Here is a 72,089-nt window from a genome sequence, read left to right on the forward strand (position 1 = left end):
ATCGTGATAAATTTAACAAAACCCCACATCCTATATTTTTCATTACGTATAAATCACAAAAACATGATCAAAGAAAAGTATGTGAATAGTGATAAAGTCAAAACGTGTCAATTAAAAAAAAAATTAATTTATATTTAGTCAAAGCACGAGGGCCGCTAACACGACACGTTGACTCGCCCGACCCAGCCCGTACCCAGCATCAGAATAATCATCAAAGCCTTGCAGATTCTGTGTTTATTATCCCCATCTAAAATGGACGATCTTCCTCCTCCCTCCAAATTCACAAAAACCAAAATCGAATTCCACACTTCTTCTTTCTTAGATGAGTGACTGTTGAATTAAAACCACAGTGTTACAAAATTTCAACCTCCCAACCCAGAAATCTCAGCAAAAATGGGAGTTACTTCAGTGATCAACAATGGTGTCCAAACAATCCCTCTTAAATTCAATAAGGGTTTCTCTACCAGAATTTCATCCTCCATTTCTTTGTCTTCTACTCACTTTTTGCATCCTCCATCTCTTCTTCTTCGCTCAGGTAACTCTCTCTTAAGCTTCGTTTTTGATGTTTCGAATTTAATTTGATGATTTTGTTTAATTTGATTGATTTTGATGTAGTGAATTCCCAGCAAACGCATAGTTTATCAGTTGTTTATGCCAAGAGTACTAAGAAGGAAGATACTACTTCCACTACCTCAGGTACCTTATACAAGTATAATTTCTATTAATTACTGTAATTGATTGCTCTTATACAAGTATAATTACTGTATAATTAAAAGTATGCAAGTATGATTACTGTAAATGATTACGTTGTCTTGAATAATTTCATTTGAAGAGGGGAACTGTGACCATGATTATTTATCCATGATTTGATTTTGTTAAATTCATTTTTGATATAGCTTCAATATTTTAAATTTTTGTAATTTTAATCATACGTGATTAAAGATATTGTTGTTCAATGATATCCATTTGAAATTGTGAAAAAAAGTCAAATGGGGTCAACATTAAAGAATGAGGGAATACTAGCCTAAATTTTAGGAGGCCGAAAAAGATACTTGAAGGGGTCAAGCATTACCCTAGACATTAGCATGGACGCATGGACTGTCCTTCGGAATAAAGTATAAATTGATTACCAATATAATGGCATTATTGTTATTTGTTATCACCTACTCAGCTGGCTGTAAATGATTCAATTTTGATGTACATTGTAGTTTAAGACAAATTAGAATTTGATCTTTGTTAACGGAACACAAGAAGGGATGTGGTATTGTCATTGAGTTCCCGGGTATCCATCCAATGCATTCTTTTCGACTTGCTTGTTATTGCATGTGACATAATTATTGCCTTTCCGGCAATGTGGGATTGTCATTGACTATTTGTAGTTGTTTGCTGTCACCATAATTCATCCATAGAGCAACTATGTATACTTATGATCTACTCCCTCTATCTACAAATAATCATATTGTATTCCTATTTACGATTCAACATAATATCATCTTGTATAGTTGTATTTCTAAGTAACAAAACCTACCCTAAAAGCTTCCATTCAAGCCACAGGTCAGCTTGAGCTTCATTCACTTTCTCTTCTTCCATATTCAGCGGACAAACAGTAGCCACATGCTTGCCTGAAAATCATTTTTGAGAGATGTTTTTGTATCTCGAGTCACTCAAAGCAATTAAATATAATTTGAGGCTTTTCACTTAGAAAGGTTTCAAAAGGTCAAATACTCCCCCTTAATGTACATGTTAGTGGTCTCACAAAACACTAACCAAGATTAATTGCTGATCATGTCGCTGCTCTAAATACAGTTTTGCTGTTAATAGGACTGCACCTTGTTTCTTTATCCATCAACTTCTTCCCTTTGCCAACACAAGACAATCATATCTCAAATTCTTTCAAAGTCTCTACTTCTGGTTTTTTTTTTTCCTTGTTATTTTAAAATCCTTGCTGTGATACTTTCAGTTACCAAGAATAGATTATCTGACAGAAAATAATATGGAAATATATGTAGAAAGATGATGGTCTACTTGTAAAATTTGCAGAGTGGAAGAGAAAGGCGAGAGGGAGAGTTGCATGATGATGGGAATGGTAGTATTAATTTGCAGTCCCCTCTTCTCCTCCCTCCCCTCCATCTTGATGCTATAGTTTAGCTTATCAGTTCATTTTATTTTGATGAGTTCAAAAGTCTTTTGAGTCTTCAATGGTATTGGTAGTTTGACATTTTGAGTATTCTGTACAAAAGTGGAAAAGTTTTTGGACTATTATGGCGTCCTTTTTTTCAGCTTCTTTTGAAGTAGCTTGTTGCTTGAATGGCATGCAGAACAGGATGGAGATAGTACTCAGTCATATCCCAGTAGTAATGATAGGAAGTCTCATCTGTCAACTTCTGGAGGCAGTGCAATAAAAGAAAAGGATGATAAAGGAAGCTATATGTCATCTGTTCGAAATGTTGCCTTGTGTGTGAGTATCTTTGAAAGTATTTTTTACTTTTCCCCCCTTGTTTACTTTCACTTATGTTAAACAATGTAGTCAATCATCTTATCAGGTAAGCACAGCAGTGGCATTTGGTATCGGTGTGGGATTCACAGAAGGAGTTGGCAAAGCTACAGAATTTTTTGCAGGGTATGATACTGTAATTTTTTTTTGTCAAATCGTGTACAAATTAAATACATAAATATGTGCCAATACCCGGTAACTGCATGGCTTTGCTTTTTGTCTTGTACTACATGTCTCATATGAATACAAATGGAATGAGTGATCCACACTGCCATAAAAAATAAGTATGCTGAATTTAGTGCTGGTGCTGCTTACAGAACTCGACGGCTTGCCAAATTGGAGAATCATATCTGATGATTTTGATCTTGATGATTTCACATTTTACTGTTTGGATGGTAAATAGGATAAGAGAGTGTTTATTAGTTGTTGCTTCATATTTAATTTTTGTTTCAAAGACACTGTTACTTAAATCCTTAGCCTCCTTTATATCTTTCCACTTGCTGTTCTTGTTTCCTTCATTCACATTTAGTCTGTGGAATTCTTTCAAAATGAAATTTCAGAATTATTTATGTTACCGTCCCAGAAAATTGTACATCTGTAGGGTATGGCTACAGATGAACAATTTTTTGTTCCTTTATTTCTAAGAGATTTTGAGAATTGCTTATGTGTTCTACCCCTTTCTAGATCCTAGCTTCAACATGGTTACTGAGAGTCAGGTACAGTTGGCTGCTCAAAAATTATTTTCTCTCCCCTTTAAAATATGATATTTCAGTGTGGTCCATTAGCTGTTTAGAAAGCATCCTTTCTTGGCCTACTGTTTTATATAATTTGTAAAAAACTTTTTTTCTTGGCCATGTGGTTGCGTAGCTTCCTATTTGGATCAACATAGACCTTTCAGTTACAATGGTTCCAAAAAAAAAAAAAAAAAAAAAAAAAAGAAAAGAAAAGAATTGATCCAAAGTTATGAGAGCAAGTTACACTTAAAATGTACACTCAAGCTCGATAATCTCAAAGCCATGCATGTATTTAGGCAACAAATCTAATACTATGTGATTTTTTTTGGAAGTTCAAAGTTATTGTATACTTCGTATAAGGTTTATGCCCTTTACAGTCTTTGGAAATAGTTGGGCTGCAACTTCTAAAGAAGTCGTGAAGGAATTAGGAAAGTGAGCTGAAACCCAAAGTGAGGATATATACGTTTGAAAATCAAAATTAAGTAAAGATATACTTACAAATCATCATTACCAACTTTCAAGGGCCACTATTGGTATAAAAGTTGTCACTTGTGACTAATGAGTATAAAACTTTGACATAGCTATTTAAAATTTAATATTAAGTGCCTTTTTGATGTTGAAAATTATTATGTCTCCCATTTAACAGTTGAATAGAGGAATTGTATTTATTAGAATTTTGTAAATTCATTTAGGTTACATGGATCCATGAATAGTATTAAATACTAACTATAGACAGCATGGAGTATTTGGTTGTTACATGCTAAAATGCAAGGATAGCTTTCACAAATGGAGTTGAGGAAACTTACTGATTCAATTTAGATCTTCATTATCTTGGTTTGTTCATTGTAGGTTAATTTGTGGGGTTTGCATCAGATTGCGCTCACTAATTTAACTCGTTTTTCTGAGCTAATCTTTGTGCTCCTTGCAGCAAATTTATGCTTATTGTTATTGGTGGATTTGGGGGGTGGATGTATGGTGAAACATGTGGAAACAGGGGTGGTGCCTGGCAAAAACACATGGAACTATGGTTGGGTTTGTGTGGAGTTGATTACTTGGCTTGTGCATGAATTACGATTGGGTTCTAAGCAGGATTTCGTAGTTCTCATTGGATTTAGGAGGGACAAGTTAACAACAACTAATCATGCCATAGCTAAATAAGAATTTCCTAATTCCCAGATATAAGTGAAACTCGATTGGTCTTATTAAATTATGTTACTTATTCTCCTAACTTTCAACATGGAGTAGTGGCAGCTTATACTTCTACGTGTTGTAGAGGATACGCTTCTAACTATAAGGAACTACAAAGACATGTTTTTGTAAGATGTTTTTAACATTAGTGGGTTATTGTCATCACTACTAAAAGACCGACAAGTCAAACTTCATCTATTTTCAGATATTTTTCTTGTTGTGCATCTGAATCATTAAATACGTTGTGCTAGATGAGCTAATAAAACAATTCTCATTCAGTAGTGTTCTCATGCATCCTCTTTGTTCTACAATTCTTACCTAAATCAATTGACACGAGGTTGTGGTAGCTTGACTTATCGTATTTGTCTGCAGTTTGAGTAGTGGTGGATTGGAGAAAAAAGGGAATTCTAATTCAATTTTGGTTGTGATGGCAGAAAAGGAAAGATATAATATACTCAATGATAGTCTGAGCTTCATAATTGACTAAACTTTAATGTAGAAAATAACTACTGCCTGTGTCCTAGGACAGCTACATATGTTTTTTTTTTTTTTTTTTTAGGGAGGATACATATTTGTATTGTATGGCATCAGTATGACGAGAGTCATTTTCAGGTACCTGTTGGAGCAAAGTCTTTCTGTGGACAATCTATTTGTCTTTGTTTTAGTTTTCAAGTACTTCAAAGTCCCAATCATGTACCAGGTATGGCTTATCTGCTAATTGTGATCTGTAGGTTATGTCAGTTAAAAATCAGTATGACAATTCTGCTGTAGAACTTGTATTACCTCTTTAACTGAAAGATAGACTTTTAGGGGAAAATTTCTTTACTTGCTTCAATGTCTTATCTTTTTTTGTGGTGTTATCTAGAATCGTGTTCTTTCTTATGGTATCGTTGGGGCCATTGTATTCCGATTTACACTGATACTTCTTGGGACAGCCACGCTTCAGGTTGACTCTTCATCGTTTTATGGTTTTTTCTACAATCCTTTGAAACTTCACTTGCTGTTGACAGTGTTTTAACTTGTACATTTTGTTTTGCTCTGATAGAGGTTTGACGTCGTGAACCTTCTACTAGCAGCAATACTCCTGTATTCCTCATTTAAGGTAATATTACTCAAAACCATAGGTCCACTTTTTCCTGTATAAGGTGCAAACTTTTAAATTTATAATTGATAGTTTAGCAAAAACTAAGAGGCACTGGCCGTATTATACTCTGTTGTTAGAATAGTATATAAGTACCTGCATATCATATTCTATTGGCAGTTCTCCCTTTCTTAGATGAGCATGTATAGATGCCTTGCATATGTTGTGGTTTTTTAACTCATCATTAAGAAATTCAACATATAGCTTTTTATTCTATAATTTCCTTTGTTACTGTTGCCCATGTGATTGGGTTTATATGGTTGCAATCTTTCAAAGAACTGTCATCTCTTGGTCTTTTCATAGTCCTGTACACAAAGTACTTAATGCAAATCAAATTTAATTATTTTCACTGCTCGTTACCCAATAATAATTGAAATAACAGGGGAAACTCGCAGTTAGCTGATATTAATTGTTTAAGACAACTAAAACATTAAAGAATCCTTGCTTAAAGCCTGTCCTGGATCCCAAATTAAGGCAAACTTTTAGTACTTTGAGTAGGCTGTGGCACTGTTACCTGGTCCGTGCTTCATACTATGGCTTAAATTGCTCCTCTTACTTAGTTTCTGCTTTTATTTGTCTTCTAACTTTTCCCCAGCTGGCTTAAGTTCTTTCTGCTTTATATTTGATCTTACTTTGCACAAAATTTTCATTCTGATACCCCCCTTTTTTTGATTTTTTGGGTGTACCCTTTTCCGCATATCGAAAATAGTTATTTACCGCTGAAGAAGAAGATGAAGACTTGTCGGACAATTTTATCGTGAAGACTTGCCAGAAAGTAATTCCTGTCACAGGTAACGATTGTTCTATGTATATTTGACATTTTGTAGCTTTTCAATCATTCAGCTGAGTTTACGAGGACGTGTCCAATAATATTGTCTGGTTATGGCTCCCTTTTGTGATACTATACTGTTCTACTTAAAAAAGAAAGTGCCCTGAACTTTCAAGCTTAATCTTGTCTTCTAAGTGTACGAACCATGTATCAAAATAAGTATACTTAAGTTTTGAAGATCAGAGGAATAGACAATCTTGTCTACTACTATTTTAGATGATAGCATCATACATATAAATCTGTAAGAAAAAATTCGGGGGTGGGGAGTGTTACTGATTTGTCAGATTGAGAAGCTCTTTTCCTTGAAATATCTGATAGGACAAATAAAAATTATTGTCAAGTTGATTAAAAGTAGGCCTGGCTTCAAAGATTTTATTGTATGAGCAGTGGCAACAAGAGTTCTGTTCATGAGTTTGTTGATGAGAAATTGTTTTACCAACACAAAGCCATTATTGTTAGTTTCTCTTGTATATGAAATAGATAAATGGAATTGATTGAGTTGTTGCTAGCTTTCACTTAATGACATGTAGCAGACTACTGAAATGGCCTTATATTTTGTTGTTTTGAATGGATTATAACTGCTCTAAATGAATCATAAATAATGACGCATGTTCTACAAATTCTATAATCTTTTACACTTTCTTTGGATAGAAGGAAGTGGAAGGAAAAGAAGGGAAGAGAAAGAGAGGGGGACAAACTCTCTTGTTTGGATAAAGGATTGAGGTAAGGAAGAAAAAGGAGAGGGAGGGATCCATTTTCCCTCTCTCTTTAATAAGCATAATCCCTCCAAAATTGGAGAGATTTGGAGGGAAAATGGAGTTCACCTATTCCTCCCTTTCTTTCCCCTTCCCTTCCTTTTATTTCCCTCCCCTTCCTTTCCTTTCTTATTTGCTATCCAAACAAAGCGTTAAAAGGATCCCAAGTTGTTTGGATTCCTAGTCTTAGTAGGGTTACAATTCATGTCAGGCTCTATTATTTATAGAAACTATGTTTGTTGGCAATACTAACAGATATGGGCCTAAAATTGACAAGTTATCTTAAACAAAAGTCATAGAAACTGAAACAGATAAGGATGTTGATCATTAGATAGTTGCACGAGCTGCTAATTAGAAAATAGAAGTGGTTGTTTAAGTCGCTTAAATTAAAGAAATTTCTCTTGTTTGATTGAAATTGTTAGGAAAATTCAGATAACATAGTTAAGTCTCGTGAAATGAGTTACCAAACAGACTTAAAATCTTGTTAAGAGAATCATAATTGTAAGCCTGTAAGGTTGATGATAATAGTTTATACTTTGTTGTCATGATTTGTTGTCCAAAATTCTCATTTCTCATCATTTGAACTTTGCAGCTAGGTATGATGGCAATCGGTTTTTCACAATCGACAATGGTGTGTGGAAGGTCAGTCACCAATGAACATTGTTAATTAATTTCTTTATCCATGGAAGCTTATACTGAGCACATCAATCAAATTGAAGTGTGCCAACAGTTACATACTTGATTTTTTGGTATGTCGTTGTTATGGGATTCATCATGTAATGCTATTGCTCTTAAACCTCTTCACGTCCATAGAGAAACATTGAAAAGGAAAACAGTACCCCCATCATTAGTCAGGTAAAACGGATCATTCATTGGACCAGCCAGTCAAGTTTGTCATATCAAATATTGAGTCATTGCACCTTCCATGTCTCTTTATCCATGTCATATCTTCATTAAACATGTAATTAGCTATTTAAGGGGTTTGTGTTTGGAAAAAAACTATAGGATTAATCTGTTTTCTTATCTCTTAATAATCCCAACTTTGAGGGAACTCTTCTGAAAATAATTCCGACAGTTTGTGAATTTAATATAGTTCACAGACCATCCCCTTGCTTATGTGCCTAGATTTAATTGACATATGATCGTGTGTTCATGGTGGTGGTGGTGTCAAGAGGAGAGAGGATGGTGAAGGTGGTGTTTGTAGAATAACATGGGAGAGTGAAGAGAGGAGGGTGTTGTTAGTGACGATGGAGAGTAATAGAGGAGAGAGTAAGGAGAGTATGGTGGTGGATTGGTGGTAGATAGTGGGAAGAGACAAAAAAGAGAGACTATCAAAAATGATATATACCGTAAATTAATTTATAACTGAAAATTCAACACTGTCAAAATCCTAGACTGTTTTTAAAAGAGCTTCCCTAAAGTGTGTATATGAGTAACACAGAGTAGAGCTTTATTTCAAGACTCGCCAAGCTATGTAACAAATTGTTCTTTCCATTTTGCTTTTTATTTTGATAAGATGACCAATTCATTTTTAAATTAGTTATTTTCTTTTATTTATCTAGCTGTTTGAACAAATTTCTGCCCATCACTTCACCTTATGTTTTGTTCTGATGACTTGACAATTAGTGAAAATTTTCCTTATCAATGTGTGCACATATGTTTCCTTTGGTGTCTCTATCTTGTATTGTTACAGTAATTGTACATTTGTACTTGGCTTCTAACAGGCATAAAACATTTTGGGCAGGCCACACCTTTACTCCTCACTGTAGCAGTTATTGAATTGAGTGATATTGCATTTGCTGTAAGTTTTCTTTCATCTCTTGGCTTTTAATTTCATATCAACTTTATGGTTAGCTATGCTTAGATCATGAACAGATTAATCAGTATTTTGTTTGCCTATATCTGTTACATGCAGGTCGACTCAATACCAGCTGTGTTTGGTGTAACACGAGATCCTTTCATAGTATTTTCATCCAATCTCTTTGCTATCTTAGGTGATATTTTGTTTTCTGTCCTTTATTAGTTCAGTAATTAAGCTAAACCAACAATCTATTGGTGTTAGTTTTCTAGACAAAACATTGAATATTCACTGTGACCACTATGCTGGTGAAAATTTGAATGTACTGTTTATGTATCACTTACTGGTTCTTCTTCATTACCATATGAAACATGAGAATCTTATCCGTGTAGTATTATAGTATCTAGGTGGAAGAACATTTTGTTGGAACATAAACATTGTGATAGCATAATGGAAGAAGTAATATTAACTTGAAACCAAAAAAAATAAAAAATTTCTGCTAAACTTTTAACTTGGAATGCTTAAGAAGCACATTTAGCGCTGAACACCTGATGATATATAGATATAGCCTTGGCTTAGATTATGTTTCCTTGGTTACCACCTATTTTAACAACATTAGTCTAAGGTTTTGAGGTATGTGTGTGTCTGTCTGTTAGCATGGTAACTAGAGTTGCAACTATGGTGCTGGTCCTGCTGGAAGCTATGTCTGAATAAATCAAACCTTTCTATTAGACTCTTAAGTGACAGAATAATCATTTCCAAAGTGAGAAAATTATCTATAGCTTTTAAGTCCGAAGACTACGAACCTAATTGGACAAAAAAATAGGTAGTGATTGGACTACATAATCTGAGATAATTTTTGAACTTATAAATGAATGAGTCAAAAGCTTCTTCAAGCGCAGTCAAGGGAATGGAAAAAAAGATGCTAATTAAAAATTTGGGCTCAGGGTGGACAAAGAAAGAGACATTTCTTGATATTTTGATTGAACTAAAATTAAGAACAATATACAGGGATAGGAAATTTTGGCTGAGAGAGGAGGAGCATAAACTAGGTTTAAAAGATAATACGAAGTAGATAATTTCCCTGAAACTTTATTTTGACCATAAAATAATATACTTGTATCAATTGACTTATAGGCTGGAAAAGATAAATGCAATGCAAAGCTTCCAAGTTTATCGAGTGGCTAACATTTTTAGTTTATTTTATAATTATAAAGTAGTAGTATGACTGATGCTTCTAATTTTAATTCAGGTTTAAGATCGCTATATACTCTTATTTCTGAAAGCATGGCCAATTTGGAGTACCTGCAGGTGAATTAACTTTCCAGTCATCAGTAGACCTGTTTTTTTTGTGAATTATACAGACTTATGTTTTGCTGTTTTAGTAATCTGCTGCATGTTGATAACCATAATGCTTCTTCATTAGGAAAATAAAATACTAAAAAACCGATGAAGGCTTGGAACAAAATATGTCAACTCAAAAGGAATTCAAAGTATTCTTTCACCTTTTGTGCAGTTTGAATAATGTGTGCCAATAGAAATGTGGTCAATGGATATATCATTAGTAATTAAAGGATACTATTGGCTTGGTTTCTACTTCATATGTATTTCTGGATTTTTTCATTGTTTGTTGCTTTCCCCTCCGTGGCTCCAAGCTCTGCGGAGCATCATCTTCTTTTCTTTTATTTTTTATTTGGGAGAGAGTCATCCCCTATGAGTCTATGACTGTCTAAAGTACTAATTACAGCTATAATTTATTTTGTTCAGCCCTCCATAGCTGTTGTACTAGGCTTCATTGGGCTGAAGATGATCCTTGATTACTTTGGTGGGTGTTTAACACTACTATCTCCTGGTTTCTCTTATTTGTCTATGTTTACTGTTTAATCAGGAATGGTTTAATTTCTCTCTCTTCCTTTTCTTTTCTTTCAGGGTTCCATGTCGGAACAGAAGTATCTCTTGGTTTTGTGGCTACGAGCCTTTCCACCGGTGTGCTTCTGAGTTTGATTAAAAAGCCTGAGTAATTGGAGTGATAAGGGAGTATGGCTCCATTGTAAGCATTCATGTCATCTGCATCCTTTTTTCTTTCATATGTCACTATTGTTTTTAGGACTTTTCTTGACAGATCCATGAGCAAAATATATCATTGCTAAGACTGCAATCTTTTTCTCGGGGAATTTAATAATTTTTTAGCTGCATTTTATAATCAACCAAAATTTAGCTGCTCAAGTCCCAATCTCCCTATTTGTCGTCAAAGAAAATGAGATGGTCACCTTACTCATACCCAGATTTTTTGGCTAACAGGAAGCACTGTCCTTGTCAGAACTTTTGGCTGGTCATTCGTCCATTTGTCCAGTAGAGGATCATATCAGGCATTTTGTAGGTGAAGCTGCAGTTCATGAAAATTCTTGGTGTCATTTTGTATAGTTGTATGTATGCAGGGAAAGCTGTGATGGTACAGCAAGTGCTGCTTCACTCTCCCATCTCTTCCTCCCACCCCCCTTCGTTTTCTCTTGCCCCCAGTCCATGTTTCAGGGGGGCGAGCTGTAATTGTATCTTCTCTATCTCAGACTTGGTGTAGCCTTGGCACAATGAGCACTAACTGACTAACATCAGTATAATTCTGCTCTGTCAAACTTGTCTCGTTTATAATGAGCAGTGACATCAAATTTTCTGTATATGTTTTTGCCTTCCGATGATCATAAACTGGTTTAGGCTTACCTTGAATTCACGAGATATCTTTTTGCAATTTTTGTATTTAAATCCAATAACCTCTAATTTAAAAAATTTCTTCATATATACTTCGTATTAATAAACATGGTGTCTTTGTTTTTATCCTTTATAGAAGCCAACTCTTCCTTCCCTGTTATTTCATTCACTTTACTTCTTTAAGATAAAAGAGCGCGAAAAAATTGTAATTTTCAACAACCCTTCTACAATAGACGGCCACAACACAATGGTAGAGAACCTTTCTATGTTGTGCATTGAGCAAATGTTTCTTTGCTCAACCCACAATATGAGCGTCAAACAAACTTGTCGCCTTCGATCCAGGGCAAAGAATCAAGAGCCCTCGATCAGAAAAATTCAAACCTGGAACCTTTAGAATCCGAAAACTTATCAAGTGAATCAAGCTTAGTGATAGTAATATACTTCGTTGTCCACATATATAAAGGAATACGGTATATACAAGCTTTGTGGCCCAATTAAAACTTAGTGCAACATAGCTGTAACGTTTAGCCCATACTTGTGAATTGTGATTGTGCCATGAAAACGAAATTTATTGCCCAAATACAAATTTAAGAGACAAAAAAATATTGACCCACCCCAACGACATACCTTCCATAGCCCTAAATATTCTTTATTATCTAAAACTTGTGTGTAGTTCAAGTGATGCTTCTCATTATATTGTTTATACTCCCTCTTTCCCTTTATTTTTGTCCTATTTGACTTTGCGCGCTCTCCAAGGTACGTGTTAAAACGTTTATATCTTTTTTTCATTCTCGTAAAAATTATAAGAAATTGATATTAATTAACTTTACAATGAGATGAACCAATCAAAATCTCACATAACTATTTGTTGAACAACGGAAATTTGTGGTCAAAGTTTTTAAAGTTTGACCAACATTTTAGCAATGGAACAAAAAAATGGGGACGGAAGGAGTGTATGATTGATGGCTGAGTTAGCTGTTAAATTGTTGATAACTACTCCCTTCGTTTTTAAATACTTGCTCCATTTCTCCATACTTGAAAGAATTAAAAATTGCAAAAAACAAAAGTAGTTGAGAGAATTAGTGGATAGAGAATATGAAATTAATAAAATATAATTTATGTTGGGTTCACTAGGTGAGAAATAAATTAAATATTGTAAAAGCTTTCCAAATAAAAGGAAATCGAGCAAATATTTAAAAAAAAAACCGAAAAAGGAAAGTGGAGCAAGTATTTAAAAACGGAGGAAGTATCTTGTATGTTTTGATTCGAACAATGTTATTGAAAAAAACATTATTCTACTTTCTCCGTTTTTTTTATAGATGCATTGCTATATATACATGAAAGTTTCAATTTAAATACATCACTTTTCCTTTTTGTCAATAAATTCTCTCTATCTATTTTTCTCATATCATATGGGCCCTCTTTGTTTTTCTCTATCTCTCTCTACTACAAAAATTGTTTAGGAATTCGCAATTTGAAAAATAATAAATCTAATAAAAAAACGGAGGAAGTAAGATAAATCTAAAGTAAATGCACAATTATTTGAAATTATAGTGTCACAGTATTTTGTCTCAAAACTAGTCAAAACTTATGTTGTCATCAAGGAAATCAGCAAATAAGTGAAGACCTAACGACACCTTTGGTGAGCAGTTATAAATAGTGAAAATGGTAATGTATCAATTTGCAAATTTGTAGAGAAAATTGTACAGTATATCAGTGGTGTGTGAGGTCATCTCTAAGCTCTCATGTTCCTCGTAAAATTTCATTACTATCCATTACCATATGTAATGTGGTATTGAGTGGCAAAGAAATTCATGAAGAAAATTCACTTCTATGTGAATGGATTTCATTACCATGTTATTGAGTATGAGTAACACATTTACCTAGAATTTGTTATGTACACCCGGGTACCGTACACCCAACTAGCTTAAGCTTAGTTTTTGTTCTTCATTTGATGATAAAATGAAAAACAATTATCAAAATGAGAACAAATACTCATGAGTGTACGGCACACCCGAATGTATATAACAAGCTCTCACATTTACCCAATACCCACAAATATATTACCATTCTCGTGATTTATGGTTAGATGCAATTTTTATTCCTAAATGGTTATACAATTTTTGTTGTGCGTTTACTGTATATGTAATTGGCCCAAATAATGTGATATGTTACTACTGTTTTAGGGTAAGGTCACACGTAACACACATACTTTGCTTGTTATCCTTTTTTATTTCATTATTAATACCAATTAGTATACTTGCCATTGATATAGCATCATGGGTTGCTATTCAGCCATTTGTCATAAAAATTGCCCACTAATAAAAAATCTACATTGGAACAAACCATATTAGAACACATTGGCATATCAATAAAGACAAATAAAAGCTATAAGACCACCTGATAAGTGGCCCTAAATTGCGTGGGAAAAAGACTTGAGCTTTTGTTCCGTTGTCTCCTTCGAACACCCTACCATTAAATGGAATCACTCCCAACATATGAACAAATTATTTGGAATGTTTTAGGGTTTCCATTTCATGTTACTTCATAGTTTTTAGCTCCTAGATTATATTGCTCTGTCCTATTCATCATCCATACTCGCACGTTTATTCAAAATATTAATTTGGATCAAATTGATTTTCATTGATTAATACTTATATATTTACAATATAAATGATATTTCTATTATGAAATATAACGTCAAATAATGTGCAATTAACCATCAGTTATCAATTTTAGATCAAATTTTATAAGAAAAACAATATATTTGTTGAATTTTTTTAATATGAAACAATTATATACGTTATGCATCTTAAATCAACAAGTAAAATTGTTTGTGTGAAATTTGGATTGAATTTAATATTGAGGATTAATAGCACATTGGACAAATTGAATAATATGCTACTTTTGAAAATTGTGGATTAATTTACACACCTATAGTAAAATAATAACAAACATAATTTTTATGTTTGCATTTTTTTTACAAAATTTATCGTAAATTGAAGGATAATATTCTATCGACATACTCTATCCAACCTTACAACTTGACATTTAAAATATGTATCTAAAACTAAGGTTGGATCAACTAGCGCTGGATGGTATTAATTAAGGTTAGACGGTAAATCGAAGTCAAATTTGAACCTAGTTTGATTTTAAGGTCATACTTTTATATTTAAGAAATAGGGTAAATATTTGCTTACACACGAGATTTATCCAATTTGCAAATAACATTCTAATGTTAATCTATAACATCATAACACGTTTTAATCCTTTACAAATTGCAAAATATATTTATTATTTTATTGCATATGTTTGATACCTGTATTGTAAGTGGAAAGATTAGAAAAAATTGGAAAAATATTTAATATGTTTTCTATTTATTATATAGTTTTTATATTATATATATTTTATATTTTGTAAAATATAAGAGCGGTTTCTATAGATAATGCTAAAATAAAAAATAATTCCGTGTATACGTTGCTGTAAAAAATATTTCCCACCATACCGTCCACGTAGGCTCGGGTTTTTAGTTCGTTTTTTGCTAGTAATAAACCGCTAATAAAGATTGCGGTTATACACAAATTAGAACCGCTAATAGTATTAGAGGTTCTATTTAAAGAACCTCTAATACCATTAGCGGTTCTATTTGAAGAACCTGTAATGGTCATTGGTTCTTTAAATAGAACCTCTAATGGTATTAGCAGTTCTATTTGAAGAACCTCTAATACCATTAGCGGTTATATTTGAACAACTTGTAATGGTTAAAGGTTCTTTAAATTAGAACCGCTAATGGTATTAGCGGTTCTTTATAGCCTCGGATTTTACAAACCTTCACTAAGCGTATGTGTACGGTATCACGGGAAATAGTTTTAAAACTGACATATATACGGAATTATTTTTTATTTTAGCATTATCTATGGAAATCACTCAAAATATAAAGTATATCACTTCTAAACTATTAAAATAGTAATGAATGAACTATAGATACTCCGAAATATATATATTTATTGAAAGTGTTTAATAGGATTAGTAGGCCAATTTGAATAATAACTATCCTCTCAACAAAAAGAATAAAGTAACATGTACCAAATTATACAATAAATTTTTGAAAGTATCGGTCTAACAATCATGAACAAAATATCGTTATATTTTGAGTCCAGAAGAAAGCAAAAGAAAATGATTTATAATTCACATGAAATAATTTTTTAACCTCAAGAGGTAAGGTTTTTATTTTATTTTTTTAATTTTTTTTTTACTTTAAAGACATCAACATAATTTAATTATGATAAAAATTTTAATTAATCATTTGGTGTTCACACATGCAATTTTTTTTTTCTCCAAAGAAAAATACTATAATGTTCAAATTTCTTAAAGTGAGAGTGAGGGATAACTCAAGTGGTTAGAGCTCTCCTCCCGGTTCTAAGAGAGATCATGGGATCGATTCTCACCCCCGCCCTTGTGGCTCTCTAATCACCAAAAAAAAAAAAAAAAAAAAAAAGAGATTATATATATTTTCATAATTATTTCAACATTAATAAATGAATTTTAAAAAATAGATAAATGATTTATAATTAATTTTGGAATCTAAAAAAAATCAAGATCAACCAATAAAAAATTAGTACAATGGTAGGTTGACTACCATAAAATTATCCCTTAATTTTTTATGCTTTATTTAATTTGTTTTAATTACGAATTGAATTGAAACTCCCTTTTTTGGTAATCAGATAATACCAAATATCTAAATATCTCTCAAGCTAAATAATGTACTCTCGTACAAGAAATCGGATTACATCGATCTATTTAATAATCACACAATATAAAGTCACATAATATAAAAATCAATTGTGGTACATGTAATTATACGAAATAACTATGCTTACTAATTGACATGAACATTTTATATCTTAAAAGCTAAAAAATAAAATCTTCAAATCAAGTATATAGTTACCAATGGTTTTCAAAAAAAAAAGTATATAGTTACCAATCAAAACAGACATCAAATAATGCCCTTTTCTTAGCCTTATTGTTTCTTATATGATTTTTATCATTTCTCTTTTGGGTTACAAAAGGCTAAATTGGAGACATACTCCCTACTCTCTCACTCTCCTCCGTTCATGGCGATTCAACCTATCATCATTACAAATGACAAAATAAGATTTGCACCAAAATATAAATGCCAAAAAAGATTTTATTTTTAATTATTTTTCTATAAAAAATGGAAGGTGGTAAAATTTGCCACAAATTCCGCATTGCAAAGCCCACGTAAATAAACAACGAACCATAAAAAATGGTGACATGATGGATTAAATTATGGTTATTATTTGCTTTTTTTTTTTTTTTCTTTTTCTTTACATTTTTTTGTGATGAAAATTTTTGCTGCTTATGGAAGATTCTACACCAAAATAAAAGCCACAAAAATATCCGTACGTACAACAATGGCAAAATTGACGATAAGTTTGCCATGCAAAGTAACGTGAAGATGCTTTCTAATTTTGTCTACTCTTTTTTGGTTTTATCTTTTAACTTCCTTCAACCACAAACTTTTTGTGTTGCTACATTGCTTTGTTTTTATGGCTCATTTTTACCTATCTATCAACTTTTATTTCCTTTGTTGAGTGATTATATATGATTCATAAACAAATTAATAAATGAAAAGTAATACAAACAATAATATTTACCAACACTATTTCTAAAAATTCTTTACATTTTTGGTTTTCCTCCACCTCTTAATTTTTTTTTCACACTTTCACTTTATGTATACAAGCTGTGAGGCACACGCACATTGCGTGTGTGCATTATAAGAAATCTACATAACTCGATTCTCCCTTTTTTTTCATGAAATATTATATATTTATTCTAATTTTATAAATCTTTAAAAAAAAATTCTAATTTAAAAAATATTAATGAGTTTAAAAATTGATGAAATCATGGAGGCAATAGAAGGATATGACTTCTTTATTTTTTAAAGGTAGCTTTTACTAATTTTTTTTAATAAAGGATGGTAGTTTTTTTAATTGATGGTAGTTTTTTTTTTTTAAAAAAAAAAAAAAAAAAGTGAAGGTAGTTTTTTTAAAAAAAAAGAAAAAAAAAGGTGAAAGGGATATTTTGGAAAAGAAAAATTTATCACCCAAAACCCCCTTTCACTTTATATATTACAAGCTAAGTGACACACGAAAATTCGTGTGTGTGGATATATCAGGCTCGATTCTCTGTTTTTTCTTTTCAGAGGGAAGCTTTTTTTTTATTTAAAGAATTGTAGCTTTTTTTTTCAAAAAAAATAAAATTGAGAGGGGTATCGTGGGAAAGTGAAATTTATCACCCAAAACCCCCTTTCACTTTATCTATAGGATTATAGATTTCTAGCAATTACCTTAACTCCTTAACCCTCTTATCCCATAATATGTAAGTGGTGCATCTTTTCACTCATCTCTTTTTACTTTAAACGTGCAATTATTTTTGTATCCTGTATTGTACCATATAATTAACCGCATTAAAATTATCTCTTTAATTAACTTATAATTTGTTTGTAAACGTAAATGTTAAGTAATTTCATAATAGGATGTTTTTGGGTAGAAGCAAGATGTAAATCACTCCATTTTATAAATTAAAGATGAAGAAATATTAAAAAAAAAAAAATGCAATTAAAAATATGCATTCTTAGGAAAGGATGTTCATGTTCTACTTCTATATTTATGTAAAATATTCTTTAACGGTTAATGCAAAAGGATATATCAATATAATTATTTTCTAGATCTATTATTATCGAGATTAAGTTAAAAACCTTACAAAACATTGTAATGTTGCTAGCTAGCTTATAATGGTTGGATCTAGTAACATATCATTAGTTAATTGCCATTAAAAAGCTATAATCTAGATAAGCATGAAATTAGGAAGAATATGACGGGGGCACTTCTAGAAGAATATAGTGCATTATAGATTTTTAGATTTGACCTTACATTATACAAAGTATATGTTTATGTATTAATTTATAATGACATCACATCATGTATCAATCATCAAACTAATTAGCAATTTTTTCTGAAAATGGAAACAAAATTTGTGACTATTGAAGATTTGTAGTTAAGCTAGTTAGCTAAGTAGGCACGATTGAAACATTGAATAGGTAGGCAAATGGTCATATAAATTATGAAGTATTCTCATGCAAAATTAGTATATAGGACCACGAGGGTTTCACATGCACCGGGGACCAAAAATTGACCGTAAATTTCTCAACCCGAACCACCCATTTCATATCTCAATCAATGGTCATCATATATGACACGTTCAAATTACTATATCCCCATTTCTAGACTCTTGTTTTTCACTATTTTCTCTTTTACTTTGTGGTATAATTCCATTTTATATTAGTTGATAGGTTTTAACTTTGACAATATTACATAACATTAATTGCCTTTTGTGATTTATATTGTGGGAAAAAAAAAATCGTTTTTCAATTCCGTGCAATATTCACAATTGTTTATGGAGGGAATACAAATGTACAATTGAATTGTGAAATGTTAGAGTAATCGTGCTAATAAACAAAATATATCCCAAATCATAAAGAATGAGTAATAGACATTAAAAGTTGAGGATTTGGAAAGTTGTAGTAGATGCATCAAAACTTCCGATCGCTAATTTTAATAGGTCTGGATTTGTTTAATTCAACTGATTATCATTAATTTGCACAAAATTAATTATACTCTGTACTATTCTGAATTTGACTGGACTTACGTGATGAACTTATTAGAATCTGGCCTACTTAGCTTATAATTGAATTAACAAATCTTATCAACCTATAGTAGATCTTATCTTAATTATTTGAACTTATTAATTAGTTCTTATTTGAACACATTTTCCCAAAATAAGTAAAAATAAAGCAAAGCAAAGAGGATCTAATGTACTACTTCCAACACTTCTGTTTCACTAAGGGGTGCACTTCAATTCTACTTCAGATTTACCACTTATATATTATCTGAACTTAGTTTAGTTTTAAATTGATCACGAGTAACCTTTATATATTATCTGAACTTATTTTTCATGTACATATCTTTTTGAATTTATTTTTTGTTGAAAAATAGAGCTCTCAAGTATCACCACATGTAAGTGTTCCACATTGGTTGAAAAAGATAGAGTTAATCACTTTATAAGGCTATGGGGCTATTTGCTAATATGGTTTTGTGATACAACCTCCTTTGGACTTGTGAAGTGGACTCTTTCCTTTGGTTCGCGGGTGCAGCTCAAACCCGTATTTAACCTGGTATCAAAGCTAGACCCACAATATGGGACCCTAAATGGCTAGATTTCACTGGGCCAAGAGTAGGTCCATGTGAGGGGGAGTGAAGAAGCACTCTAGCTCGAAAAATCACATGAGACAAAGTTAAAAAGAAATCTTACATGTGAAGGGAAGTGTTGAAGAATAGACCTCTCAAAGGCTCAAGTATCACCACATGTAAGTGTCCCAGCCCACATTGATTGAAGAAAAGAGATTTTATCACTTTATAAGGCTAAAGGGCTTACTCCTCATATTGCCATATGATTTTAGACTAGAACCTTTTTTGGACTTGTGAAGTGGACTTTCTCTTGGTTCGCTGGTGCATGCAGCCTAGACCCATATTAACATTTTTAGTTATTATCCTGTATTTGAACTTTAACAAATAAACATATAAGCGAAAATCATATAATTAAATAGAACAAGACCTAAATACGACCTACCATAACCACAATTTTAATATCTTAGCCAAGCAATGAGTACCGGCCAGTCGGCCACAATTACTAATATTGGGTCAGACCAAATATATTGTAGGGTCTTCTAACTTAACCCCAAACTAACAAACTTAAAATGACCTAGGGATTACAAAGAGGAAGATAAAGGAACAAAACAAATTTTAGAGGGCTAGCAAGATCTTATGCATGGGATTTTATTGTCATATTGTTCTTAATATGGTCTATATGGATGCTTCTTAATCTTATGGGGCATCAATACATCATATTGTTGTCTTTTTTTCATTTACTTATTTATAATTATGTTATTTATATTTTTTTGTATTAGAAAAAATAATTCGATATATACCAAGGGGGGAGAATTATGGGTTATATCACGTGCAACCATATTGTAGGGTCAAATTATTTGTATTTCTAATTTCTATGCCATGTCTACTCAACGGGAACATATGTTCGGTAGGAAAGAGGCATTTTACAAGAATATTACTCCGTTTCATAATTAAAATGGGAATTTCATTATTTGTAGTCAATTTCATTAGTAATTAGTAATTAGATATAATAGATGCTTAATCAAATTAATTATTTCCGATGAACATACACATTCAATCGGTTAGATGTTATCGGCTTATAGATTCTCATTTGGATATGATTAATTTTTGCTTATGTAATGTTTGATATGACAATATATTCCTTTTCATGATTAGGAGCCTAGTTAACTCAATAGTATAAGTAGCTATAATATACAATTAGATATGATTGTAGATTGATAGTTACTTTGAAATGATACCAAATTAAGTGATGTATATCCCTAAACAAGACAATAATGAACTAATTAAGTGATAGTACTAGTTAATGTATATCTTGTACTATAGAGTTTTTAAACCTACATTGCATACAAATCTACTAAAGCATGGTTCCCTTCTAAAACTAATTAGTAACAAATAGTGGAGTAGTCTACTAAAGTACCAAGTCTACCAAATTAAACTATGAAGTATATGTTAATCATCCTTCCTCTTATTCTTTAGAGTAGGCCATGAACTGGCGAAAGAAGTTTAAGCTATTCACTAATTTTGCTTTTTATTCTCTTTAAGCATATGTGTGTTGTAAAAAAAAAAATTAAAAAAAAAAAAAAAAAAAAAAAAACCTTATGTAATAGCAAAAAAAAGGGCATAGCTCGATTATGCCTTGAGCATGGTACATTAAGATGCATGTAAGTCTATTGGACACTCTTGGCTAGAAGCTTTTGAAATACATATAGATTAGAATTAGGGAAATACATAAATATACAAAGACTAATAAATTAATTTATCTATAAAAAAATAAATAAAATTTGTTAAAGCACAACATGCAGTTCCATTGTATTACGAGGGCACAATGACTATCTAGATGAATAATCAACAACTTTAGATAAGTTGTTACATGTATATTTTTTAATGTCGTAACTAATTAATGATTCACTAATTAGTAATTAATTAACAAACTAATCAGCTTTAACGGTTTTAAGTCAATGATCAAAATGAATAGATGATATACTCCGTACCTACTCAAATCATACAAATGGCTGATATTTTCTTATGATTGCACATGCAAAACCAGGAAAATCATACACTAAAGTTATAATTCATATACCTAATTAATACGATTTGTAGTATAAACATGAACCAAAAAATTTTAAGCTTAATTATAAATGTTCCCATGTCGGTCCATTTAATTTATATTCCATAACCTTTAATAAGTAGTTCGTTCAACGAGAAACAATAAGCTAATGTATACTAGTAGTAGTTCAATTCCCCTTCAAAAAAAAAAAAAAAGTAGTAGTTCAATTTTTTTGTATATATAATTATATACACATATATTTAATTTTGTGATCGTATATATTTTTCGGTTCTAAGATTTACATGTAGGAATAATATTTGTGCTTTGGAAGTTGAAACAATTTTTTTTTTTTTTTTCATTTTTTTTATTGTAGTTTTTAATTAAAATTTTTATTGAACCCATGTGCATTTTGTGTGTTATGTTATAAAATGATATACTATTAAATGCAGTGATTTCAATTATTAGCTAAGATATGTTTCATGTCAATATTGTTTTATGGAATTGTTGCCGTTTTGATTAATTTCATTGATAGTATACCATGTCAATATTGTTTGTTAAATGAAAAAATCCTAGAAATTTCATATATGTCTTCCTACTAAATATGGAACAACAAATTATTTAATTTATAACTATCATCATTATTTAATTTATAAAACTATCATCAATCAATAAACCTATACTAAAGGCAAAACTAGGAATGACACTTGTCATTTTCTGGTTAAAAATTTCCCCGTTTTTTTTTTTTCCTTTCCTTTTTAGTATTTTGACAACATATTTTATCCAATTATATTCAATTAAATATACTGGGAAACTTTTAGTTACAAAAATACTAACATTAATTAAAAATAATGTATTGGAATATATTCGAGGAAGCTCCAATTAATCTCTGGGATAAACAAAATTTGTTGATCACATGACATTTTGGTAAATAAATCAACAACTTTATCCAATTATCACCATTGTGGGACCCGCTTTTATTGAAAAAATTGTTGATTTATTTACAAAAATGTCATGTGATAAATAAATTTTGTGTATCTCAGAGATTAATTTGTATTTACCCAATATATTCTTTTCCAAAATTATTAAAATATTATCAATATCAATTTTTTTCTCCAACTTTTATCATTTGATAATAAAATTTATTTTAATTAAAAGAGAAAAATCATTTTGGTAGCATACTTTGTATTAATTTTAAAATTATACGTAACATTTACAAGAACAAAATAAGTTTGTTATAGTATACTTCGTACACGACATATATTGGAAAATTATTTAGTTATTCTAAACATTTATGTGATTATTTAAAAAATAAAAACCCCTACTACTCACTAAAGATATATTTAAAAAGTTGATTATTGATTACTAATTATCCTAAAGTAAAATAAACTCAATTAAATTTTCATATTATGTCGATCAAAGTGTGTCAACAATTTAAGGACAAATGTATATGAGTTCGTGTATGGGTACTAACCTAAGCTAATATTTTAATTTTCTCATATAAAACCTTATAGCTTCTAAGTTACTATTCCTATATTTATTTATACAATCCAATTCAATAACCTTTACATATTTAGTGTTGGTATAAAATAAATAAAATTCAAGTTATTTTGTTACAAATAATTTTTTTGGATAAATTATCGTTGAATTAACACCATTATTTATTATTTATCTGTTGTAAAATTTAGTTATGACCATGCATGGCACGGGACTTAACCTAGTATACAGTATAATTAAGAGTATATAATATATCAAATCATATATATTAAGAAATCTATGTATGCACATGTTTATTTATCAATAATAACTTAATACTAAAACAGACATCAGAGGTGATACGTGTTATATCCTGGTGTTATTTTTTCCCTCCAAAATTCCCCTTCTTTTTTAGCAAAAAATATTTTTAGAATATTTGTATAATACAATTATAATAATATTCTTTAAAATCTTTTATATTATCTTTGTAATAAATATTTTTCTTTTTATTTGATGTTTTTAATTCTTCCATACACATTTAACTAAAATCTTAGTACAACTCCTTTTAATTGATTCATATAATTGATATTAACGAAATTACTTTAACCGGATTTTATTAGATTTTGCCAAAAAAGCAATATACTTCATAATAAAATTGATTCATTTAATTGATATTAATGAAATTACTTTAAAATTAACATGACTTAAATCTTTAAGCGTGTTTTGTGTGCGGCGTAACCTTTGTAACACTGACCACCCTGTAATTTTTTTAATATAATTCATGATATTATATATTAATCTTTTGCTTTGACTTTTAATATAGATTATGACTATATAATTTCTACATATTTGATGTGTTTGTTTTATCAAATTTTATTTGTTAAATTTAGTTACTTTTTTTTAAAAAAAAAAAAAATTAGATTTACCGTGCATGACACGGGGCCTAAGCTAGTTTAATACAATAATGAGTAATTTTCTCACAATGATGGTAGTAAATATAATGAATTTGTATGGAGTGCAAATGTGCAATACACAAAGTTACCATTATAAATCTTCTATACTATATATTAAAGGAAATTTTGCATAAAATCACCTTTTAAATCTTGTTTTTTTTTGCATATAATCACCTGTTAAAAAAAATATTACAAAAGACTACCAATTTTAAAAATTTTGTTGCAACTTACCACCAATTCAATGTAGAAAAGTTGATGAATTTGGTTAAAAAAGTGGTAAGTTGCAACAAGCACTACAAGAAAATTGTCTTTTCGTAGCGATTGTACATTCGCTACAATATGCAAGTATGTTTGTGAAATAATTAAGGAAATCGTATAATTTTACAATCGCCATGGTTTTCCCATATAAAATCGATACATAAAACATAATAATACATATCCACACTATTTTTGCACATTTATAAAATTATGAGAAATCGTATCATTTACAGTCGCCATTAAATCCCAAAAATCGATACGAAAAGCCTTTTCTACACTAGATATATAAATATTGTTTGACAAAGAATATATAAAATATGTCATAGCTTATTGGTGAAACATTTAATATAAGAGTTGAGGTTGCATGTTCGAATATTGTAAAGATCATATACATCATTTTTTTTTTTTTAAGAAAAGGAGTTCAACATTTATAACAATTATAATCGCTACAATAATCACCACGATTGGATGTAGTTTTTTGTATTGATTATTGAGGCCAACCCCAGCCATATTGAAAACCATTACTAAAGGCTAAGGCAACGGCGGATATTGTATCGAATGACCATTCGTTGGGAAAGCTTTTTGTCGCAATTACAATCGACACTAAAGGTTAAAATAATCGCTACGAAAAGGTTATTTTCTTGTAGTGAAGAATTTTTAAATTGGCGGTCTTTTGCAACATTTTTTTTAAAAGGTGGTTATATGCAAAAAAAACACAAGATTTAAAAGGTGATTTATGCAACATTTTCTATATTAAAAAGCGTTCAAAATGAAGTCTATGTTGCCACAACCCACAAGGCACACTACTTCTCATTTTATTTGTCATTTCTTGAATGTCATCAACTTAAGGCCCTGTTCTGTTCACCTTATTTCCACTTATTTCAGGGTTGATAAGTTCAGATAAGTGTTAATAAGTTAAGATAAGATAAGTTCAGGAAAAATAAGTTCAGATAAGTTATGATAAGAGTTAACTAGGGCTATCCAAATTTAATTTATAACTAGAATAAGTTCTAATAAGGGTTAATAAGTTCAGATAAGTAAAAATCAGGTGAATAGAACGCACCCTATTTATAAAAGTTATTCATACAAGATTTGAGTAGGTACCTTCCATTCAAACAATAAATGGTTTACCATCAAATTATGTTATACTTTATATTCTAGTTTGAAAAAAAAAATATTAATAAGTAATGAATGACAATATAAATAACAAATTTAATTACAAGAATTATAAATTGAGCCATAAATTAAGTGTTTACTAATTGTTAACCCTATGTCAAGCATTGTCATGACTCAAATACTTGTTAATATCTTAAATAATAATGAACAACTAAATTTTATGTATTAATTAAATTAATAGCTCGGACACATATTGTATATGAAGAGCTTCATTTGAATGAATGTCTTTGCACTTTGTATAGAGGAGGTGATATGCGACTTATTATTGATAGTAATATTTCTTTGCCTTTTAAAAATACTAGATGTAAGTGCGTGCGATGTACGAATTTTTATTAATAGTTAAATTTAACATTTAATATTCAATCGTAATAATAATTATTAATACAAAGTACCACTATTTTTTTTATTATAAAGTTTCACACCTATATTAACATTATATATTTTGTAAAAGTTTCGTTTAAAATAAACAACAAAATAAACTAATTCTTGAAGAAATAATCGAAAGAAAATGCAATATGAGAAGCTATATGTATTTGTTTAATTACCCAGACTTTTTACAAATTATGTACACGATGAAAATGAATGACCTTAATAGCTAATTATGCTAGTTAATAAGTTGCACAGTTAAGCTCACCCCTTGACTTCTTAGCTATGATCTATCAACGCATTCAAGAATTTCAAGATGTTTAACTTATTAAAAATAAAAAAAAAAATAAAAAGCTTCTTTGCCTACAAAATTAGTTATTTATGTGAGATTGACATTATATGGGTTTATATAGGATTAAAATGATGTTGAATTTAAAGTGGTGATGGAATTTTATCATTAGATATGATAAACTTTGCTAATGCAATACTTAATGTTTTAGACAAATAAATGATAAATGATGATTAGTATTTTTTTATTTTTTTTATTTTTTATTTCAAGATAAAGAGAAAATGTTCTTTTTTATTTTTATTTTTATTTTTTATTTCAAGATAAAGAGAAAATGTTTTTTTTTATTTTTTTTTTTTGGTCTTGAAGATTCTATCAATTGAACGTTAATTTCATTTTTTTTTTGTGAAGGCTCATTATTTTAAGTTTAATAGTTTTTTTTATTCATTATTATTAGTTTTATTAAATATATGATGTGTACATTATCATAACTAGTTTTCATGCTATTATCTTTATTTTTTGTTATAAATCATTTTGTTTGTTTTTTAAAATAATATAAATTTTAATATCCGTTGATAATTTTTAGCTCTTTAAAAAAAAAGATAATTTTAGTTTTATAAATAATTTAAATCCTAATAAATCAATATTCGTTATTTTTACCTACGTGGAAAAATTCTTAAATCTCATTAGTAACTTTTTTTTATGTGGAGAGTGAATTTTTTAAATCTAAAATAAAATAAAAATCTAATTTTTAATTGGTCGAAATAATACCTTTGCTGATGTGGCGCGCTGAATGCTCTCGAAAAATGCTTACTTTATTTATAGGAAAAATTGCGGAAAATAATACAACCTTTGGATTAATTTTTAATAATACAACTTTTGAGGGGTGTCAATTTTAAACAAGACAAAAAACTTGTAACCTTTAAAATCGGTTACCTAGGACACGTGTCATAATGTAATTGGTCTAAATATTATTTTTTTTAAAAAAATTAATATGTAATTAATTTCAGAATTTGAATTTGTGATAAATTTTTTTTTTTATGTCATTAGATTAAAATTTTTAATAAATTAAAAAAAAAAAAAAAACCACCTAGCCACCATTTCCTACCACACAGCCACCACTTCCCCCACCACGCAGCCACCTCTTCTCCCCTTTCCCCACACGCAACCCTCCCCGGCAATAGTACGGCCAGCGCCCAACTCGCCCCCCACCGCACCATCGACGTTCATCGCCATCAATCAACACCAACATCAACAAGCATCAAGAAATCACGGCCCTTGGATTAATTGAATCAATCGAATTGGAGCGTCTCGCGGCCGCTGCTGTTCGATTTGGAGCGTTTGATGTGTTTGGTTTTTCAAATTGGAGCGTTTGATGTGTGTGGATGTTCGAATTCGAGGAGTGTTTGAAGAGCAAGGGAGTTTGTTGGTGCAATGGCTGCAGTAGATGAAGTGGGCAGGGTAATGGTGTTTACAATTGCTGTTGGTGGTCGAACTTTTGGTTGTTGGTTGAGAATCGGTGATTGCGGGATGCAGAGGTGCGAATTGGTGGTGTTGTTGCGTGTGCTGCTGAAGGTGTGGTGCTGGTCGTGGCGGAGTTGGTTGTGCGATGGGGTGATGGGGGTTTCGCTGGCAGGGGTGGCGTGATGGGGTTAAAGGGGAGAGGGTAGGTCGGCCGGCGGCGGTGGGAAAGTTGGGCGCACTAGTACAAAAAATGGAATAGAGAACTGTTGAAATAGGCCTTATAAAACGCCTCAGAGGCGTTCTTCTTCTAAGCGATGTGTAAAGTTTACAGAACGGGTATAGGAGGCGTTCTATATGAAAGGGAAAAGAGAACGATTGCAAGAGGCGTTCTATATGCTAGAGATAACCGTTCTCTTTCCTATTTCATATGCTAATAAAAAATGAATAAAAGAGAACGGTTACCAAAGATAACCGTTCTCTTTGTCAATTTTTTTTTAAAAAAAAAAAAAATCATTTTGCATTATGGATGTTCCTATATACTAATCTATATCGTCAATTAATAAATAAAATTGAAATTGAAATTGTAGAAGTCAAAATCAAATGTCAAATTCAAACAAACTTTATTATCCTTCATATTTAATTAATTACATCTCATGCTTCCAAAAAAAAAATTTAAAAAATTACATCTGAAGTACATTTTGATACAATAATTCTCTAACTAATAACTTAAAAATTATCAATGTGGAAATAATTGTAATCCAATTAAAAAAAAAAAAAACCCAATTGACCAATTCAACCGTAGCCTATCGCGCGTGCTTCCACCAACCTCAACCATTGCAGCCAGCGCTTCTACCAATTTCAACCACCGCAGCCAGCGCTTCCACCAAGCTCAACCACCGCATCCTGCGCTTCCACCAACCTCAACCACCAAAGCGTCGCCACCAATAGTGCATGCAAATAGTGAAGCTGCACCAAACACCCACAAATCAAAGATGAAAAATCAGAATTTAATCCAAATCATAACATAAAAATCAATTGATAAAAGTTCTAGATCTATATTTAATAATTGAGAATTAAACAAGCTACCTTGATAAAGTTAAATACCAATCAACTCGCAACAGCTTGCGACCATTAACAGAGCAAAACATAGATTAAATGGTTCGATCTTTCGCTCACCGCACTGCATTGGAGTTGGGGTTGGAAAACAAGGCTCGTTGTATCTCTAGATTCTTCGTAACATCAACGGCGATGCAAAGATAGGACAATTGTAAATAGATGAAGAAGACGACGCAAAGGAGTTAATGCAACTCGGAGTTTTTAGGGCATTGAGGGATGAAGGTAGAAGAGAAAGGAGTTAGGATTTCAAAGGAGGGGAGAAGTGAAAGCAGAGGATCGGAAATGAAGATGGGAATGAAGTTATGAAGGAGAAATGGAGAATAATGGGATTGACGGCTATTTTAGGAGTTAAGAGGAGTTAGGGTTAGAATTTTGGGCCTTTTAATATGTTGAATTTTTCTTAATTTTTTTTAAAAAAATAATGTTAAACATATAGAACGGTTGACGAAAAGGGGCGATCTATATTGTAAGTGTAAATTTTGGATCTACCAAATAGAACGATTAACTATGAAATGCGTTCTATAAAATAAAATTATAATTTAATAAAAATAATAAATAAATCAAATAGAACGGTTTAATTTGATAGGCGTTCTATATGATCTTGGAGATCGCCTATCTAAGTTAACCGTTCTTTATCTTGCGTTTCTTATTCTAGTTTTTGTGGTAGTGGCGTCGACCGACCGGCGCTGGGAGGACTGCATGTGGGACTGTGGAGAAGGTGGCTGCGAAGTGGGGGAGGGGTGGGTGGGTTTTTTTTTATAATTTTGTTAATAATAATAATAATAAATTAATAATAAAATAATAATTAATTAATTAAATTGACAAAACCAATAAAACAATGACACGTGTTATGGTGACCTACAAAAACAAGTTACCAACAGGTTATGTCTTGTTTAAAATTAACACCCCTCAAAGGTTGTATTATTAAAAATTAATCCAAAGGTTGTATTATTATAAAAAAACCGGCCAAAGGTTGTATTATTTTCCGCAATATTTCCTTATTTATATATACTAGATTAGATTATACGTAATAAATTATACATAAGAAATTTATGTTAACATTTACAAAGTATGACTACAAGAAAACAATAGCTAAACATTAAATGACCATAGTGTTAATTAAAATCCAACAACCCTTCAATAATGGAGAATTTCCTGCTTTAAATTTTTATTAAACCTACATTAACTATATCTTCCTTGTGAACATAAATTTGTTAATTGATCCGATTCAATAAGCTAAATATAAGTTTACATTATTCGTGAGATTACTAGTATGTTCGTGGTTTGGTTTGATAGGGTTTAAGACCCAAATCAAACTAAACAGTGAAGATCCTCAAATCAAATCACAATACAAAAGAATAATAATTAGTTATAAATAAATCAACAAAATACACCGTACCAGCACACTGCAGAATACATTTCAGGAGGTTTTGTGTGTGGCTGGCCACACGGTGTGGCCAGCTAACACATGACAAAAGTAATCCCACCAACCTAGTAACCCCTGATTAAGTAACCCCTCCGATCAAGTAACCCCTGACTAAGGGCGTGTTCAGTGTTAGTTTTTGTGTAGCTTTTAGTGGTTTGACTAAGTCAAACTACTACTTAACAAAAAATGTGAGTGTTTTGCAAAGTAGTGGTTATGGTAGTTTTTAGTGGTAGAGGTAGTTTTTATGAAAAGTTAGAAAGATTAGATTTTGAAATTAGAGATAGCTTTTGAGGTAGCTTTTGAGGTAGCTGTTTTAATCTATAGTTTTAAAAATAAAATATTGATTTTTATATGTAATAGCTAGTCAACCATTATTTTACCGAACACTCATATCTAAATTATTTATCTTCACAGCTAACAGTTACCTCCACAGCTACAGCTACCTTCACAGCTATATTTTGCCGAACACGCCCTAAGTAACCTCTCCATCCAAGTACCCCCTTCGACCTAGTAACCCCTAACCGACCCCTAGTAACCCCTGACCTGACCAAGTAACCCTTGAACGGATTTAGTAACCCTTGACCAAGTAAATCCTCCGTCCAAGTAACCCCTGACCGGACCTAATAACCCCTGACCGAACCTAGTAACCCCGGATGTAGTAACCCTTAACTGACCTAGTAACCCTTGACCCACCTAGATAGTAACCCCTGACTGAATCTAGTAACCCGACCTTTATCATAAAATTTGCATAATAATTTTTTTATCCAAATTATAACAAGAATACGAAGTAGTCTAGTAATACTCGTAACTTTCAATACAGAGTTATGGAATAATTTTCACACAAAAAAATCTGATTAAAAAAATTAATATAAAGTATAGAAATCACATTTCACAAATTTCCTTGCAATATAGTTTGGGCTTTAATCATTCGAGGAGCCATCAAAATCATCATCATTTTCAAAAATTAGATGAATTCCCCACCTTTTGATCTCAATACCGGCCCTCCACCTTCCCCTTATTATATCTCCTTCTTGTAATAAAGAAACCAAGGGATTATATGCCTTGAATCTGCACAGGTAGAACTGATCTTCTTGCGTGCGAAGACGAAGACGGCAAAGGCGGAGGTGACTGAAATCGATAGGAAATTAGAATGAAATTGATGAATTTGTACCTGAATCTATTGAAATTTGGGGGAAATGTTAGGGTTTGGAGCATCGAGGAGCTTCGACGTCGAAGACGACGATGGCGGAGATGAAGACGACGACGCAGAGACGAAGATGACGACGGCGGAAGTCGGTGCTCCGGCGATTGACGGTTAGAGAGAGAAAGTTAGAAAGAGAAAATGAGAGGAGAGGAGATAGAAAAAACTTTAAAAAACAAATAAATAAATTATGGTTGGATGCACCGTGTGACAAGCCACATACGAAAGTTCATGAATACATTTTGGTGCGGGACGGTGTTATGCAATGGTTAACTACACTAAAATTAAAATTATACATAAAATAATTAATTTAAAAGTTTCTTTAAATTCACTGATATTTATAAATTTATACGAGTAATAAATTTGTAAATAAGCGGTAACCCTAGAGTATTTTTTAACGTTTATGTCTATTTTTTAATAAAATACACTACTAACATTTATTACAGTTTAATATGATTTGTAGGTTTCTGGTCTGAACCATTAGCCACATTAATTTGCAGGTTGTGGGATGATTAATTATTTTACGTACGATAATATTGTAGACGACCGTGCTTGAATTAACCCACAAATTAAAACACGATTTAGAATCCAACGCAGCACCAAGCTTTGTCAAACTGTAGGAATACACACAGAAAAACTAGTAATTAGATTTTGAAGAAACATTTGTGATGATATTTTTAACAAGAAGCACGCAAAGCACCTATAGTTGTTAAAGAGTTTTTTTTTTTTTTTTTCAAGGTCAAACTTTTTAACCAAGACAACAATCTACCTACATAAAATAGTCTAATTCAGAATACACATAATTAATGTAATCTTTGTAGGTTTGTATTCACATTCATTAGTTCACTATAAATGTGTTATGTGTAGACATATTAGTTTGAACCCCGTGTAATTTACGTACCTTAATTTACATATGTTATAATATGGAAACTAGTGTGTGGCCCGCGCGATGCACCGGGTCGTTAGTTTGTACTTGTTTAATTTGTCAATCAAATTCGGCTGTTTAGATAGTAAGACTTGTTGGTTTCGAGTTTAAGTTTTGTTATAAACATTTTTTAGTTATCAAACTCAATCATTACATAATGGAAACAAATAGTATAATAAGACGCAAATTAACTTATCAAAGTTAACTATAATTTTGTTGGATAAAAAAAACACAATTAACAAATGGCTATGATGGTAAGACTCTTAACTTAAGACTTGTTGGTCTTGAGTTCAAGTTTTGTTATAAGTATTTTTTAGATGCAAACCTAATACATGTGATAATGACATGTCATGTTTATAATGACATATGGCGCATATTGTTGATATGTTGAACTTAAAAAAGGTGACACGTGGAACATATTCTATTTTAGGAACGGTTTTTAATATATAAGTATAGATTAAAGAAGGGTAATGCTATATGCAACCCATAAGCATTTAATATACTTCTTTTTTTAGTATTAAGTTGGAAATTTATCAACAATTCATGAGTAAATCGGTGTAATAAATGTTTGTTTATTCTCAATTCTTTCCATTTTTAGCTTCTTATATGCAACCCTTAGGGTTGTATATATATTTTTCCATTAAAGAAATCAAGTTATACTGGCATTATTATTACTTGTATAGTTGTATGTTATTACAATAAGAATAAGAAGCGTAATCATCATTCATTAATATAAGTCATATGATGTCTACTATGATTATCAATAAAACACACATCTAGAGAATTGATGCATTTTTATTTCATAATTGACAAATTATAGAGAAAATATAATTGTTTGGCTTGGCTTTCATTAATCTTGGCACCCATATATATAGAAGTTACAATCTCCCTTAACCTAGAATCAAAAGATATCCTAGAATATTAGGGAATTAACTAAAATACAAAAGATAATATTAGGAGAAAATATCTTCCTAGAATATATTACGATATATCACATTACCCCCCCTCAAGTTGGAGCATGCAGATTTGAAATGCCCAACTTGAAAAGTAGATGATCGAAGTGTGATTTGCCATGAGCTTTGGTTAAAATATCAGCTAATTGTGCCTTAGTCGAAACATGATTAGGAGAAATCAAGCCATCATTAATTGCATCCCGAACGAAGTGACAATCGACCTCTATGTGCTTCGTTCGTTCATGGAAAACTGAATTCTTTGCAATGTGAAGAGCTGGACTCACTGTCAAATCAAAACAACTAATACTAAAACAAGTCAAATCAAAATGCTTAGATTAATTAAAACGAGGCTATTCTAATCACACGTTATGGGTGCGTGAGACTGTTCGAAGGACCAGATTGTCTAATCCAGAGAATATGGATTAAGACTTTTTGCTATTTATAAACGTTTAGTCTATTACTTCGGACCATTTTGTCTATTGGCCTATTTAGACCTATCATACACTATGTCAAATTCCAACTGGAGTTTTTTTTTTTTATTTTTTATTTTTATTTTTAATATAATGATAGTAAATCGTGTGTGAAAAGAAGATTATGGAACAACTTATAATAATTAAAACACTTTCTTTGCTATGATTTGATGTACTGCTCATATTAATAAGGTGCACCTTTTTTTTTAGAGAGTTCATTAAATATAATATATTTTATAGACTCATAGTTAAGTGAAGTTATTAGTTTTACTAGCTACCCTTGGTGATTAGGGTTTTTATCGGTTTAAAAAACGTCTACTAGATAAGGTACTGCCAATTAGCCAATAAACTTTGGCTATAACAATAAGTTCAAATCATAAGTTACTCAACTTAGACTAGAAATTCACTATTATCATTTTTATAATTACTTTTTTATTCAAACCTAATCACTGTCATCTGTTTCTAAATATTCGCAATATATATCACATTTGTACATTTTTTTAATACTTTTACACTTTTTATATGATTTGGGATTACTATTTTTTTAATTTTTATGTCTTTCACCAATCTCACTTACACTAATTCATTATGTAAAAAGGTCTTGCTTGGTAATTAGCTAGTACCTGATTGATGTAACTTTCTTTGAATAACTAGTTGTATTAGCAGGTTTGACTAACTGCATTGAATAAATGTAAAATATTTAATAACCTAATTCAAAAAAGCTCATGTTTTGAGCCCGAGAGCTAGCTTACGAAACACACAAATTAGCCTTTTTCATTATGGTCAAATCTCTAATAGGCTCAACAAAGTTAAAAGCTCTCTTGAAAGCTAGCTTTTTACCAAATAAGGCCAAAGTACCACTCTCTCACAAATTTCACTTGTACTAATTATTTGTTATCCGTCTCTCTCTCTTTTTCTCCCACAAACAATTTAAAACACCTTCATATTAACTCGACTTGCATATTTTTTCAATTCATTTTTATGTACTATCGACAAATCATTATAAAACTATATGCAGACACAAATGTTATAAGTATTTAGGAACAGATCGGAGTCTAGGAGTAGTAAGTGTCAACAAAAAAGATGCATGATATAACTATGTATCATTCAATTGACACGAATACATGATGGATGTCCACGATTTGTGCTATGATATACCCTACTTCTTCCCACAATAAGGCAAAAACCCACATGCTATGTTTCCATCCACCATATCAAACTCGTCCTAATCAAACTTCCACCAGTTAATCAGGAGAATATTAGCCGTTTGATCTTGATTATTTGTACCCCACGCATTCTAATTAAAACTTTATATTATAATAAGTTAATATATTAGCATTTTATATGTTTTGTTACATATGTTTAATTATAAAAAAATAAATAAATTATTATTTTAATTTTCCTTAACACAAAGGATGGCTCACTTTTGCCTCTCATGTGACCGACCACTTCCCACTCTTTGACCTGTCCTTTGATCATTCCACGCCTTTCTTCTCATTTTGTATAAAAACCAATTTGTTTTCCATTTTTATGAACGAACTCATTATTATTCAACTTCATCTCATAAAACATAATTCATAACTTTCCTTTAACATAATAAGAGCAAGCTAAGCTAAGAAAATGTCAAAAGCGGGATTCGAACATGAGATCACTGAGCTAAGGCTAGGGCTTCCTGGTGGAACTAGGGTTTCATGTGACCAAGGGGAGGTTAAAAGTAATGAGAAGAAGAGGGTGTATTCTGAGCTAAGTGGTGGTCGAACCGAGAAAGTGGCGGTGGCGAGTAGTAAAAGCCCGGCAGTCGGGTGGCCGCCCGTGTGCTCGTATAGGAGGAGGAGCATTGGTAGTGAAAAGGAATGCCAAGAGGCTTCTAAGAGGTTGATCAAGATTAGCATGGATGGTGTACCTTTTCTTAGGAAAATTGATGTTAATTGTTATCAAGAGTATTCTGATCTTGTTGCTGCTGTTGAAAATCTCTTTAGCTGCTCTGGCATTAGTAAGTAACTTCTCCATTTTCTACTCCGATCCTTTATTATTTCTCGTACTAGCTAGAGTAAATGCACGGGATTTATCCAATCTGCAAAGAAAGATAATCATGACATGTCAACAAAAGTGAAATTTATACGCATAAAAAGTTATTTTCTCTTTATTAAAATGCACAATATTATTGCAATTCATTGAAAAATAGCATTATTGTCTTTAAAACCGACTCTTAATTTATTATATAAAGATAAGATATACTCATATATTCGAAAATATGGCTCATTTTATTGTCGAATAAATATTAGAACTTTTTTTTTTCATCTCTAATAAGTTTGTTTGTATGTTGTTTTCATTTTTGTGATAATATTGTATACTTCATAACATATATTAATGTGTTTTAATAAACAATTGATGAACATAAAGATTTTCAGAAGAAAAGTTCAATTCAATATACATTAAAATATACTGCTAGGTATATTATTCCATAATTTATACCCCTCCTTAAATTTTGGTTAGGTGAAGGTCAATGTCTCAATGATTAGATTAGCTAGCTAATTAAGATGTTTGCCTTTTCAATTAGCTAATTAATTTACTTTCACATGTGCATAGAGCCGTATGCAAGTCCATGCAAAAACAATAGAATTATATATTTTGATTAATTTCCTATGCTTAAATTACGAACATCCTGCTCACACTGGATGTTTTGAATTCGAGGCATTGTTTCAAGACCAAACCACCAAATCCGTATATTACTTCTTACATGAACTATTTCATCGGTTTATTTTTAGTTGCAACGTTTTAACTATTATATTGTTCACGCACTATGTTGTGATTATCTTTGATGATTTTTTTGATACTTACCTAACAATAGTCTTGTGTATACTTTTAAAACTTCAGTTATTCATTTATTTATTTTTTTTATAATTTTTACTTGTTAATATTCAAAGTTATACATACAGTAACAAGTGTTAAAGTAGATACGTTGCAATTAAAATTGAATGAATGAAGTATAAAAGATGAAACAGTTTAGTTACCAAAGTGAATATAAACATTTACACGAGTCGAGATTTTAAGATAAATCTATTTCAATCAGTAATGAAATTGTAATCCATATAATGAGCAAAAACATGCAATCATTTTGCTCTACACCTTAGTTTACAAGTAAAATTATCATTCAAGCATATAGGAGCTGAGCCATGATCTCAAGCACCATTAATCATTAATGTCTAATTAAATAAATTCGATATTTGATCCTCCAAATTACAAGGAAATTATAAAGATGCTAATTAATTTTGTATATTAATTAACAGAAGAGGCATTGGAAGATGCAGACAATTCTGAGTACATTCCTATTTATGAAGACAAAGATGGAGATTGGCTGCTTGTTGGGGATGTCCCATGGAAGTAAGTTTTTTCCAATCATAAACTTATTTATTTACTCTAGTTTATATTGTTCTATATATAATTTGCTCCCTTAGATGAATTTCTTTTTAGTATTTTTTTGAGTAAATATTACTTTCTCCGTTTCATTTTGATTGACACATTTCTCCTCTAGTGATGTTTTTCATTGCATGATTTCAATCATCAATATTTTCACTTAGCAATATAAATCATAATACGAAAAATATTGTATAGAACGGACTTAAGGTGAGCCCGTTCATAGTCTGGGTCGTTCACGGGTTCATTTAAAAACCTGGGTGCATCCCATATCGTTTTCTTTTTCATGTCTTGATTATAATATAGGTTGTTATTTATTTGGTAGATGTATTGGGAAGAATCGATCTAACAAGATCTCACATTACTACACTTTTTCTTAAGCCTAAATTACAAAGGAAAGTCTTAGTAACTCACGTGAATGTTTTTTTTTTTTTTTAAAAAAAGTAACTTATGTGAATAGTTTAAAGTCAAAGTGTGTCAACTAGTAAAAAGCAGAGGAATTGAAGTATGTAATACATTAGAGATATTTCATTTCTTTGTTCTTATTGTTGACCTACGAGAAATGATTTAAATGATCAATGTTTTAACATTGATGGCTATTTGATACTTAGTATGTTTGGTAATTGGTACGGAGTAATAACTACTTTTTCATGGAAAAAAAATAGTATCATCAATTTTAATACTCGTAATTTATAAGGCATTTACAATAATTATCAAGATCTGTAAAACACGTACGAATTAAAAAAAATTACATTACTTTTCAATCAAGATCTACCACTTCCCCATAATAATATTAATAATCTTTAAGCTAAATCGAGCACAACTCCAATTCTACCACTTCATGACGCGAGCAGTGTTCTTCGACGCCTTTACATATATCTTTTCAAATAGAGACTTTTCACTGTAATTTTTCGTGTTATAGTGATTTAGATAAAAAAAAAATAAAGGAAAAAAAAAATCAAATAAAAAAATTGATGAAAACCCTAAATCTTTTTGAATTCATATCATATCTTCTCCATGACTCTATGAGTAACAACCTAAAAACAAATCTATAATTCTAATATAAATACTTCGTGATAAAGAAAGGTCTCTCGCAAGGAGAGGAGAATAATGAATGGTAATGAATATGCATGCAATTTCACATGTGAAAATGAATGTCCATATAATAATACAAAATTTCTATTATGTACTGGCCTACTGCCTCGACTCCAAAAATGAAAGTGTCGGTCTAGGAAATTTTATTTGACAAAAACCATATCTTTTCTTTGTACTAGTACTACTTATTGTTTTTGGCTTGTTTGATAAGAAGCTTTTGCTAAATTGTGGTACGAGTAATAAGTAATAATAACAAATTGATGTACAATTATCTTCATTAATTTTTTCAAAGGGATTAGCAATAACATTAACAAATGTTGGAGATAGAATTTCAATATCATGGATGTCATAATCCCATTACTAAAAAAGTCACATGTAAATTTATTTTCATCATGTTAAAGGAGCATGGCTATTTTTGTATAGTAAATTTTTTATCTTTCTATACATCTAGTTGTAGTGACGAATGATAATACTCCCTTTGTTTTTCTCTGTTACCATTCTCGATGCAATTTTTAATTTCTTGCCTAAAAAATTATAAAAGAGACTCATTTTTCACTAATTCTTGCATTTCTATGGTACTAATATCAATCATAGGCAGACTTAGTAAGGACGGTTTGAGTAACGCGTGACACTTCATTTTTAATAAAATGTTACAAGTACATTAAAAAGAAGAAATTAAATAAAAACGGACTAACCTAGTAGCAAAGCATATGTAAAACAATGGAATTACTTTAAATCCAAACTTTAATCAACTTTAATTCCCATAACTTTTCCTCTTTTTAGGCTGTCTTCTCTTTCAAAGCAGTGTCTTGTGCTTATAACTTGCTGTATAAAAGGCTTACTTAACAAAAGTTAACCAAATAAAGCATTTGTAGTAAAGTTTTATGGACCACATTTTGCCGACATACTTAAAACTCTGCATAATAACTGTCCATAATTTGTCAATTCAACAACCTTATTATATACTTAGTACATACGAAGTATTATTATTTCATATACAGCAATCGCGTACAATTTTGTACCATTATAACATATATAAATTGTTACGAGTAATATTTAACACCCGTATCATACTTTAAAAGGCCATGCATATTTTTGATTGTGATTGTTTATACTATGGAGTAATAAATTGTGGATTATAATGCTTTGAGTATTGAAAAATCATCTCACTAATAATCGTGAGTACTCTCTCTATTATTCGAAAATAATGTGATTATGTCTGAAGCATGCAAAGTTGCATCGTTAGGTTTTTAAAACAAATTAATTAATGTACTAAAGAGAATTTTTACTTTGATTTGCACAGTATGTTTGTAGAATCATGCAAGAGGCTGAGGATAATGAAAAGAGCAGACGCAAAGGGCTTTGGTTTGCAATCTAAGAAGCATTGCCATGGATGAAAAATGCTACTATTGAACGACGAAAATCAAAGAAATTAAGAAAAACCTACGCGGCAAATTGTAGACTTTATTATTATTATTATGAATCATTACTAAGAAATATATACATAGTAGATGCCTTATATAGAAAAAAATTCTTGATACGTGGAACGTGGCTGTTTTTGTTATAACTTAATTACTTTGTGTTTATTTATTTTTTTAGCTAGCAATTCATTTACGAAGTACTAGCTATATATCTATATGTTTCTTTATTCATTATGATGAAAATGTTAATTTACAACCCATTACTTAGAAAAATATTATATCTATAGTTCTTGTTATGTTTTGTAGAGTATTATTTGTTATAATAAGATTGGGTATGTTATGTTAAAGCACCAGTATAATCGACTCAGATATTTTTAGTACATATATACTTAATGATTTGTTCAATATATTAAACAATATTTACATATTCCATTAACATAAAGTTTGTCCTAGTATTAGAGTCAAACTAACCTACAACTTGGACATTTTGGCGTTTAGTTGATGGCGTTTAGTTGATGTGGTGTTGTGTTTAGGGAGGTTTAGGGCTTGTTCTTAGGGTGTTAGTTTGGGATGATTTTGTGGGTTATGGTAGTTTTTAGGGGTTGTGAGTGGGTGGTTTTGTGGTGGATTTTCAGTTGTTGTATAAAAGAGAATCAAGGTAGTTGATTATCTTTCCCCGTGAAACCCTTGTTGGCACGATTACATTTTATTTTATTTTTTTAGTTTTACATTGATTTTCTAGAATTTGATCATTGTATAGTAGTTTTCCACATGTAGGGTGTGGGTCATGTGACATATATTATCATTGTTGCGTTTGGGTTGTGGAGTAGATTTTTCTTCATCTTAGTTACTTGATAATTATCTTTCAAAAAAAAAGTTACTTGATAATTTATATACATCCAACAACAAAGTCAATTAGCTTTAATTTCTATCCTTGGCTCTTGTAGCATATATTGGTTGATAATTAATGGGTTATGGACTTATGGTTATATGACCTCATCAATCTGATTTTATAATCTTGTTATAGGGTTACATAAACTTCTTACAATCTTTTCTTTTTAATTATTCTTGACACTTGCATTTCTCAAGTAGGTTACGTTATTTTCTACTAATTATTATATATCTAATCTTCCCTGGCTTTGCCACCCTTAAACTATGATTGAATTCTTATTTTTGGGGTATAAACTTATGTGGTTTCAACCTCCCACCTTGTCTTTAGTGTGTACCCCAATGCAAGCCAATTGCGTAAATATAAGGTTACATGGTTCTAATCTATTACGACGACATACACAAATTCTATTTTTTGTGAGTAAAACTTTGAAATCGAATTGGCGAATATAATGTGTAATCTCAATTGTGTTAGATTAATAAATTATCGTTGTCAAGACAGTGGTTATTCCTTATTACCATAGGATTCACAACACACCGAATTCTTCCATTCTTGGGGGAGATGAGATGAAATCTGACCGTATCTCAACCCTCACGTTTTTTTTTTTTCAAAAGACTAAAGGCCCCTTGAGCTGACATCAGCTCAAGCTCGAGCACTGAAATGAGAAAGGCTTGTAGACTCGTAAGGCGAAGGAACTCGACTACTTGCTTACTTGAATGAGTAAGGTAATGCCAATTCACTTACTCGTTAAAGTAAGGTAATTCCTATTTGCTTACTTGGAACAAGTAAGGATGAACGACACACTCTAAAACTAAAGCGCATAGGCGGATGGTGTTAGTGAGGTGAAATGCATCTTACTCGGCGGAGCCATTTTTTTTTGCTTCTTCTTTTTTTATTTTTTCTTCTCTGCATTCTTACCCAGCGACCCCAAAATTTGCCTATGATTTTTTCAACTGATATTTTGATATAGAAGAATCTCCTTATTTCTTCACCGCGGGGTTCTCGTGTAATTTCTTGAAAAGATATTATATCACCGTGGGAAACTTGAAAATGACTAATGTTAACTATTCCATTATTCACACACACTTTTCGATGACTTATCGGCTGCCTTGCTTGAGGAATAGTTTCACAAAAATGGAGACGAACCAGAATAACGTCCAATCTTGTTTCTGGGTTGAGTCTAACAGAAATTGATGTGACAAAACCTAAGCCTGATTCTGTGACTGTGGAAGAGCCTACTGGCGGTCCAAGCCCGGTGAAGAAATGAAAAAAATTGTAAAAGATTCTGCTCGTGAGCGAAATGGTAAAAACCTGTCTGACTGTGCCGTAACAGAATCTTTTTCTCAACCCTATCAGGAGGCCCAAGCAATGCCCAAGGACTCCCATGCCTATCCGGATCATTGGTCAACTACTTTCTCTCTATTTTAACGGAATAGTATTCAGACACTTTGAAAGTGAGGGGGGGAAGGGTAAGGCCCGTAAGGGATCCCTACCCTCAAATTCTTCCATTCTTGAACAACTTTTGTTCACATAGTTCTGTTCTTTGAGTAGCCTTGAAAACACGATATTTTTTGTAAAGAACCTAAAACAAATCCACCAATTAATCCATTTTATTGTATGAAATATTCAAGTCATCAATTAATTTATCCTCTTCAACTTGATTGTAACTAGACATTTAGAACCATGCTAAAACTAATACTAGTATCAAATAAACATTATATGCCTCAAGAATAATGTCTTCCACTAATTGATAAACCAGATTTTAATGTACAAGAGTTTTTTTTTTTTTTTTTTTTTTTTTTTTTTTTTTTTTTTTTTTTTTTTTTGTAAAGAATAGACTGGAATCAATGGATCTAGATATTATAATACTTACTTAAGAAGCATTAATTAGCAATCTGTAATACTGTTAACCTTGCATGTTTAGAAACAATGATTTTGTGCAACGGATCAGAGTATAATATTCATTACGGCTAATTTGTCAACAATTAGAGACTAATCTGTATTAACGTAATGCTTTAACGATAATCAACAACCTAATCAAAAGTAATATCCTTAATTATTTATTAATCCACCACACATGTACAGTAAGCTAAGTCACGTGTGCTTGAAGTTAAAGAAAAACACAAGCAATATAATTAAGCAATTAAGCATGCATGTGCAATATCGTGTCATTGTATGTACCATGCACTGAATGTCACTGGGATATAATTTTCTTCTTTTAATATCAATTTTCTTATTTGTCATATAGTTTCTCAAATTTAAGTCAATCCATAACAATAAAATTATTTTTGATACTGTAGTATTCTTCACCACAGAGTGGCTAGTTTTGTTTAAGCATTATTTTTTTTTATTTTTTATTTTTTTTAGAAATTTATTTAAGCACTAAATACATTTCTATAAGTCAAAACAAATTTTCTATAAGCACCAAACAATTAGAGTGATGGGAATTTGAAGAAAAAAAAATGCATACAATCATCTTATGTTTTGATATGAATGATAAAAGCACTCTTAAGTAGGTAGGGCTGTGCACCATTCGATTCCGATCGGTTTTCCGATCCAGGTCCAATTCTGCACACCTCTACTCTTAAGAGCTAGATATAAGCATTATTTGATTAAATTGTTACTTATTTATTGGATATTAGTTTTAAAATGTTTAGCTTGACATGACAATTTTCTCAAAAATAAACTGCGTGACAAAATCATACTATGGTCAGAGTAATAAATGTTTGAATTAACTTAAAATTTTCAGTTACTAATTAATTTCTTATACATAAGCCATGTGTAGTGTTTATTGTATACATAGAGTATCATTTCTCTAAGCAAACCGATAAAACACCCTTTTTAGAAAGGGTCGTATCTCTAGAAACCGATAAAACGCCTTTTTTATATCATTCTGATAATCTGGCTCTTTTACATCAGAAATCTGAGACATATGCATGCAATGGTACCAAGCATATGGAAAAATTCGATTACAATTAATAAGTAAACAAGACAAGAGGATTATTTTTGCATCTATAATAAATTCAATTCATGTTCGTTTGAGCTTAATGCTAAATACTGATGAAAGAGTGACATGTGTTTTAAACTAATTAAACAACTACTATAGGTTCCAAGTACCTAATCTAAAATAACCTGACATATTCATCTGACATACTTATATGTAACTCCATTTCGATTAAATTAACGATATTAACTGTCAAAACATAATATTCCCGCCACGTGACATTAAATGTCATAACATATTAGAGTACGTGCTCATTAATTAATTTTGAATAATGATCTATACTTGTATATTCCAATTTTATACATGTCTTAAAACACAAGTTATTTATGGATGGAAGCAATATTGATGATAAATTATTTTATTTAATTTGTTATTATAAACTATTTGTAGAGATTTGCAACATTAATATTATTATTAATATTGTACTTTCTACTTTTTAACAAAATTTAATATTGTCTACGTCTAATATATATTGTACTCCTTTATATTCTTAATTATCTTTTTGTACAATTTTATACCATATAAATATACCTCAGTGCATACGTCACTATTTTGGCGGCGTATGCATATAAAGTTATAAACCATAGGCATACATGCATTGCTACATAAGTTTTTGTAAAGAGTACTAAGCTAATATATATTAATGTCATTTACTTGTAGTATATTAGCACCATATATAAATAAAAATAAACATTATTATTGAGATAATAGGTTATTAATTGGAATGCATACAATAATTCATATATATACCACATGTACTAGCTATATATTAATAAACCTTACGTGAGATTATTATTAGTTTGATACAAATCAAATTGCGCGTATGAATGATTGTTAATGGAATGAAATATTGAGAACTTCACAAATTAAAATTGAATTCCTATTTCTTTTTTGGCTCCTTTTTTTTTTTTTTTGTGGGGTTAAGAAAAAAATAGAAAAAAAAATATATATTTCTAGAATTCTTAATAATATTAAGACATAAAAACAAGTATATATATAAGTACTCATGTCTGCTAGATAATATTGCATGGGTTGACAGTTCAATTGGAGATACTATGACTTATATCATATTGTCATCAAACTCCCACACAAAAGAAATTGCATGAGCTATTGTGCCAAAGTACGTACCAGCTAATATTTTTAGCTTTACATAACCAACCACTTATATTAATAAAATCAATTGTCATCAAACAATGTATGAATTGAATTATGTCTTATATTTTATAAAATGTTGAAATTATTCAAAATATATACAAATTCTTCCGGTCTATAGATGAAAATTGTAAAAATAAATTGTGAGGTGATGTTTTAGGAACTACTCCTTGTTGGAGTTAGTAATGCAACCGGAAAGGTTTTATCTCAGACTGAGTCGGGTTGGTTTGTCCGACCGAACAGGTGAGAGTAACTCCTTGGTTGAAAACTCAACTATCCGCTACATGATCATGTACCTTGTACTACATGACCGTGTAATATACTTGGTCGTGTACCTTACTCTACACGGCCGTGTGGTTTTGTAGACGAACATGTCTACACAGTCGCGTACTCTCTTCTACATGACCGTGTGTGTCAGATTCTGTTTGGAGTGGCTATCAGTTGGGCCTAGACGGGCACAACAGAAACTGATAGTTTATTTGGATTTATTATTTTCCTTGTATTGGAACTTTATAAATACAAACTAGAGCCTCTTCAATGAGATAACTTTCAAAAACCCTAAACACATTAAACACAAAGTTGCCCTTTTGAGATCTGAACAGTTCTTGAGCAATTCCAACCTTTGATTCGGGTACACGAATTGCAAAGGTCGTTGTGTAAAACTTGGGGGGCGTGCGCCACTGGAAAACCTCTACCGCTGGTGGTATATTTCGCTTCTAAGTCAGTGTGTTCCAAACCACAGCACAACAGATGGAGGACAGATCTATGATTCGAGTATGGTGATCGAATTTGTTCCGGAAAGTTCTTGATTTTGCTAATATTATTCATAGAATAAACAGGTATTTTTTCCAAGACACTCCTATTACTATCATCTTATTTATTATTTGGGTTTGGATTATATAATAATTGATTCAATATAAAACATTGTTTTTTGCACAAATTAATGTAATATTATAAGTAGAATATATCAAATTACACATAAAGTTCTTTCGGAAAAAAAGTTACACATAAAGTACTAAAAAATATAAAGAAAGGGCCCTATCAATCCGAAATCTTTCACAGGTCCACCCGGCCTAGGTTAGTTGGCTAAGTACTTTGGAAGGGGGGAGGGTAAGGGAATCCCCACCCAAAGTACCTCTAGTGGGATAATGGGATTTGATCCCACAACCTCATAATTGTAAGATACAAACTTTTGCACTAGACCAAGCCTTGCTAAATTACCTCTTTATAATACGTATTATATAGAGATCACGAGATTGTTCCCTAGCTCTTCGCTCTTCCCTAGTAACCCACATACAATTATACAAATATTAACGATCAATTATACAAGGAATAAAATGTATATGGTGGATTCTCATTGGTAAAATTAGGTTGTATATATGTATAAGATACTATTCTTCTGTAAACTCTAAACTTATAAAAACTCATTTATTTCTCAAATAAAATAAAAAAAAGGAGTGCATAATTTTCGAGTAAATGTATCAAGTAAATTTGTTTTAAATTTAAACTATAATTTACTTCCGTTCATTAATTAGAAAGAAATGAATTTTTTTCATGCATTTCAAAACTATATACGTGACTAATATATTACTTTCAGAGGTCGACAGTAAAATCGTCCAAATTCAATCAAATTATACATACACCTTTTGAATGAAACAACAGACAAGACACCAAATAACATTGCCCTTGCATTGTTGAGAAACTTAACCTTTAAGCAATTAAGATAAATCTAATTATAAAGCTTACACAACACTAATTAGCAATACCTCGTGTGTCACATTTTTTCAAAAAGTAAATTACAAATATACGGATTAGGTGAATTGTTCATTTACACTTGCCAAAAAGGGAAAAAAAAGTTTATCAATTTTAGCAAGACAAGATCCATAATTTGAGCACTTTCATTGATTTGTTTTAATCATTGTGCTTCTGACAATTTAACTATATATTATATCTTCTGTCTACAACTAAAGTTGTAATAATGTACCATGTTCCATAATTTCATTTGCATTATTATTTGTGCTAATATAATCCATAGTAAAATTTAGCCTTCAAAGCGGTTTTTTGGCAATATAATTATATAAATAATGTTTGTGTATCCAAAGTTTTACTTGAAATAATCAAGAGTATCTAGGGTTCGATTTTTTTGTTTTTATCATGTTGGTATGATGCCATAGCAGTTAGCATGCCTGTAACTGTCTCTGATTGTTGGATATCAAAATCAGAAAATCAAAATATAATTATTTGACTATCTACTCGACAGATAATCGCTATCTGTTTTTTACTGAATGATTGTAAGAGGGTTGTAATACAATTTGAATAGATAATTGTTTTTGGTTAATCAAACACTTCATTTCACATGTAAGACCTTGTTCTTTTGAGCTGCTATACTCTGCAAAAAAAACCTATAAGACGTTATCTATGCACACATCTAAAAAAATATATTTAATTGGTTAGATAGTGGTGGTTCTTACTCTTAATTTCTTAAGACTAAATGATGGTAGATTGAAATATACATCATTTGCCCGTCTACATGCTCTAATACAAGATCGGAGCAACAACTCGATCAAATATTCACATAATAATCACATATGATGATTCTTTCAAAGTCAATAATCAATAACAATGAAACTTAAGCATGTAACATAAGGATCATAGTCATCATACACCTATTCCAAAATGAATAGAATTACAAATAATTACTAGATGACAAATTAATTCCATACATACACGTTACTCCTCATGAAACTTACAATAATACTTATAGATATAATTTGAATTACTTGATTTCATAACACGTACTCCTCGTTTTGTAACGAACTAACTTGCCCAATAAATTGAAACCACCTAGTTTTCAAGATAATTCGCACAAATAATCAATTTAGCTTTTCAATCACTTCCGTCTCATCAAGTGCATGCATGAAAAAAAATTTAAATTATCAATCAATTGATCCAATTGAGCATGAAAAGGAACATAATTGAAGATTAATCTTTTGACATTTAAAAGTTACTATTATAAAAAGTTAAAATGAACACATCCCCAATAAATCTATAATGAATAATGATTTCCTCCATGTCTATAAGTGCACAACTTTTTTCACTAAATAGTATGATTTGGTATGCCCACTAATTCATAAATAAAAAAAAAATTAAAAAAATAAAAATAAAATAAAAAATTGCATAGTTATATACAGTGTTGTCAATGCATTTCATGCATACAAAATTGCATAGTGCGGAGTATGCTTTAGCTAGAATTGAATTTAATTAGACAAATAACACAAAAGAAATTAAGTGAATTAAAAATATATATATACACTTCAACATAGCTAATTATATATGCAATATATGCAACAATGTTGTCAATGTATTTCATGTATAGTTGTATGCTTTATAGTAGTCTTGAGAAAAAGATTTTTCTAATTTCTTGTGTACCTTTTTGTTTCAAAAAAAAGTAAAATGATATGAGTTCATGTTCAAGCTGTCTAAAAACATTATGTCGAAGAAATTTGATAAAATAAAAGAGGTCTTGTTTAGAAGTGATGCAAATATAATCATTAAAAAGTTTTACAATTATGTCATACAATTAAGGTTTTTATATAAAAGACTAAATGGATGTTATCCCAAAATTGTTAAAGGTCATTATGCGTATTTAATCAAAAAGCACATCACTTTAATTGTTTAAGTTTTTCCAAGATCACTAAATATGTATCCTTATTACTTTTGGCAATCACTTTAACTTTAAGGGATATAAATCATTGTGTATCTCTAGAAGAACACACAATCATATCATTCATTCTAATTAAGCATAATTTTTCATAGAATATTTAATAAAATTTATTTTATTATTATCATAACAAACTTAAAATGAAACTTAATATAACAAATTTAATATAATACAAACTTAAAATAAATAATAATACAGAGTATTACTTAGGAAGATCAATGTTTTTACCATGAATAATTCTTGAAATTTGCAAATTGTTTTTGGTCGAGCATGTGTATAGAGTTTCACTTTACTATGAGAGGTCCAGTAATTGATTTTATTTAAATTACTTTTAATTTAATGAATTTTGATGTCAATAAAAAAAAAAACATTAGTTGTTCTCAATTTTAGTGGTAGTAAACTAGCAATAGCATTAAATTAGATCCCATTTGTTCAAAATATATATATATATATATATATATATATATATATATATATATATATATATATATATATATATATATATACATATATATATATATACATTTTTTTTTATAAAATAAGTTTATAAAAAGATTTATACAGTAAGTTAAAATAACATTTTAATTTATTATCAAAAATCAAATTAATTGAACGTTGTACTAATACATAAAACTTATTTTATCGCCTCTTAAATAGTTGTTAAATCAAAATTATATTATGGAACAACTCTTGTCTAACACGATTTTGCTGTCCATAGTACTAAATAATTATCCTTGTGTCCTGGTCCGAGAGAAAGGGAAAGTATAAATTATAAAAGCAAATCTTCCATCCACCAAAGTTGAAAAGAAAAAAAGACAAAAAGAAGAGAAGATGTTTTTGGTTTTATTTTTATATTTAATTTTTGATAAGTTAGTTAATGGTACTTTATTTTTCCAACAAAAGAAAAAGTTGCTTGTTTTTTCTTAAAAAAACAAACGTAACTAACAATGGAGATCCCCTCACAATAATGTTGTTGCTTAAATTAGAGAAATTTTGGTCATTTTGTAAAATAATATAGAAAGGGCTGAAAATTCATGGATACAGATTAGTAGTTAAAATTTTCAGACAAGGAAAAAAAAAAAAAGGTGTTGACTTCACCCACTCAATTTATTCACCTACCTTAAAGAAAATCAAAATGTATCAAATTATAAGTTTGGTCTAAAAAAAAAAAAAAAAACCATCCAACCATAACGTAAGGGGTTCAGTTCCATTAGGACAATTTGGGGGAAGATTGAAAGGGATCTCGTTGCTTTCCCTCCATTACTCCAAATTACCTAAGTCCTGTTTTTTTGAGCTTTTGGACATAGCAGAGCAGATTGAAGCAGAGTAGAGCCGAGTCGAGCAGAATAGATCAGATTTCATCATTATTATTATTATTATTAGGTTAAATTAGAAAATAACACCACAAAATTGTCACGATTTTGATTATAACACCACTAATTTTAAAACTTTTATTATAACACTACCAAAAAACCAAAAATTTTGATTTCACCACCACTTAACATTTTCATCCAAAAAACCGTTAGTGGGTCCCACATAATACACATGTCAATTATGTATTGGATTAAAAAAAAAGATTTTTTTTTAAAAAAATGAAAACCCTTATAATTACCCAACCACCATCAACGCCGCTAGTTCCTACCGCCGTTCTCCAACCAGCCCACAACTGTCACCCAATCCCAACCGACCACCCTCGACCCACAAAAACCAGCCAACCGACCACCCTCGACCGTTAAAATCAGCCCAACCGTACCCACGAAATAACCAGCCCTGAATTGGTTTCAGGTGAGGGTAAGAGGAGTAGGGCGTTTTGTGGGTTTGGGTATGGGTGTGCTGGTGTGGGTCGGGGTTTCGGCGGTTGGACGACGACTTTGGGTAAGGTAGAGGAGTTCGGCGTCGGTGATTGGCTGGTTAGGGTTGGGTTTGGGTGGTTCGGCGTGGATTCAGGTCAGGGAAACGAAGTTGGGGGCTGGGCTGGTTTGGGTTGGAGTCTGGTGGTTCGGCGACAATTTCGAGTTGGAGAGACAGCGATGGAGGCTGGGTTGGGGTGATGGCCGTGGCACGGTACGGTTGACGGCGGTGGGAACCGGCGCCGGTGGTGGCGGCGGCGGCTAGGTTAGAATTATAGGGTTTTCTTTTTAAAAAAAAATAATTTTTTTTTATAATCCAATAGTTGATTGACACGTGTACTGTGTGGGGCCCACTTAACGGTTTTATTGGATGGCAAAATTAAGTGGTGGTGAAACCAATTTTTTGGTTTTTTTTGTGGTGTTATAATAAAAGTTTCTTTTTTTTGTGGTGTTATAATCAAAATCGTGATAATTTTGGGGTGTTATTTTCTAATTTTTCCTTATTATTATTACTATTATTATTATTATTATCGCATTATTATTATAATTATTAAATATTATTATTAAATATTAATTATTATTAATTATTATTTTATTATTATTATTATTATTATTAAAAATTAATAATTATTATTATATTTAAATATTAGTTATTATCTTTAAATATAAGTTATTATCTTTAAATATTAATTTATATTATAAAAAATAAATTATTAATATTATTATTACTATTATTGTCATTTTTTTTTGAGAAAATATTATTATCATTATTATTTTTACTATTATTATTATTATTATTTATTATTATTATTAATAAATATTAATTATTATTATTATTTATTATTATTATTTATTATTATTAAATATTAATAATAATAATAATAATAATATTTTTATTATTATTATTCAATATTAATTATTATTTTAATTATTAAATGTTAAATATTAATTATTTATTATTTATTATTTATTATTAAATATTAATTTTTAATAATAATAATATTATTAAATATTAATTATTTATTGTTTATATTATTAAATATTAATTTTTAATAATAATATTATTAAATATTAATTATTTATTATTATTATTATTAAATATTAATTATTGTTATAATAATTCAATATTAAGTATTATTTTTAAGCAGAGCAAGGCAGAGCAGAGCAGATCAGATCAGATTGAAGCACAGCAGAGCATCAGCAGAGTAGAGCAGATTTCAGCAGAGAAGAACAGCTCTAAAGAACGGGGCCCTAGTCAGTTAACCGAGATCAGATTAACTCATGGAATATTACTATATAGAACCCTTCTTACTAAAAAAAATAGTCAAAATGCCTCTCTGAGGCCTTTTCAATTTCAAATACTTTTGAATGGCTCCGGTTTACAATAATTTTATTGTACATCGAACATTTTGCGAAAAGTGATCCTTTTTTGTACAAAAGTGAACCTTTTTCTTCTACAAAAGTGACCCTTTTTTTCACAAAAATGACCCCTTTTTTCATAAAAGTGACCCTTTTTTCACAAAAGTGATTAAGCTACATATGCAAAACAGAGTATCAAAATCAACAAAAATAAATACAAAATTGACAATAGTCATGAAAAAACAGTACAATCACTCAAACAAATCAAAATTCGCCGTCGGAACCATCGCTAGCGACGCTGATAGCACTGAAACCATTGCCGATTCCACCATTTCTGACCATCTCACCGAGCAAAGCGACGAAAAATTTACAAAAAAGAGTACAAACACTAACCTAGAGCAGAAACATCAACATCATCATCACCAGAAACCAAACTATTCTTCTTCACCATTGCAGAAACTACAAAAAATCCGAAACGACGAAAATCCTAAAAATCAAAACACTAAAAATTAACAAAATTGGAAAAAATAAAATTGAGTAAACAATCAACTTCAAAGTCAAGAATTAAAGATCGCAGAGAGAAAAATTCAACTAGCGAATTGAGAAAATGAAAATCTCCAAAAGAGGAAAAACAAAAGAAGATGAGAAGTAGAGGAGAGAGAAAAAGAAGATCGAAGAAGAAAGAGAAGCAATTGAATAGAGAGGAGAGAGTAAAATAAGAAGATCGAAGAAGAAAGAGAAGCAATTGATAAGGCTGAAGTTGCTATGTGGCAAGGAGATTGTGAATGTTATCAGTGCTTATGCTCCCCAAGTGGGTTTAGATGCAGAAGAGAAACGACAATTTTGGGAGGACCTAGACGAGGTGGTGCAGGGTGTCCACCACTCAGAGAAGTTATATATTGGAGGGGATCTAAATGGGCACGTTGGGGCGAGCCGAGATGGCTATGAGAGTGTCCATGGAGGCTTTGGGTATGGGCAGAGGGACGCCGGTGGTGAAGCTATTATGGATTTTGCCCAATCATATGATTTAATTTTGGCTAATACTTGGTTTAAGAAGAGGGATTCACACTTGATAACTTTTCGGAATGGAGCAAATGCAACTCAAATAGACTTCCTGCTCACAAGGAGCATAGATAGACAAAGTTGCATAAACTGTAAGGTTATCCCAGGGGAGAGTGTGGTCACCCAACACCGGCTATTGGTAATGACTATTCGTCTGAAAGAGAAGGCGAAGAAAAAAGTTAGACAAGAAGAACCAAGGATAAGATGGTGGACCCTAAGGGATGAAAAAGCTAAGGTTTTTACAGAAAAGGTAATTGAAGAAGCGGATTGGGATGGAGAGGTGGATCCGGACATGACTTGGTTACGAATGAAGAACTGTTTCCTAAGAGTGGCCAAAGAGGTCTTAGGGGAAGTAAGGGGAAGAACTTCGGTACAGAGAGATACTTCGTGGTGGAATGAAGAGGTGAAAGCAGTAATTAAGCAAAAAAGGGAATGCTATCAAGCCTTAGGAAAATGTAGGAGTGATGAAACCTTTGCAGCGTATAAGGAGGCTAAGAGTAAGGCAAAGGCAGCTGTTCGCCAAGCAAAAGAAAAGGCATATCAGGAGGTTTATGAAAAGCTTGATTCCAAGGAGGGAGAAAGGATCATTTATAAGATGGCAAAGAGAAGACAAGAGGCAAGGAAGGATATTGGCATGGTGAAGTGTGTCAAAGATAAGAACCAAATGGTCCTAGTGCAAGAGGAGGGCATCAAGGACAGGTGGAAGGGGTACTTCGATGAATTATTTAATGGAAGTAATGGAGTTGTGATAGGAGATACCTCTATGAGTGATGAAGAAATCAACATGGAGTATGTGCGAAGGATTAGGAGAGTAGAGGTGGAGATTGCACTGAGGAAGATGAAACCTAAGAAGGCGGTTGGCCCTGATGGGGTACCGATAGAGGTGTGGAGGTGTTTGGGTAAGATTGGTATTGATTGGTTAACAAACCTTTTCAACAAGATATGGACGGCTACAAGGATCCCACAAGATTGGAGGAAGAGCACCTTGGTCCCGGTTTATAAAAACAAAGGAGACGCTCAAGATTGTTCTAACTATCGAGGAATTAAGCTTATGAGCCATACTATGAAGTTGTGGGAAAGGGTGATTGAACAAAGGTTGAGGGCATGCACAAGCATTTCAGATAACCAATTTGGTTTTATGCCTGGGAGATCTACTATGGAGGCAATCCATTTGATAAGACAAATGATGGAGTTTTATAGGGTAAAGAAGAAAGATCTTCATATGGTCTTTATTGATTTAGAGAAGGCATATGACAAGGTGCCAAGAGAGATACTTTGGTGGGCAATGTTGAAGAAAGGTATCCCACGAAGGTATGTAGACCTAGTTAAGGATATGTATCGGGATGTGTCAACAAATGTGAGGACATGCGGAGGGTTGACAAAAGATTTCCCTATTACAATCGGATTGCATCAAGGGTCTGCATTAAGCCCTTTTCTTTTTGCAACGGTTCTAGATGAATTAACTAGACCAATTCAAGATGAGGTTCCATGGTGTATGCTGTTCGCAGATGATATCGTTTTGGTGGATGAGACTAAGGATGGGGTTAATGTCAAGTTGGAGCAATGGAGGCAAAGGTTGGAATCTAGAGGGTTTAAGCTAAGTCGGAGTAAGACTGAATATGTGGTATGTCGTTTTGGCACTCAGAGGGGGACAAGCAATGAAGTGGTGAGTTTGGATGGAAAGGATTTGACCATGAGTGAATGTTTTAAGTACCTAGGGTCGATCATCCAGAAGAATGGTGACATTGATCAAGACGTGACCCACAGGATTAAGTCAGGGTGGCTTAAATGGAGAGCGGCCACGGGAGTGTTATGCGACCGCAGCATTCCCTTAAAGTTGAAGGGAAAATTCTACAGGACTGCCATAAGACCAGTGTTGCTCTATGGTACAGAATGTTGGGCTTCTAAGAAAGAGCATATTAAAAAGATGGAGGTTACGGAAATGCGCATGTTAAGGTGGATGTGTGGAAACACTTTAAGAGATAGAATCAGAAATGAGGTTATTCGCAAGAAAGTAGGTGTGGCGGGCATTGTAGATAAATTAAGGGAAAATCGTCTGCGTTGGTTTGGACATGTAAGACGGAGACCCGAGGGTGCACCGGTGCGAAGAGTGGAAGAGTGGGACCATGGAGGGATTAAACGAGGAAGAGGGAGACCAAAGATGACTTGGTTGGAAGGAGTGAGGAAGGATATGAAGTGCATGGATTTACGTGAGGATGAAGTTTTGGATCGTAAGGGATGGAGGAGAAAGATTTATGTTGATGACTACACGGAATAATCAAATTTGGTTCATGTTAGCCGACCCCACTTTTGGGATTAAGGCTTTGATTGATTGATTGATTTTACAGACACGTGTGAGCCAAAATTGGGCCACCCAAACTGGACCTCTTTCTTCCGATTTTCACTAAATTAGTGTAAATCCGCCTTTAATGAATATTTGTGTTTCAATTTCAATGCACAACTACAATGAATTCAGTAATAAAATTATATAAGCACTTGTAAAATGGTGGGAGTAAGCTATTTGGTAATAATTAATTAATTTATATAATCCCGTTAATAACCCACACATAGTTTTCATTATTTTCAAACACTTATTTAGTCACTCGTATGATTGAGGCTATTCATAAGTCATAATTCCTCAATTGCTTAACAAGTGTAACATATAAAGAGATGTAAATATACAGTCACTTATACTAATTGATAGAGAATATTATAGAATATTCTCTTCTAGGTTTAGGATATATTTTGTATAATACAGTATTATCTTTATAATATCTTTACATATCTTAAAGTTATCTAATATGATTAGGTTTCTCAATATAACCCTATAATATTCTCTATCACTAATTATAAGGAGAAAGATACAGAGAAATTATTGCTTAAAAGAGTTAAAAGCTTTGCTTATTACAATATCTCTTTCGTTCCAGATTGATTTTTCCACCTATGTTTAATTTATATATCGCAAGGCTTTTTTTTTTTTTAAGGAAAAATTCAATCATTAGATATTAATAATACATTCACCAAGTTGTTTTCAAAAAAAAAATAAAATAAAATAAAAAAATAATAATAATAATAATAATAATAATAATACATTCACCAAGACGAATTAATTTAAACTCATATGATTCTATTTACTCCCTCTGTTTTCTTTTATTTGTATCAGTTTGACCGCCACATTTAGCGAGACACAATTTTGACCATTAATATCTTTAATTGTCTATTAGTAAAAATTGTATAAACAAAATTATATTATGACTAATATAATGATATATTATATAATAAAATTTATTTATTTTATTGAGGTGAAAAAATTCAGTCAACCATGATGTGAATAGTGCACAAATCAAAGTGATGCATTTTAAAAAAAAAAACGGAGGGAGATGTGCAACCCTAAAGGCTGCATATGAGAAACTAAAAGTGAAAAGAATAGACATTAAATAAACATTTATTACACCGCTTTACTTGTAAATTGCTGATAAATTCTCAACTTAATATGGAGTACTAAAAAAATGAAATATATTAAATATTTATCTACATTTTTTAATACTCCCTCTGTTTTAAATACTTGTTCCACTTTTCTTTTTTAGCCGTTTTTAAATACTTGTTCCATTTCCTTATTTGAAAAGCTTTTATACTCCCTCCATTTTTAAATATTTGCTCCATTTCTCCCTGCGAGGAGTTTTAGAAGAAATTGGAGAAAAAAAATAAAATATGGAGGTAGTGAGGTTGGTGGAAGAATAAAAAATTGTAAAAAAACCAAAAGTAGTAGAGGGAACCGAAGGAAAGAGAATATGAAATTAATATTGTTGAGTCCACTAGGTGAGAGAAATTAATTAAACATTATAAAATCTTTCCAAATAAGAAAATAGAACAAATATTTAAAAACGGTCGAAAAAGAGAAGTTAGAATAAGTGTTTAAAAACAGAGGGAGTAACTCACAAGATTTCAATTTTCAAAGTAAGAAAATCATAATGAAACGGTGAGATAAATATCGGCTTATCCATAATACTTTGATCAAGATTATTAACAAGCATAAAAAGAGGGATACAAATAAAATACGACACGTGTCGATTGAAGATGCAGCTGAGCTGGACGACCCGAACGCTGAAATCAAGAATAATTCAGGATCCGAAAGAGGGGACAGAAGTCCGACAAAAAGACAGCGTCACATGGTGTAAAAAAGGAAGTGTGGAGCCCATTTAAAAGAAGGAGTTGACTTGATTACCCTTAAAGACCGACAAATGTGGGCCCCATTTCTTGCCTCCTCCGCTGTCCTTCCGCACACGAGCTGCTCCTACGCCATCATTCCCTTTTTATCTCTCTCATTTTTTTTTTCGTATTTCTTTTGATTAAATAAAAAAAGAAAAATTAAATTTACCTTTTCTTTAAAAAATAAATAAATTGAATGAGTAACTTTTATTTGTGTTGTATTATTCCCTTCGAAGTTATTAAAATTGGTATTCTACTTTGAATTGAAGGGGCTATTATAATCGAATCGTAAAATCGAATAGTAGAATTGTAAGATCCTACCAACATGCATATCAAGACGTCATATCTTAAATTAATTAAATATATCGAAATTATGAGTTTGAAACCTAATTATTGATAGATAATAGTTATTTACCCATTAAGCAATTAATACTTGACAATATATATTTATAAAAACCTATATAAACATGTTTTTTACTTGTAAGGATTTCACTAGTTAAGAAAAATATGTAAATCGGGTAGAATCGTATGACATACATGAATCGTAAAATCATCGGATTCTAAGATTTAAATCGGGATTTTAATAACAATGATTCCGTTATTAGAAAGTTCTTACCATTTTGACTTTATTAACAAACTCTTCTTTAACCGCAATTATTACTATTGGGTATATATATATATATATATATATATATATATTGAGGAAAAAAAAATTATATATAGTCTCGTAAGATTTGTTTTATTATAAGTTGCAAAGAATACTCAATTACTACTCGATTTTTTTTTTGTAAAAAAATTACTAATTTTGTATCCTATTAACTCCATTTTAATAACTAATTATAAGCATTGATAAAAACAAATAAATAAATAAATAAAATTATAAGCAAAAGGTACTTGCTATCACTCACCAAAATGATCATAAACGCTCATTTGTATTTGAAATGAGGATGTTACTAACCAATGTCCCCGGAACGTTAGTTAGATAAACATTTTAAAGTTATCTAAAGTGGTACTCCGTATTAATTTGAAAATGTATGACAAAATCATGCATAATAATTAATGTTCATTTTAATTTAATATTTCTATTTTTAATTATCTTATTTAACGCCCAAACGGTGGTTAGCTTTTACCTTGAAATAATGGTGATAATCTTTTGAATAAATTCTCATTTATCTTTTGAATAATCCTTAAAAAGTTAAATACATTTATCTTTTGCAGTATAAATTTAGAGGTAGCACCGAAAATTATGGGAAAGAATGAGGTAGGAAGAGGCGGTGGGGTACACGTCCAACCTACAAAAAATAAGAAACACACGCTTTGTGCAATCATACATTGTCTACTACTTGGACAGATCACAACCGCTCGTCTTTAGACACGTGGCAGACATATAATGGTCAAATCACTCAATATTCTTGCTAATTAATTAATCCAACTAGTATAAGTATAACCAACCCTTTAGCTCTTGTGTATATATACACCATCATATGTACAAGTGCTTTCATAACTTTCATTCACTTTGCCAAACTTTCCTCCTCAAAAAAACCAATCAATAATATAGAAAGAAACTAAACTTTCAAGCAAGAAACTCTAATTTTTCTTTGAGATGGTACATCAAGATATTTCAACAATGAATTTCAAGGAAACTGAGTTATCTCTTAGATTACCAGGCGAAAAGGTATCAAATATGGATGAAAAATCAGTGTTGAAAAGGCAATTTTCGGATACTTTAGATTTGAACCTTGGCCGTGATGAATCAAATGGAAATAAAACCGCTAAAAACGGTGATTATGATCAGATGGAGCAATCTAGTGCCCCTAAACCTCCTCCTTCCAAGTAAGAACTCGTTTTTTGTTTTAGTGTTATTAGTTTTACCAGGAGAATGTTTTTATCATAGTAAATTTTTACAAAGATATCATCACATTGATATAATATTTCTCTTCCTTTACTAAACCATCTAATCAATAAATGAGAATATATATATATATATATATATATATATATATATATATATATATATATATATATATATATATATATATATATATATATATATATATATATATATATATATATATATAAACCCTTGATCATTCTAAATCCTCGATAACTTGACTAGGTCATCTTACAAGGATTATGTCATACTTAAAATTTTATGTAACAAGCTAATGAAGTTATGGCTTAAAACAATATTTCCATGTATTTTATGTACTTGTATTAGTTTTTCCGACTAATTTCGACAATTTATGACGTGGCAGGACACAATTGGTAGGATGGCCACCAGTGAGAGCAAGTAGGAAGAATGTAATGAAAAGTTACAAATATGTAAAAGTAGCCGTTGATGGAGCTCCTTATCTAAGAAAAGTTGATCTTGAATTATACAATTCTTACCAAGAACTTTTAAAAGCTTTGGAAGACATGTTTTCTTCCTTCACCATTCGTAAGTCCTCTTTATCATAATTATTACGGAGTATTTCCTTTAAATTTAATTAATTAAGTTTTTAATAAAGTGTGGTTGTTAATTAATGTTTTGTATAAATATTTATTTTTGCAGGAAATTTCTTCAATGAAGGAAAATTAATGGACCCTGTGAATGGATCTGATTATGTACCAACTTATGAGGACAAGGATGGTGATTGGATGATGGTTGGAGATGTTCCTTGGAAGTAAGTATACATTAAAATTAAATATAATTATTCCTTAATTTAAAACGTATTTTTAGCTTTATTATACATTTAATAATTGATATTAATTATTTTTTTTGTTGTTGTGGTTTGACAGTATGTTTGTTGAATCATGCAAAAGAATTCGTCTAATGAATAGTTCGGAAGCTGTTGGATTAGGGCCGGGGACACCCTCCAAGACTGACTAACTCAACAAAAAGCTAAGCTAATTTCAATCGAAAGAAATCTCATTGGGTGAAATTTTGTCGGACGGGAATTGAACAAAAAACACAATCGATCTACACAACAAGTGCTTTGCTCATATCGAACGTGCAGCGTCAATCCCAAGTGTGAAGATCATTTTGGAACGAAAGGGTTATCGTGTTTTTCGATTTTAAAATTTGGTACACATACTTGGAATAAGAGGAAGGTTGTCCATGTGCTATGGATTATCTCACTATGCTTCTAATTTTGGGATTGGGCATGTGAAACTTGGTGATTAATTAAAGTTTAGTAGCTTAGTATAAAATATATTTATTAGGAGCTCACTTTCTTACCTCAAAAAAAGGAAGTTGAAGTGAACTATACAAGTAGTTACAAGTAGTTGAGATCAGTACACCCACAACGGGTTTAATGTTCCTTGTTTTTTTGTTACTTTTGTTGGTTTATTATCTTAACTTTAAAAGAATTTTTTTTATTGTATTAGATGATTATTATGACTTATAATATAATTGTTGTCGATATTATGTACAAATTAATTACATCAAATACTATATATCCTTTATTCCTTTGCGCTTGGATCTAATCGCTTTTACTTTGTTTCATATAATGAGTTGCTTAATACCTTAATTTTGCTAGTTGGGCTAGTTGATTGCAAATGTTTAGTACTACTATATTCACATATAATTGAAATTTCTTTAATAAAAAAATCTTTATTGAATTAAAAATTAGATTATTCAGATTTACATATATATGTAAATAAAATAAAAAAATTGTTACGTCTGCCGCACACGTTCACACACCCACTAGTATGACATTGTCCACTTTGGGCCAACCAAGCCCGCACGAATTTGTTTTTGGACATAATCCAAAAGGCCTCATGCTAGTGTAGTGAACATCTCATTAATAAGGAGCTCTCCTACTCCTTATTTCTTCCATGTGACTTGGAATGCATATTCCCATCAAAATTCAGCACCTTAATCTGAGATGGTACTCTAATTAACATAATTTAAGTTATTTTTATCACCTAAAACGGCTAAAAGTTTAGTTAAAGTGTCTTTAATTTCAATACCTTGGGTGCCTAAATTGTGTTGTCAAACAAAGCTAAGCCTAAATGTTACTACTTCCCCTGCCCCAAAATATGGTGTAGTATTTCACTTTGCATAGCCTTTAAAGTGTACCCTTAAGCCTTTGAGCCTTTTACCATCAATATCTTTAATTACGAGTACATATTAAAAAGACATTATTAAAAATACTTGTATTATAAACAACACATTGAGATGAAACATGACAATATCTCTCATAACAATGTTTTTAGTTAGAATCACAATACCGTAGTTAAAATAAGATGAAATAAATGGATTTTCAACATATAGTGGTGTTTATGAAGAGAGATTGTATAGTCAATCCAACTTTCTAGTTAGTTGTTTCCTTGGTTTTGCATGTCATGAATTTCATGATGATACAAATTTTCTAGTAACTTGAGCTCAAAGGCAAAAGACTTGGCCCAAGTACCGAAGTGGATTCGAAGATGATTGCAAACTATATTCGTTGGGCTAGTCCAATCAAGATAGATGAACATGTGCATTACACAACACAAAGATTTGAATAAACTCTATTCATGTCTATTTATCGGCAAAAGTGGAATTTGATGTAAACATTGATATTTGATAATTAATACTCAATCCGTCCTTTGATACTTGACTCATTTTTCTTCTAATTTATACCTTTGGATTTTCCGCATGCTACAAATGATTCGTAGGGGTCACGGCTATACTCTCACACTATTTAGTTCCACCACTTTACTCTCCTAACAACTCTTTCCCACAAAAACTAAAACTTGTCACTTTACCTAGATAAGGGAGCGAAGAGAGTACTTCTCTACCGTACTAAACTTATTACTATATTTAAAATTTCTGGCTAGAGTAATGGAAGAACTGTTTTGAATGACAGAAAATTTTACACTTGTATTCATGAAAGTGTTGTGTAGATCTTCATAGAATCACAGTAGTCAGTTGAAGTTACAAGATAACATGAATATTATTGTCCGATCCAATCTCCATTCTGCTTTCTGAATACTCAGTCCATGTTCGTTCATCTTCCGTCGTGGCGTGCATACATTGAAGCAAATTAAATACAAAGTGCAGGCAATGAGTTTAAATAACGCGATCTCCAAATACAAATTCACAAAATTATAGCATTACAAAATGCCTTCGAAAGCAAGACGCCAGTAATGTAATAGCAAGAGCCTCAAGTAGTCGAGTGTGACATTGAGGGGATTATGCCAGTTTCAAACACAAAATTTCAAAATTGTTAACAATTGAAGAATTGTAACAGTACAAACAACTGCAATAGGCATAGCATAGCAATCCAGTTTCCACATTACCGTTAAGTCAAAGCTCATTCTGATTAACTGTATCCAATCCAATCATTTGACCTCTGGTGAGCTTATCGCGATTAGAGAAGGCCACTTCGCTGCATGGGAGAGGAAGATTCAGTTGCTTGAGTTGGAAACAGATGCACCAGCTCTCAAGAAAATGCTAGAAAGTCTGCAAGCTTATATGGACCATGACTTGGGTAACATCATTAGAGATGTTGCTCACCTTCTGCAGCGAGATTGGACTGTTATTATTCTTCATGCTGCGAGAACTGTCAATTATGTAGCCCACAAGCTGGCTGCCATTGGAAAGAATCAACCTGAGGAGACCGAGAGGGTTTCCGTTTTTTTTCCCGTCCAAATGGCATATTTGACACTTATGCAGCCGAGATCCCGATGGCCTCTACTTCATAGCTCTTGTTCTCAGGCTTATGTCCCTTGCATCCTTTTGCTCACTGATGTATTTCTTTATGTTTTCTATCGGCTGGTGTATTTCTTTTTATGTTCTATGTATGTTTTGTGTAGTCTGTTTGCCCTTTCTGAACTGCTATAACTATCTTTTGCCCAAGGAGTTAGTTCACTTGTAATACAAGTATTCCTCTTTTGCGTCAAAAAAGAGTGAGATCTACCACTACAATCAATCCGGTGATCACTTAACTAATTCAAATTACATTATCAACATAAAAATTAAAATTCAAACAGAGGTAACATAAATACTAATGTCGTTTGCTGTGTGTTAAAAGAACCTGATACTGGTCATGTGTGTGAAATGCAAGTTTTAGAAGTCTGCAATGAATAAAATAAAATTACGTCAACACTGCTTTTTATTTTTACAGTATTTATTTTTTATTTTTTTGGTGTATGGAAATCCCCAACTCACAAGATGAGTGACGAGAATTGGGAGGAAAGCTCTAACCACTTGAACTATCCCACATTCTCAACAACGTCAACACTGTGTGAAGGACACAAGTTGATTGCTACTTCCATGTAGATAATTTTAAGTCTTGTACTCTGACAGAGCTGCATGTCTTTTGCAGAAAATTACTCTACACAGCAAATACTTCACCTTTATACTTTGGTGAAATAGGAGACAGAACACTTCAGAATAGGATTTAGAAAATGTACCCAAAAGGCACATTGATGAGAATAGTTACTGGAGAACTCATATAGTCATCATTCTTGTAACTTTAATCAGTTAAAGCATCATAATCAATTTCCTGCTTCAACTCCGAACATATTGGAAGCATCACAATCAGACTTAAAAACGGATTAAGTATGCAGCTGTCTCTTCATTTAGTTTAATGGGAGAGGATCCTCTCCTGTGCACGGAGGTGTCCTGTCACCTGTGCAGTGTGCACAAGATATGAAGGTGTGAGGAGCGAGATAGGATAACCTCCTCCCACAGGCACCCGACCTCGAAACTCCTGCATCCCTCTACTCATAACTCTGAGCACCGGATCGCACTGTACACAGAAGCGGAGCCACACCCATGTGTACTTTAGAGATATCTAAAGTGTATACCAAGAAAAGTCATCAGGAAGAAGAGAGACCAAGAGTCCTTGTACACTTTCATTAAAATATACTCCGTACAACTATTTCTATAACTAATGAGTTACCAACCAAATTGGGCCAATGAATGATTATGCAAATTAACAAGATAGAAGGATGTAGTCCATAACTTCAGTAACCATCAATGAAGTGTAATTACCATATCACAAGGGAATCATAACCAACACCGAGAAATAGAACGAAAGCATAGACATACTTGCATCCAAGACATTAACACCAAAGATCCATCAACATAAAATAAAGGGAGTTAGAATCATACTACTAATAGCAAATCAAACAAACAAAATTTATAGAAGCTTTATTGCTAAACTAATATCAGAAATTCTGAATACATGGTATTACATTGCCATCTTCACAATAAGAATAGTGAAGAACATTACATCATTAAAAACATGCTCTAAATCTCTAAATAACTACCAAGAATTAACATCTGTAGCTCTGCATAACCACCAATAGTCGAAAAATTACAATCAACAAATAAGAATACTCAACGAAACAGGTAATAGTAAGTACCTTACAAAACAATGCTGAACAAAAGAATCTAAAAATCTGAGCCTACTACTCAAGCAGCAACCTTCTCTGCTACCTTTTCCTTCTCATACTCCTCCAATTCCTTCAACCACAAATCACCAAACTCACAATCCTTCCACGCCTCGAACCAAGGGCCACCGAGAGTGTAATGTATCGCCTTAGGGTTAGTCTCGGGTTTACCCTCGACGACTTGGTTATGACCAACAAGGAAATTCCACACAAATGGAACATCCCCAATCTCATGATCCTCTAACCATTGAAACCTATGAAGGAATGCCCCGGTTTGAGTATTAACAATTTCCGGGGTTAACACCTTATTTTTTGGGTGTGCACAATTATACAACACCATAGATGACCAATTCTTCCTAGGATAAACAGTTTGAACAGCACCATCCATTTTAGTAGTTTCTTTAGGTGCATAATCATGTTGAACACACATAATTGCATACTTTTCATCAATCAAATCAACTAATTCCTTAATATCAGCAAGATATAGAAAATCACAATCAACAAACATAGCCCAACCTTCAAAATTAGCCAAATGAGGGGTTAAAAATCTGCTAAATGAAAATTCAGTACTTTCTAATTTCCCCCTTTCTCTCCAATAAATCCCCATTTCCCTTAACTCAGATTGTTTAATCGGATGAACTTCAACAGGAATTGAAGAACGCTTAAGAACTGAATGCTTACAAACTTCATATGCAATATCTTCTTTTGGATCATACCCAACAAAGATCTTGAACGGAATTAGGGTTCCATTATTCGTACCATTGCTCGATTTATCAGAAATTACCTCAATTGGGTTTGAAATTGAATCCATTTCCGCGGAACCCATTTGTAAATTTTTCTGGGATTTTGATCTGAAACAAGAATAAACCCGGAAATCAATGAAATTTGCGGGAGAAATGTAGGATCAATTTAAATGGGAAAATCAAGAAAAGGGCTAGATTTATGGGGGAAGAGAGAGAAAGAGAGGATTACCAGGAGAATGGAGCACCGACAGATCTTGAAGGGATGAAGAGAGGAGAGATATTTATGGGGTATAAATAGAGTGAGTGAAGAAGAAGGAAAGCAGGGGAGAGTGTGAGCTGTGAAAGGAGGAAAACAGAGTGTGAAGATTACTTAAATTTGATTTGGGATTGCTTAAGATTAATAATCAGTGGACTACCGACGTTTTATTGGGGATATCATACGCGGTTTGCTTCCGGATGGGTGGTTTGATCGGCGCGTGTCGATCTCGAGCACGGTGTGTTACAAGTTTTAAGGCGTATGTGAGTTATGTGTTAGCGTGTGAGTAACATGCATTTAGTTTATTGTAGTTTGTAGAATGCGATGTTATGATATTTAAAGTGTGTTTTTTACTAGACAATATTTGAACTGAATTAATTAAAGGAAAAATTATTTTTAATAAAATTCAACTTTAAGGGGTGTTTGCTTTCTTGGACCCAAATGACCGGTGACCTGATAAACAGGTTAACTTATTTTTTTAAGTTAAAATTGCCACATGACACCATCTAATTTGTTTAATTTTTCTCTCTCTCCTCCCTTCCTCTAACCTTTTCTCTCTCCTCCTTTGAACCTAACCAGCAACTCCCTCCATCACGCAACCACCTTTGGTGACCCACTACAACATCATCCAACCTATCTCCCTCCTCCCCTAATCGTCGATAACTCTTTTCCCTTCCCTGGAAGTTGTTGTATGTGTAGGAGTTTATAGGTACTATAAAGCGGAAAACATGAATCATATTTATAAATCACCTAATCTCAAGATCGCATGCATAACACACAAGACACATAATCATACCTTTGAAGCGTGAATTCCACGTAGCTATTCGACAGGCAAATCAGGGAGAGAATAGATCCCCAAGCGTTGCTCCTCTACTTAGTCCACGAGCTTCGAATGAGCCGTCCACCAATACTAGATTGGTCAAGTGAAAGAGGAAAACCGCGATCACCACCTTTAATGGACTGAACCGACCACCACGAACCACCACAATCGGCGCCGAGGAGGGGAGAGAGCCGTGAGAGAGAGGAGTATGAGAGGGGTTTGGTTTCGTGTTTACTAATTAGGGTTTGATCAAACTGATCACTGAATTGTTCTACTGAAAACCCTAGACACTTAGTATATTTATAATCCTATTATAACTAGACTAAGTCACGAAGCCCAAAACCCTCCTTATTCCTCCATATGGCCAGTCATACTAGGGGATGAGGCCCATCATGGGCCTCGTTCTCTCGTGCTCGATCTAGGCCCTTTGTGTGACCTTATAAGATCCGTCCAATTAGGCTTTGGCCTATTTTACTAGCCCAAAGATCGTTAATACTTCTAGCTATGATATAACGATGACCCAAATGAACGAACTTAATTATCTCCATAATTTGATCCATTTATATATCTAGTAATTGCACGTGACGAAGACATAAATCCTTCAATATGTACAATGGGGTGGTTTTGGGGGTCGAATAAGTGGTTTTTCAGGATGGAGGAAATGGTTTTTCAGGTGAAGTATAGTGTTTTCGGGGGTGTAGGGTGATTCGCACTGGGAGCATAGAGGAGGTTGTTTCAGCCTTCAGGGAGGGTTAAGGTTACGGAATAGGGCAATTTGGGGGCACAACTTGGGAGGGGAGCCATTTCTGGTGGTGGCTGGGTTGGGGAGGGCGGTTATTTCGAGTTAAGGCATGAAATAGGGCTGTCGAAGGTAGTGATGGGGTTTGGCAGGAGGTGGCTATGGCTGGGGATTTTTTTTTTATTTTATATTATTTTTTTAATTTACATTTTATTTATTTCAACCAATCATGTGTTGTCACGTGTCTTATGTAACCTGTTATATTAGGTTGATGACCGTTTGGGACCAATGAAAGCAAATACCCCATAAAGTTGGGATTATTCAATAATAATCCAAAGTTGGGATTATTAAAAAGAAATGGGTTAAAGTTGGGATTATTAAAAGCAAATTTTCCTTAATTAAACTTGTATATAAATAAATATTTTAAAGGTAGTTGATCAGCGGCTGGCCGACGAGAGGAGGGGGAGGGTTTTCTAGTGTGGGAAGGCGATTGGGATGGGTGGGGTTCCGGTTGGCGGTGGGGTTGGGGTGGTCAGGGAAGGGGGAGATACGCTGGACTGCTACTCTGCTAGGTTTCCTGATTTTTTTAATATTTTTGACTAATTAGCTCTTGGCATGTGGCATTTAATAATAAAAAAAATTTAACATTTTCAACAGGTAACCGGTCATTGGAATTGAAAAAAGTAAGCACCCTTAAAGTTGGGATTATTTCAGAATAATCCTAAGTTGAGGATTATTAAAAGAAAATGGAGCAAAGTTGAGATTATTAATATCAATTTTTCCTTTTTATGGGTTGGTAAGGAGAAAGGCGCGCTCTATCAAGCCGGAACCTTTCACATGTCCTCCAGGGTAGCGGGCTAGTGTTTTGGGAGTGGGGAGGGGGAAGGGTAAGGGAATTCCGGAATTCTCACTTCAAAGTGTCTTAGTGGATTTGATACCATAAACTCTTGGTTGTGAGATGTAAACTTTCTAACCAGACCAAACTTTACTTGGTGACACGACAATAATTATTGGTTGGACCGTTGTCCATGTGGACTATGCTATCTTTTGATTCGTTTATGTGTATATATGTAAGTTTCCCGATCTATAATCTACGTATAATATATTTTTTAAACTGAACTAAGAGAGTTTATGCACCTATCGCATTAAATTGAAACATGCCACATAAAATAATCGATGATCTTCATATTATTGTTTGAGCACATGATCTTAAAAAACTTTTGTAAGGGGTAAGTTTTATAAAGTGTAATAGTGTTGTCTTTACAAATAGGAATATTGAGATTTAAGTGCTAAATTCTTGTAAAAAGAGATTAAGTAAATTAAAGTGCAAAGCTCTTAAGTATTTATAAAAAAAATGGAGTAGTAAGGTAGCAAATACTTCCTCCGTTTTTTAATACTTGCAACACTTCCCTAAAATGAAAATGTCACAATACTTGCAACACACCATAAATGGAAAATTATGTTAGGGAAAAACTATACTATTTCTCTTATTTAAAGCACATAGCCCACTAAATTACACTCCTAAAAACCACTCATCCTATTTTAAAGTGTATTATATCATGTAAACCCCACATATCTTAAATACCGTGATAAAGTGTGTGTTGCAACTATTAAAAACGGAGGAAGTACTATCAAGCAAAAATGATAAAGGATGCAAATTAAATTAAATGGATGAGAAAAAAAACACATAAAAATATTTACAAATAATGTAAGCTGCATGTCTTTTATGTGCTTAATTATAAATGAAAGACTGTTAGTATTATACTATTATATATTTTAGTTATTTCACATTTAAAACTAAACTTAATTTTCTAACATACTGGATGCACGCAAAAGAGGAACTTGAGAGTATATCTGCACTTGAAAAGCTGGATGGACAAGAACACGACCTTAATTTAAGCTCTATGTAAGACGGTGTCACGACTTGCATTCTACATGTGACAAACAAAAAACAAGGAGTACATTATTGTTACTCCCTCTATCCCTATTTTTTTTGCCCCATTTGACTGTGCTTGGTCTCTTTAACTCATCTTAAAACGTCTATATCTCTATTTTTATGTACATAAAAATTATAAAAACATGATATTAATAAAATATACAATGAAACGAATCTAATAAGACCACTCATGACTATATTATATTTTATAAATTAATAGTAAATTATGGTCAAAGTTTCAAAGTAATGAGACAAAAATAAAAAGACAGAGAGAGTATTAATTAGTTACTCGTAGTAGTATAGAATATAGATTAATCGGAGTTACCTTCTAGTTATTAGTTACTCTTGACCTCTTGTAGTATAGATTAATCGGAGTTACTTTCTAATCATTATATATCTAAATATCGTTACAAAGTTTGATAAAGTTTTTTTTTTGTTGGGGTTCAGAAAGTTATAGTGACGGATAACGAAAATCGATTTAAAAATCTCTTAAAATCGGGAAGAAAATTAGAACTCTAACCACCTAAGCTATCTTCCACTTTACAAAGTGCATTGTTATTGTTTTCTGTCAAATTCTCACATACTACGGGTAAATTTATTTATTTATTTTTTTTTATATGTTCGTTATTACTCATATTAAATACACCATATCATACCGCTAATTGAGGTTGATATATCCTACTGGCCCTAATCTTTACAATAATTCAATCAATAGTTACAGTATGAATTATTGTCTTCGATCATTTGGCAATTCATGAAGAAATGTCAATATTTCACGTTTGAATTTGTTAATTATGGTGATGAGGACTGATGAATGATGACAAAGGTGAAAGGGAAGGCGTCTGATGGAGCACCTATTGTTCTTTCTTACTCCGTAATTAATTATTGGTCATGGATTTGACATGAAAAATGTGATATTCTAAACAGCCGACACTTGTCCCTTGTTCACCAAAATTAATGGAGTTAGGGTCTGTTCCCATCAGCTTAATTTCAGTTCAGCTCCAATCAGTTCAGTTCACTTCACTTCAACTCCTAATTTCCTTCTCTCATAAAATATTCATTTCAACTTAGTTCAGTTCAACTCAGCTCAGCTCAATTCAGTTCCGTTCAGGCCCTTAGCCTATTAAATTACAGTATATTATATTCACCCAATTTTCATTTATTTGAATATATCTAATTTTTAAAATTATATTCACCCAATTTTCATTTAGTTGAATATATCTAATAACTTATTAAATGCATGATTTAAGCCATATTAAGGTAAATCTCTACTAAATACACCTTAGTACTAATTGGATTTTTTTTCCTAGTGTTTATCATGTCAGAAACAATAACTGCTGCTTTGGTCAAGGGTGTAATGTAATCAACTTCTCTATTATTTTTATTTGTTACTAATGTTTGTTAATGTCAGAAATAATGGAGTTTGATTTCTTTAGACTCTTGACCTCGACAACCATTATTGTTTGCATGATTTTTTCTTTTTTTTTTAGGATGTCCACCCGGTTCACCGGAGCTTAGCTCCGACTACATCCGGATCCGATTCGGGTAGCACACCTGGCTTATGCTAGGTGAGTCTCCCAACAAGAGTTTCTGCATATGGCGAGGCTCGAACCCGAAACTTCCCTTAAGCGACATCAAGTTGCTTACCACTTGAACCAACTCTTGTTGGTAAAAAGATAGAGAGCTATATCAGTACGAGAAAGGGTTGGGAAATTTTGAACCCTATTCCTACGACGATGTATATATGCGCAATTGAAATTCCCTACGAGGCTACGAGTATTATGCATGTAACGGAACCTCCATCTTGTATCGGGTATACCTAGACCTTGCATGTAACACGTAAGCACGTATCTTGCAAAGCTAAGTAATTGTGCATCATCAAGTGTGCAATCAGTCAATTACAATGTAGCTAACATACAGTTAAGTACTAAGTATTCAAATGTTGTTAGACTTAGTCCAAGGAATCTCCCAGCTAAGAGGAATCTGTGACAGATAATGAGAAAAGGATGGATCTATATTTAATCATCATCTTTAATTAACAGAAGAAATCAACAAAAGGTATAAGAATTAACATGGGATATACCAAAAGACTATATTGATTAAATATTGACATGAAATCAGTATAAAAGGACATAGATAACGTATGTTCTCCTTGCCTACTCGTTGAAATTTGAGGCCAAACAAATATTAATCAGTTTTTCATCAGATTTGCTAAGCCATTTTTGTGGGTGTAGATTCACTAGGTCGATATTTACCAAGAAACAGTAATGGACAGCAGACCGGCACAGACTTATTCTGAACACATCAAGCAGCGCCACCATGATAAAGGATGGATCTACGCTTGGTTTGTCACTTCTTTCCTTCTAATCTCCTTTCATGAAGTATAATGAATGATGTATGACTATGTGTTATACAATATGGTGTTATTTGTTATGTATTTTGATCAGATTTTGGTCTTAACAATATTCAATTACATGAGTACTGTCCTCTATGTTACTAATTAAGTCGCGTTGTTTAGAATTTTTTTTATATGGAAGGTTCGTTATTATTCACTAATGCCTGAAATTTATGTTGGGATTGCAGCTTATTTACTCTGTGCTGCTGCTTCTGCTGTTACGAGGCATGTGAGTGCTGTCTGAAGGTTTTCTGCTGCTGCTGCGACTCTGATGATAAAAATGAGGATAAAAGGGATTAATTACTCCTAATTTCTTTTTAATGAAAGTATGATTTGTGTAAAAAAGAATCCTAAAATACTGATTATATCTCTGCTTATTTGCTTACCCTTTATTTCATTCCATGTTCTTACAGTGTGCAGGGTGTAAAAAAAAAAAAATCTGCTGTATGACAGAGTTACTAGCTCTGATGTCTTCTAGTTCAAGTATACATATTATAAATAATGAACTTTGGCTTTAATGTGATTATCAAGTTCCTTTATGCTGTATTTTTTTTAGGTTGACAATAGTTTATAAAAACGCGAAATTATGTTCCTAGTTTAAGAAAGGAATACAGCATTTTCCTAATC

At 31.8% G+C, this 72,089-nt stretch overlaps 3 protein-coding genes and 1 pseudogene across 4 annotated transcripts; 3 read left to right on the forward strand and 1 right to left on the reverse strand.

The window, feature by feature from the left end:
- The first annotated feature begins 238 nt into the window (after positions 1 to 238).
- Positions 239 to 11,616, forward strand: LOC145589729 (thylakoid membrane protein TERC, chloroplastic-like). The gene is made up of 15 exons (XM_081646407.1): positions 239 to 535; positions 616 to 696; positions 2,319 to 2,458; positions 2,544 to 2,620; positions 5,029 to 5,116; positions 5,282 to 5,362; positions 5,462 to 5,518; positions 6,267 to 6,348; positions 7,734 to 7,783; positions 8,886 to 8,942; positions 9,057 to 9,135; positions 10,192 to 10,250; positions 10,707 to 10,764; positions 10,869 to 10,989; positions 11,241 to 11,616. Exons 1-14 carry the CDS (start codon positions 394 to 396, stop codon positions 10,958 to 10,960), a joined length of 1,143 nt encoding a protein of 380 aa, XP_081502533.1. The 5' UTR covers positions 239 to 393; the 3' UTR covers positions 10,961 to 10,989; positions 11,241 to 11,616.
- Positions 11,617 to 35,566: 23,950 nt separating this feature from the next.
- Positions 35,567 to 40,229, forward strand: LOC145589731 (auxin-induced protein IAA6-like). The gene is made up of 3 exons (XM_081646409.1): positions 35,567 to 36,022; positions 37,320 to 37,413; positions 39,845 to 40,229. The coding sequence occupies exons 1-3, from the start codon at positions 35,650 to 35,652 to the stop codon at positions 39,936 to 39,938; spliced, it is 561 nt and encodes a 186-aa protein (XP_081502535.1). The 5' UTR covers positions 35,567 to 35,649; the 3' UTR covers positions 39,939 to 40,229.
- Positions 40,230 to 58,696: 18,467 nt separating this feature from the next.
- On the forward strand, positions 58,697 to 60,570 carry LOC145589730 (auxin-responsive protein IAA1-like). The gene is made up of 4 exons (XM_081646408.1): positions 58,697 to 59,041; positions 59,464 to 59,645; positions 59,760 to 59,871; positions 59,987 to 60,570. The coding sequence occupies exons 1-4, from the start codon at positions 58,812 to 58,814 to the stop codon at positions 60,075 to 60,077; spliced, it is 615 nt and encodes a 204-aa protein (XP_081502534.1). The 5' UTR covers positions 58,697 to 58,811; the 3' UTR covers positions 60,078 to 60,570.
- A 3,735-nt stretch (positions 60,571 to 64,305) lies between these two features.
- LOC145587995 (protein CDI pseudogene) lies at positions 64,306 to 65,701 on the reverse strand (annotated as a pseudogene). Its single transcript, XR_014101513.1, has 2 exons — positions 65,546 to 65,701; positions 64,306 to 65,424 (listed from the first exon to the last, which is right to left on the reverse strand). The product of XR_014101513.1 is annotated as a protein CDI pseudogene (transcript).
- Positions 65,702 to 72,089: the final 6,388 nt, after the last annotated feature.

The sequence above is a fragment of the Chenopodium album genome, chromosome 17 (genome assembly GCF_948465745.1).
Source record: "Chenopodium album chromosome 17, dcCheAlbu1.1, whole genome shotgun sequence".
Lineage (NCBI taxonomy): Eukaryota > Viridiplantae > Streptophyta > Magnoliopsida > Caryophyllales > Amaranthaceae > Chenopodium > Chenopodium album.

Excerpts from the sequence above, each read along its gene's own strand:
- LOC145589729 (XM_081646407.1), top strand. The coding sequence starts at position 394 with ATGGGAGTTACTTCAGTGATCAACAATGGTGTCCAAACAATCCCTCTT. Across the intron at positions 2,459-2,543 it reads TTCGAAATGTTGCCTTGTGT|GTAAGCACAGCAGTGGCATT; the intron begins GTGAGTATCTTT and ends TCATCTTATCAG. Across the intron at positions 8,943-9,056 it reads TGAGTGATATTGCATTTGCT|GTCGACTCAATACCAGCTGT; the intron begins GTAAGTTTTCTT and ends TGTTACATGCAG.
- LOC145589730 (XM_081646408.1), top strand. The coding sequence starts at position 58,812 with ATGGTACATCAAGATATTTCAACAATGAATTTCAAGGAAACTGAGTTA. Across the intron at positions 59,042-59,463 it reads CCTAAACCTCCTCCTTCCAA|GACACAATTGGTAGGATGGC; the intron begins GTAAGAACTCGT and ends ATGACGTGGCAG. Across the intron at positions 59,872-59,986 it reads GTTGGAGATGTTCCTTGGAA|TATGTTTGTTGAATCATGCA; the intron begins GTAAGTATACAT and ends GTGGTTTGACAG.
- LOC145589731 (XM_081646409.1), top strand. The coding sequence starts at position 35,650 with ATGTCAAAAGCGGGATTCGAACATGAGATCACTGAGCTAAGGCTAGGG. Across the intron at positions 36,023-37,319 it reads CTTTAGCTGCTCTGGCATTA|AAGAGGCATTGGAAGATGCA; the intron begins GTAAGTAACTTC and ends ATTAATTAACAG. Across the intron at positions 37,414-39,844 it reads GTTGGGGATGTCCCATGGAA|TATGTTTGTAGAATCATGCA; the intron begins GTAAGTTTTTTC and ends TGATTTGCACAG.